At 43.6% G+C, this 60,948-nt stretch overlaps 1 protein-coding gene and 1 pseudogene across 2 annotated transcripts; one reads left to right on the top strand and one right to left on the bottom strand.

Moving 5' to 3' along the window:
• The first annotated feature begins 19,368 nt into the window (after positions 1–19,368).
• LOC139564462 (leukocyte elastase inhibitor pseudogene) lies at positions 19,369–20,697 on the top strand (annotated as a pseudogene).
• A 2,504-nt stretch (positions 20,698–23,201) lies between these two features.
• On the bottom strand, positions 23,202–45,938 carry fbxl4 (F-box and leucine-rich repeat protein 4). 2 transcript variants are annotated; one of them, XM_071383445.1, is made up of 10 exons: positions 45,801–45,938; positions 43,708–44,260; positions 41,097–41,376; positions 40,574–40,916; positions 38,256–38,592; positions 33,737–33,981; positions 33,139–33,352; positions 27,406–27,477; positions 26,914–27,226; positions 23,202–26,701 (listed from the first exon to the last, which is right to left on the bottom strand). In XM_071383445.1, exons 3-10 carry the CDS (start codon positions 41,248–41,250, stop codon positions 26,538–26,540), a joined length of 1,842 nt encoding a protein of 613 aa, XP_071239546.1. In that variant the 5' UTR covers positions 41,251–41,376; positions 43,708–44,260; positions 45,801–45,938; the 3' UTR covers positions 23,202–26,537. The 2 variants fall into 2 exon arrangements, with proteins under 2 accessions (XP_071239546.1, XP_071239545.1); XM_071383444.1 differs by lacking the exon at positions 43,708–44,260.
• Positions 45,939–60,948: the final 15,010 nt, after the last annotated feature.

Genomic DNA, 60,948 nt, shown 5'->3' with positions numbered 1-60,948 from the left:
TCCCCAGTCCGCCTGGCCTTGCTGCTATTCCAGTTTCATCTGTTCTGCCTGCGGTTATGGAACCGCCACCTGTCCCAGACCTGCTATTTTCAACTCTTAATGATCGGCTATGAAAAGCCAACTGAAAATTATTCATGATTATTATTTGACCATGCTTGTCACTTATGAATATTTTGAACATCTTGGCATAGTTCTGTTATAATCTCCACCCGGCACAGCCAGAAGAGGACTGGCCACCCCTCATAGCCTGGTTCCTCTCTAGGTTTCTTCCTAGGTTTTGGCCTTTCTAGGGAGTTTTTCCTAGCCACCGTGCTTCTACACCTGCATTGCTTGCTGTTTGGGGTTTTAGGCTGGGTTTCTGTACAGCACTTCGAGATATTAGCTGATGTACGAAGGGCTATATAAAATAAACCTGATTTGATTTGATTTGATGATTAGGGTTCCGTGAGTGTTTTGTTCCAAATACAATGCTTTTAGTTTTAGAAATATTTAAGGCTAACTTATTCCTTGCACCCACTCTGAAACTAACTGCAACTCTTTGTTGAGTGTTGCAGTCATTTCAGTCGCTGTAGCAGCTGACGTGTAGAGTGTTGAGTCATCCGCATACATAGAAACTCTGGCCTTACTCAGTCAGTGTCATGTCATTAGTAAAATAAAATAAAAGCAGGGGCCTAAACAGCTACCCTGGGGAATTCCTGATTCTGACTGGATTATATTTGATAGGCTTCCATTGAAGAACACCCTCTGTGTTCTGTTAGACAAGTAACTCTTTATCCACAATATAGCAGGCGGTGTAAAGCCATAACACAAGTTTTTCCAGAAGCAGACTATGATCAATAATGTCAAAAGCTGCACTGAAGTCTAACCAGACAGCCCCCACAATCTTTTTATCATCAATTTCTCTCAGCCAATCATCAATAATTTGTGTAAGTGCTGTGCTTGTTGAATGTCCTTCCCTATAAGCATGCTGAAATTCGGTTGTCAATTTGTTTACTGTGAAATAGCATTGTATCTGGTCAAACACAATTTTTTCCAGAAGTTTTCTAAGGGTTGGTAACAGGCTGATTGGTCGGCTATTTGAGCCAGCAAAGGGGACTTTACTATTCTTGGATAGCGGAATGACTTTATCTTCCCTCCAGGCTTGAGGGCACACGCTCTCTAGTAGTCTTAAATTGAAGATGTGTCAAATAGGAGTGGCAATATTGTTTGCTATTATCCTTAAATTGTCAGACCCCGGTGGCTTGTCATTGTTGATAGACAACCGATTTTTCACCTCTCCCACACTGACTTTACGGAATTCAAAAGTACAAATCCTGTCTTTCATAATTTGGTGAGATATACTTGGATGTGTAGTGTTGCTGGCATGTCATTCCTAAGTTTGCTTATCTTGCCAATGAAAAAGTCATTAAAGTAGTTGGCAATATCAGTGGGTTTTGTGATGAATGAGCCATCTGATTCAATAAATGAAGGAGCCGAGTTGGCTTTTTTCCCCAGAGTTTAATTTAAGGTGCCCCAAAGCTTTTCACTATTATTCTTTATATAATGTATCTTTGTTTCATAGTATAGTTTATTTTTATTAAGTTTATTCACATGATTTCTTAATTTGCAGTATGTTTGCCAATCAGACTTAATTGCCATACCTTTTGCCTCATCCCTCTCAACCATACCATTTTTCAATTCCTCATCAATCCAAGGGGATTTAACAGTTTTACAGTCATTTTCTTAATGGGTGCGTGCTTATTAGTAACTGCAATAAGTAGTTTCATAAATGTGTCAAGTGCAGCGTCTGGTTGCTCCTCATCACACACCACAGAGCAGAAAATATTCTTTACATCATCAACATATGAATCACTACACAACTTATTGTATGACCTCTTATACACTATATTAGGCCCAGCCTTTGGAACTTTGGTATTCCTAGATATGGCGATTATATTGTGATCATTACATCCTATGGATTCAGATACTGCTTTCAAGCAATTATCTGCAGCGTTAGTAAAAATGTGATCAATACTTATTGATGATTTAATTCCTGTGCTGTTTGTAACTACCATGGTAGGTTGACTGATAATCTGAACCAGGTTGCAGGCATTGGTTACAGTTTGAAGTTTTTTCCTGAGTGGGCAGCTTGATGATAGCCAGTCAATATTTAAATCACCCAGAAGATATACTTCTCTGTTGATATCACATACATTATCAAGCATTTCACACATATTGGTGAGGCTCCTGTGTTCCATCCTGGTGATCACATCTGGCTCTCCACCCCCGGTTTGTGGGGCCCTTCAAGGTCCTCCAGAAGGTCAATGAGGTGACATATCAACTACCCGATCTCACCCTCTTTTTATGTTTCCCTACTCAGACCGGTGGTTCCTGGTCCCCTGGCTGGTGTCGTCCCCTTCAACACCCCTCCGCTTCCCATGGACATCGATGGGACCCAACAGCGCTCCTCTGGGCCGCACCCCTCCCAGTCGACCAGGTACTGGAGCCGACCCCCACAATGTCGGGAGTCCAGGAGAGACCTGGAGACCTTAATAATCTATGCCGTCAGGTTTCTTCTGGACTCCCGACGTCGGGGGGGGGGGGGTCGGCTCCAGTACCTGGTGGACTGGGAGGGGTACAGCCCAGAGGAGCGCTGTTGGGTCCCGACAGCCGACATCCTGGACCCCAACATCGTCCGAGATTTCCATCTCTGGCATCCAGACCGGCCCGCTCCTTACTCTCGGGCTCTCCCCCTGGCCCACGTCGTCCTGCGGTTGGAGTCACGCGTCAGAGAGCACACCTGCTGGTTGGTGGTCATTTTGGAATCCTGAGTATAATCAAGGGTGTAGTGCTGCTGGAGCGCACCGGAGCAATGAATTACTGTCTCACATCACTTACTGAATGATTAATTAGTATTCTACATAACAGCCTGAATATAATAGCATACTATACCGTTACTGTAGGACCAAAAACACCACGTAATTTAAGGATGATTGTGCTGAATGTTAGCTTCTTTTTTTCTCATGATGCGGACAAAATCAAACAACGCGTGGCATACGATAAATATGCTCTGACAATACAGGGTGGCTAGTCTGTAGCTTGTTCTGAAATTGCATTTTTGTCCCTCCCCAGTTTTATCATTGCATGTGATTCAAAAACGGCGATGGGGTGCTTTAGGACCATGCAGACACCCCTGAGAAGTCAGGTAGGCTGTTTGGAGTGTTCAGCCGGCTAGATTTAGGACCACTTGTGGACACCACAGAGCGGGCTGACAGGCTGTGTGAAGGCAAAGCTTCTGGAAGGCTGGCTGGACCAGCATTGGAGAGTTGAGAATAGTTCCGTGTGTATGTGTTGCGTTCTTTCACCGAGTTGTAAAACAAGCAGAGCAGAAATTGGCTATCCTTTAGTTGACTGATGTAGCTGGCAAGGTCACCAATGTTTAACTTAACAGAACAGTGCTGAGCAAGTATTGTAACCTGACATGTAATGTTAGCTAATGTGTCATCCCCTCTCGACTGAGGTGAATGAATAAGCTACGCTAGCTAGTAGCTACCACAGCCAGGTCAGCTCTAGCCTCTAGTTATCAGTCAGATAGCGATAGCCTGTTGGGACTCTGCTGTTGGGACAGCTTTAGGTAAGCCCTAACAGTTGGTGGGCACCGTTTGAGTGCAATTAATGTATTGTTTAGTGTTGTGGCTTTGCTGGCATCCATCCCCAAAATTTTTTGGGGACCCCACGAAGATTTACATGCTAAAATCGCCACTGAATATGAGTGATCAACATTTAGGCCTATTTCTAGGCAATGTAGTAAACTATGGCCTAGTCATAGGCTTATTTAGGAATAACATTTCCTTGGAAAGATAACTGCTCCGTTATTCCCCGCCCATGAATAGGCTATAGCCTACTATTTAATTGAGAACACCTGATCTTGCAGGTATGGCTACTGAACTGGAGGCAGCAAGGATGATGACAGCAACACTCGCTATGTCCTCTAGGATATAGCCTACCTTTATAGGAGGACGATTTGCAGGCAGAGACAAATGGGTAATCAATATTTGTAGAAAAAGGCTTGCTCACCATTAAGTTGAAGCAGTGAATTCTGAGTGTGTGAATAATGCAACAAAAAAAAGTGCTTTTAATACAATATGTAGGCTAATGCATACAAAGCAGAAAGAGGACCGTTCCAAATAATCTGTGGGACAACAAAATATGTTCATCCCAAAGTCGTCTGTCTGACAGCCCGCTCCCGCCCGCAGCATGAAAAATACAGACCGCGCCACAATGATCTCCGTTGGGTCCCGCAGGCATTCAGTGGGGATGCAGCGCTCCAGTGCAGTCAGTACACAACACTATACTCATCATGTCTTAGCAGGATCAGAGGGCGATAGTGTTCCCAGCAGGGTCAGACAGCAAGGGAAGATCAGTCTACGGAGCTCAGGTGAATTTTGCAGTAAGCCTTTATTAACAATAACAGTGAATGATACAACGTTCCATCTTGAATTGATGGGTAGACCTACAGTAGCTACAGGACAGCAGTTTAAGCTTAAAGCTACGGTCTGGGAACAGGGAATCATGGTCATTTCAATTATTGAACCATTGATTATATTATTGGATGATATTATGTATAAATGTACACCAAGGTAATTGTTTGTCATACCTCATTTTAGGAGGATTAGATGGTGACAGGGGTTTCAGCAGGGTCAGGCAGCCAGGGAAGACCAGTTTGTGACAGAGGTGAGGTGAATTTTTGCAGATGCAAAACGTTATTCTCTCTGTGCAGTAAACACTGGACAAGCCAGATGTTATTTTAAGGCAGTCTGACAAACCTCCAAAGTTGATTTCCAAAATGTATCAAGGGTTGAAAGAGAATGGCTACAGATGTGTTTGAATGCCCAGTCATGTTCATATCATCTCAGACATAAATTACTGCAGTTGAAGACCATCCGTAGAACATTCCATATGCCATTGAAACTGAATTACATGCACTCAGAAATGTAAGTCCTCCGCTGGAGGTGTAAAACACAAAAGGGGACATATTTGCATATATTACGGTCTTATGAAGGCTGGCTGAATTCTGGCAAAGAGTATGGTCTTTTATCTCAGCATGTCTACAGATTCTCCCTTCTCCCGGTTTTTGTTTGCTTGGAAATGTTGATTCTGGAGACGTATCTTAAGAAACTGTGTAACCAAGCATTTATAGCTGCTAAGAAATGCATTGCCATTTATTGGAAGGCTTGTTTATCCTCCCACAATGTCAAGTCATGTATCACTAGATTTGATTTATTACTAGGGGGTATACTGGGAAACTTTCGTTAGGTCTGGGTGCCTTATATGGAATACAGTACGACTAAAGGAGTCTGTATTGAAAAGGGGGAGATACGTATTTAGGCCATCCCTAGCTGCTGGGCTGCTCAGTCCTGGCCCTGGTGGTCTGCCATCCTGTGGGTTATCACTCTGGCTTTTGCCAAACACACCCGAAACCAATATGAATGTTTCACTAAGATCCTAAAGGTGAGTGGGGTGTGTTGGGGCGCTGCAGGGTAGTGGATCCCTAGGGACAGGACGGGGCGACCCAGCTATATTGTGCAGTTTTTTTTTTTAGGTTTCTGTGTGTTCATGTATATTTGAGGTGTATGTAGTTTTTTTTTTGTTTAGTTTGTTTCCCCCAAAAAATTTAAGGTATGAACTGTGAAGGAATTTTTTTGGTGAGAGTTATTGTCTAGACTGGTGGGGGTTGTGCGTGCAGGCAGCTCGGGCTGGCTGGTCGGCCTGGCTGAAATTTGACTTAATAAAGACAATCAAAAGTCTTTGTATTTTTTCAAGAGTTGCTCATTTGTTAGGCTATTCGGTAAAAGGTGCAACACAATATTTATTATTCAATTACCTTTGATCTAGTTCAGTCTTTTGAATCACTTAAACATATTTAATAATGATCTCTTACCTAGCTTGTTGACTGTGGGCGTTTTTGCTTCCTTTTTTTCTAAATGGAGACGGCATATTGGATTGTGTAAAAATACAGGAAATTAGCTTTGGATAACCCCAAACAATCCCGCTAGGTTATGTCCCCCCCCTCTTCTAAAACCAAACCACTGTGGTGGTGTAGGCCAAGTCTACCCTCTCAGCCGAGGCAATTGTACACACATGAACAAACGCAGAGCAGGTAGCCTACATTTAACATAGTACACCAAGTTGAATCAAAATATGTTTACACCCTAGTTCATGAGTTGTCTATAATTTATGAGGTGAATGCTTGGAGTCTTCACAGATCGTGTGACATAAAACACAACCTTTCTTTCCTTACATTAATGGCATTTATGACAGTGTTCTTTGTCATTTGTAAGCATTTAACAATTTAATTAGAACATCGGAAAATGCAAGTGTAACTATGCCTACGTAGCATTTAATTATGTTTCACTGTGAAAACAGTTCTTATGGGCACTCAAATCCAAATGAATGTAGGCCTATGCCATTGCGAAATCGAATGCTTCTAACTGAAAGAGTCAACTATAGGCCTACTGTCATTCGTGTTGGATGGATTGGATGCACATTGGTGTCTAGCTGTAGTCTAGTGATATTGGCAACCATCATCAGCTGATCCAGGAAAGAAAACAAATATTGTGTGATAGAAGATAATGTAGCTAAATAAAATGGTCTACTTCTTCTGGCCACGGATGGCACAGAGAACACCAATACCCCGCGCGCACCTGGAAAACACAGCAGTGAGCGCTCTAAACAGCTGACTGACAAAAGCAAACAATGATAAATCAACGGATAAATCTAACGCATTAAAATAAAGGCTATTTTTATACTGAGTGGACAGGCAGTGGGACCAGGAGACTGTTTGTGGAGCCACCTAGAAATAAATGGTTTAAACCATGACAGAGAGGTAGGGGTGTTAGTTTCATTTGGAAGCATTTATTTTCATATTTACCACAGTAAAACATATTTCCCACTGCATTTTAAACAAATAGGATAATTGTAAAATTAACATTATTTAGAGACCCCCCCCCAACCAAAGTTTGACTTTTGTTGCATTTAGGGGAGCTAATGTTTCATTCAGGGGATCCCCCATAATTCGCACCCTGCTGCCTCCAATCTTTAAAATGTTCTTAAAAGGTATCTAGTATTAGTGTACCAAGTTTGATACCTACAGTTGAAGTCGGAAGTTTACATACACATAGGTTGGAGTCATAAAAACTCGTTTTTCAACCACTCCACAAATTTCTTGTTAACAAACTATAGTTTTGGCAAGTCGGTTAGGACATCTACTTTGTGCATGACACAAGTCATTTTTCCAACAATTGTTTACAGACGGATTATTTCACTTATAAATCACTGTATCACAATTCCAGTGGGTCAAAATTTTACATACACTAAGTTGACTTCGCCTTTAAATAGCTTGGAAAATTACAGAAAATGATGTCGTGGCTTTAGAAGTTTCTGATAGGCTAATTGACATCATTTGAGTCAATTGGAGGTGTATTTCAAGGCCTACCTTCAAAATCAGTGCCTCTCCGCTTGACATCATGGGAAAATTAAAAGAAATCAGCAAAGACCTAATAAAAAAAATTGTAGACCTCCACAAGTCTGGTTCATCCTTGGGAGCAATTTCCAAATGCCTGAAGGTACCACGTTCATCTGTACAAACAATAATATGCAAGTATAAACACCATGGGACCACTCAGCAAAGGACCTTGTGAAGATGCTGGAGGAAACAGGTACAAAAGTATCTATATCCACAGTAAAACGAGTCCTATATCGACATAACCTGAAAGGCCGCTCAACAAAGAAGAAGCCACGGCTCCAAAACCGCTATAAAAAAGCCAGACTACGGTTTGGAACTGCACATGGGGACAAAGATCGCACTTTTTGGAGAAATGACCTCTGGTCTGATGAAACAAAAATAGAACTGTTTGGCCATAATGACCATCGTTATGTTTGGAGGAAAAAGGGAGAGGCTTGCAAGCCGAAGAACACCATCCCAACCATGAAGCACAGGGGTGGCAGCATCATGTTGTGGTGGTGATTTGCTGCAAGAGGGACTGGTGCACCTCACAAAATAGATGGCATCAAGAGGGAGGAAAATTATGTGGATATATTGAAGCAACATCTCAAGACATCCGTCAGGAAGTTAAAGCTTGGTCGCAAATGGGTCTTCCAAATTCAGGAAATCACACACAGAACGAGCAGTATGGCTGGTGGCATTGTCTTGCTGGAGGGTCATGTCAGGATGAGCCTGCAGGAAGGGTACCACATGAGGGAGGAGGATGCCTTCCCTGTAACGCACAGCATTGAGATTGCCTGCAATGACAACAAGCTCAGTCCAATGATGCTGTGACACACCGCCCCAGACCATGACGGACCCTCCACCTTCAAATCGATCCCGCTACACAGTACAGGCCTCGGTGTAACGCTCATTCCTTTGACCATAAACGCGAATTCGACCATCACCCCTGGTGAGACAAAACCGCGACTCGTCAGTTTTTGCCAGTTCTGTCTGGTCCAGCGACGGTGGGTTTGTGCCCATAGGCGACGTTGTTGCCGGTGATGTCTGGTGAGGACCTGCCTTACAACAGGCCTACAAGTCCTCAGTCCAGCCTCTCTCAGCCTATTGCGGAAAGTCTGTGCACTGATGGAGGGATTGTGCGTTCCTGGTGAAACTCGGGCAGTTGTTGTTGCCATCCTGTACCTGTCCCGCAGCTGTGATGTTCAGATGTACCGATCCTGTGCAGGTGTTGTTACACGTGGTCTGCGACTGCGAGGACGATCAGCTGTCCAACCTGTCTCCCTGTAGCGCTGTGTTAGGCGACTCACAGTACGGACATTGCAATTTATTGCCCTGGACACATCTGCAGTCCTCATGCCTCCTTGCAGCATGCCTAAGGCACGTTCACACAGATGAGCAGGGACCCTGGGCATCTTTCTTTCGGTGTTTTTCAGAGTCAGTAGAAAGGTCTCTTTAGTGTCCTAGGTTTTCAAAACTGTGACCGACCTTAATTGCCTACCGTCTGTAGGCTGTTAGTGTCTTAACGACCGTTCCACAGGTGCATGTTCATTAATTGTTTATGGTTCATTGAACAAGCATGGGAAACAGTCTTTAAACCCTTTACAATGAAGATCTGAGAAGTTATTTGGATTTTTACGAATTATCTTTGAAAGACAGGGTCCTGAAAAAGGGACGTTTCTTTTATTGCTGAGTTTATATATGCCGGGTTGGCAGGTAGCCTAGTGGTTAGAGCGTTGGGCCAGTAACCGAAAGGTTGCTAGATCAAATTCCCGTGCTGACAAGGTAAAAATCTGTCGTTCTACCCCTGAACAAGGCAGTTAACCCACTGTTCCTAGGCCGTCATTGTAAATAAGAATTTGTTCTTAACTGACTTGCCTAGTTAAATAAAGGTTAAACTAAAAATATACACACACACACACAGACATACATACATATATACACACACACACACACATATACAGTGGGGAGAACAAGTATTTGATACACTGATGATTTTGCAGGTTTTCCTACTTACAAAGCATGTAGAGGTCTGTAATTTTTATCATAGGTACACTTCAACTGTGAGAGACGGAATCTAAAACAAAAATCCAGAAAATCACATTGTATGATTTTTAAGTAATTAATTTGCATTTTATTGCATGACATAAGTATTTGATACATCAGAAAAGCAGAACTTAATATTTGGTACAGAAACCTTAGTTTGCAATTACAGAGATCATACGTTTCCTGTAGTTCTTGACCAGGTTTGCACACACTGCAGCAGGGATTTTGGCCCACTCCTCCATACTGACCTTCTCCAGGTCCTTCAGGTTTCGGGGCTGTCGCTGGGCAATACGGACTTTCGGCTCCCTCCAAAGATTTTCTATTGGGTTCAGGTCTGGAGACTGGCTAGGCCACTCCAGGACCTTGAGATGCTTCTTACGGAGCCACTCCTTAGTTGCCCTGGCTGTGTGTTTCGGGTCGTTGTCATGCTGGAAGACCCAGCCACGACCCATCTTCAACGCTCTTACTGAGGGAAGGAGGTTGTTGGTGTAGATCTCGCGATACATGGCCCCATCCATCCTCCCCTCAATACGGTGCAGTCGTCCTGTCCCCTTTGCAGAAAAGCATCCCCAAAGAATGATGTTTCCACCTCCATGCTTCACGGTTGGGATGGTGTTCTTGGGGTTGTACTCATCCTTCTATTCCTCCAAACACGGCGAGTGGAGTTTAGAGCAAAAAGCTCTATTTTTGTCTCATCAGACCACATGACCTTCTCCCATTCCTCCTCTGGATCATCCAGATGGTCATTGGCAAACTTCAGACGGGCCTGGACATGCGCTGGCTTGAGCAGGGGGACCTTGCGTGCGCTGCAGGATTTTAATCCATGACGGCGTAGTGTGTTACTAATGGTTTTCTTTGAGACTGTGGTCCCAGCTCTCTTCAGGTCATTGACCAGGTCCTGCCGTGTAGTTCTGGGCTGATCCCTCACATTCCTCATGATCATTGATGCCCCACGAGGTGAGATCTTGCATGGAGCCCCAGACCGAGGGTGATTGACCGTCATCTTGAACTTCTTCCATTTTCTAATAATTGTGCCAACAGTTGTTGCCTTCTCACCAAGCTGCTTGCCTATTGTCCTGTAGCCCATCCCAGCCTTGTACAGGTCTACAATTTATCCCTGATGTCCTTACACAGCTCTCTGGTCTTGGCCATTGTGGAGAGGTTGGAGTCTGTTTGATTGAGTGTGTGGACAGGTGTCTTTTATACAGGTAACGAGTTCAAACAGGTGCAGTTAATACAGGTAATGAGTGGAGAACAGGAGGGCTTCTTAAAGAAAAACTAACAGGTCTGTGAGAGCCGGAATTCTTACTGGTTGGTAGGTGATCAAATACTTATGTCATGCAATAAAATGCAAATTAATTACTTAAAAATCATACAATGTGATTTTCTGGATTTTTGTTTTAGATTCCGTCTCTCACAGATGAAGTGTACCTATGATAAAAATGACAGACCTCTACATGCTTTGTAAGTAGGAAAACCTGCAAAATCGGCAGTGTATCAAATACTTGTTCTCCCCACTGTATATATATATACACACACACACACACTTATATAATTTAAAAGTGTATAATAGAATAATGTGGCAAAAACAAATGTAGTCATTAATAAATGCATATCTATATCATCCTAAATATTTTCTACAATGATGGGGGAGTGCCAAGATGGACGCACGGTGGCTTCAACCCACACCCTCTATTAGTCAGTTAGTGTATACAGGGCCTTTTGAAAGTATTTAGACCCCTTGACTTTTTATAAAATTGATTCAATTGTTTTCCTATCATCAATCAACACACAATACGCCATTAATGACAAAGCAAAAACAGGTTTTTAGACATTTTGCTAATTTTATATTTTTTATAATAATATCACATTTACATAAGTATTCAGACCCTTTACTCAGTACTTTTTGAAGCACCTTTGGCAGCAATTACAGCATTGAGTCTTCTTGGGTATGATGCCACAAGCTTGGCACACCTGTGTTTGGGGACTTTCTCCCATTCTTCTCTGCAGATCCTCTCAAGCCCTGTCAGGTTGGATGGGAAGTGTCGCTGCACAGCTATCTTCAGGTCTCTCCAGAGATGTTCGATCGGGTTCTAGTCCGTGCTCTGACTGGGCCACTCAAGGACATTCACGACCTGTCCCAAGTCTTCATGCATTGTCTTGGCTGTGTGCTTTGGGTAGTTGTCCTGTTGTAAGGTGAACCGTGGTCCCAGTCTGAGGTCCTGAGCAGGTTTTCATCAAGGATCTCTCTGTACATTGCTCCGTTAATCTTTTTCTCGATTAGTCTCCCAGTCCCTGCCGCTGAAAAACATCCCCACAGCATGATGCTGCCACTAACATGCTTCACCTTAGGGATGGTGCCAGGTTTCATCCAGACATGATGCTTGGCATTCAGGCCAAAGATTTAAATCTTGGTTTCATTAGACCAGAGAATCTTGTTTCTCATTGTCTGAGAGTCTTTAGGTGCCTTTTGGCAAACTCCAAGAGGGCTGTCATGTGCCTTTTACTCAGGAGTGGCTTCCATCTGGCCACTCTACCATAAAGGCCTGATTGGTGGAGTGCTGCAGAGATGGTTGTCCTTCTGGAAAGTTCTCCCATCGCCACAGAGGAACTCTGGAGTTCTGTCAGAGTGACCATTGGCTTCTTGGTCACCTCCCTGACCAAGGCCCTCCGATTGCTCAGTTTGGCCAGGCAGCCAGCTCTAGGAAGAGTATTTGTGGTTCCAAACTTTTTCCATTGAAGAATGAGGCCACTGTGTTCTTGGGGACCTACAATGCTGCAGAAATGTTTTGGTACCCTTCGCCAGATCTGTGCCTTGACACAGTCCTGTCTCTGAGCTCTACGGACAATTCCTTCGACCCCATGGCTTGGTTTTTGTTCTGATATGCACTGTCAACTGTGGGACCATATATAGACAGATGTGTGCCTTTCTAAATCATGTCAAATCAATTGAATAGACCACATGTGGACTCCAATCAAGTTGTAGAATCATCTCAAGGATGATCAATGGAAACAGGATGCAACTGAGCTCAATTTGTAATCTCATAGCAAAGGGTCTGAATTTCTGTTTTACATTTTTTAAACATTTGCAAAAATTTCTAAAAACCTATTTTTGCTTTGTCATTATGGGGTATTGTATTGCTGAGGATTTAATTTATTTAATCAATTTTAGAGTAAGGCTGTAACAAAATGTGGAAAAAGTCAAGGGAAAAAGTACTTTCCCTGCTGCAGGCTATGTACCTTGGGCATATACACAATAGATCATTGTGTATATGCCCAAGGTACATAGCCTACAGCAGTGTTCCCCAATTGACATTTTACAGAATTTTCACTGTTGGTCATAAAAGACTAAAAACACCAGGAAATCAGATCCAAGTTATTTTCATTTTGGATATCTGTTCATAATAGAGAGACATGATCGTATACAAATGTAAGCAAAGGTTTCAAATGATGACATTTTAGTCAAATACTGGGCAAAAACGGGTTGAATCAACGTCGTTTCCACACCATTGTGATGACGTGGGAATCAACGTGGAAAACTGATTGGATTTGAAAAAAAGTCATAAATATAAGGGAATTTAGTATTTTTTTCACCCAACTTTTAACCTAAATCCAATGACATGGTGAACTGTTTTGTTGATGTCACGTTGAAGTCACCTTAGTTGACAACTCAACCAAATGTAAATCAAAACTAGATGTCCGTGCCCAGTGGGATGATTCTCTCGCTCCCTCTATCCCTCTCCCTTAGACAGATAACTGGGACAAAGGCTCACCAGCGCCCATAATTCCACCATTTGACATTGTTGTTTTTCAACCTCACTCAGATGCATCTGCGCTAACTATACTGTGCGCCCTTAAGTACACAAATGTTTGTGTGCGTTCATTTGTAAACAAGTTATTGTTAATTATAACTTTGCGTGAACTTTGCTGATCAGTGGAGCGAAGCATGTCTCCCCTTCAGCGAGTAATTATTCAGGCTAATTGCTTGTCCTGCTCACGGAGTATAAAGCACTGCTCATCCCTCAGCATGGCCATCTCACATGCCTTCATTTCACTGGCTGTGTTCCAAATAGCACCTTATCCCCTACATAGTGCACCAGTTTTGATCAGAGCCCTGATCAAAAGTAGTGCACTATATAGCGAATAGGGTGCAATTTAGGAAGCGCCCACTGGCTGTCTCAACAGAAACATTAGCAGCCTTTTAAATGGTTCAATGTCTCTTATGATCCTAGTTGTCAAGATAAAAGCATATGGTGCTGAAAAGAAGGAGGGGGTGGTTATACATGTTATTTTTTTATTCTCACGCCTTAAAATGGAAATGGATATAATAATAATGAAGACATGATGTTAGCAATTTGTCTGTCTTTACACCGTAAACATGCATTGTTGTTCCACCCAGTCTGCCCTCCTTCCAAATCAAAGCCGGGTAATCAGAGGACACAAAGCCACATAATGACGACTGTCGTGGTGAGGCCTCCCTCAGGCGGGTTAGGTTGAATCTCTCTCGCTCTTGCTAGCTAAAGATGAGCAAAAAAGACGACATAAAATAAATAATACAAATACTGAGCTATATTGTATGCTACATTTTTTTTTAAACAATGATATTATTTTATCCCCTTGATAGAATAACGACACTTAGCCTTTTTCTAAAATGCTTTATGAGATTGGAGAACACATTAAGAGGGATCTTAGACCATTTCTCCATACAGAATCTTTCCAGATTCTTGATATCCTTCCTCTGTGCTTCTGGACTGCCCTCTTCAATTCAAACCACAGGTTTTCAACAGGGTTCCAGTCCGGAGACTGAGATGCCCATTGCAACATCTTGTGGTCAATTAACAATTTCTTTGTGGATTTTGATGTGTGCTTGGGGCTATGGTCTTGCTGGAAGATCCACTTGAGGCCAACATTCAACCTCCTGGCAGAGGCAACCAGGTTTTTGGTTCAAATGTTCCGGTACTGGGTAAAGTTCTTGATGCCGTTGACCTTAACAAGGGCCCCAGGACCAGGGGAACCAAAATGGACCCATAACATCAAAGATCCACCAGCATTTTTTACAGTAGGTATGGGTTTTCTTTTCATGTTACTGTATGCTTCCTTATTTCAACGCTAAACCCACAGAGGTCTATTTTCATGTCACCTGACCATAACACTGGTTCCAATCCAAGTGCCAATGCCGTTAAGCAAACTCCAGACATTTACATTTGTTCAATGTCATGAAAATAGAGCTCTTTGGCCACGCACACCAGTGGTGAGCTTTACTTCGGGGGGAAAAAAAGATTGGTATACTTGAACTTTTGACCTTAATGCATTTCCTCCTCACCTTTGAGACCACATCCCGCTCTATAAAATCTCACAGCAGTTCAATTTTCAGTTCTTCCCCGTCGCTCACAACACTTACGACGGCATCTCTGTCTGTGTCAAACGACAACTTCTCCCTGATTCTCTTCAAGAAGACCAGCGAGAGGAACAGCGAAGGAAACCATCTTCTCTCCTCTGTTTATATTCAGAACCACATTCCTGTAAAGATTAAAGAGGATCTCATGTTAAATACTGTTGAAGTAATATGGCTGGTTCATCTGCCTCACCTGAAGCCCATTCTGGTGGGAAGCTGCTATAGACCACCAAGTGCTAACTGTCAGTGTCTGGATAACATGTGTGAAATGCTTGATAACGTATGTGATATCAACAGAGAAGTATATTTTCTGGGTGATTTAAATATTAACTGTCTTTCATCAAGCTGCCCACTCAAGAAAAAACTTCAAACTGTAACCAGTGCCTGCAACCAACCTACCATGGTAGTTACAAACAGCACAGGAATGAAATCATCATCATGTATTGATCACATCTTTACTAATGCTGCAGATATTTGCTTGAAAGCAGTATCCAAATCCATAGGATGTAATAATCACAATATAGTAGCCATATCTAGGAAAACCAAAATTCCAAAGGCTGGGCCTAATATAGTGTATCAGAGGTATTACAATAAGTTTTGTAGTGATTCCTATGTTATTGATGTAAAGAATATATGTTGGTCCGTGGTGTGTAATGAGGAGCAAACAGACACTGCACTTGACACATTTATGAAATTGCTTATTTCAGTTGCTAATAAGCACGCGCCCATTAAGAAAATGACTGTAAAAACTTAAATCCCCGAGGCTTGATGAGGAATTGAAAAATTGTATGGTTGCGAGGGATGAGGCAAAAGGAATGGCAAATAAGTCTGGCTGCACAACCGATTGGCAAACGTACTGCAAATTAAGAAATCATCTGAATAAAAAGAAGAAGAAACTACACTATAAAACAAAGATACATGAAATAAAGAATGATAGTAAAAAGCTTTGGTGCACCTTAAATGAAATTCTGGGGAAAAAGGCAAGCTCAGCTCCATCATTCATTGAATCAGATCGCTCATTCATCACAAAACCAACGGATATTGCCAACTACTTAAATTATTTTTTTCATTGGCAAGATTAGCTAACTTAGGCATGACATGCCAGCAACAAATGCTGACACTACACATCCAAGTATATCTGACCAAATTATGAAAGCCAAGCATTGTAATTTTGAATTTTGTAAAGTAAGTGTGGAAGAGATGAAAAAATGGTCTATCAACAATGACAAGCCACCGCCGTCTGACAACTTGGATGGAAAATTATTGAGGTTAATAGCGTCCTATTTGCCACATTTTCATATTTAAGTCCACTAGAATGTGTGTGCCCCCAGGCTTGGACGGAAGCAAAAGTCATTCCGCTACCTAAGAATAGTAAAGCCCCCTTTGCTGGCCCAAATATCCAACCAATCAGCCTGTTACCAACCCTTAGTAAACTTTGAGGGAAAATTGTGTTTGACCAGATACAATGCTATTTCACAGTAAACAAACTGGCTCTAACCAGACTTTCATCACACTTATAGGGAAGGACAATCAACAAGCACAGCACTGATGACTGATGATTGGCTGAGAGAAATTGATGACAAAAGATTGTGGGGGCTGTTTTGTTAGACTTCAGTGCGTCTTTTCACATTATCGATCATAGTCTGCTGTTGGCAAAACTTGTGTTATGGCTTTACACCCCCTGCTATATTGTGGTTAAAGAGTTAGTTATCTGTCTAACAGAACACAGAGGGTGTTCTTTAACGGAAGCCTCTCCAACATAATCCAGGTAGAATCAGGAATTCCCCAAGGCAGCTGTCTAGGCCCACTACTTTTTTCAATCTTTACTAATGAATTGCCACTGGCTTTGAGGAAAGCCAGAGTGTCTATGTATGCGGATGACTCAACACTATACATGTCAGCTACTACAGCGACTGAAATGACTGCAACCCTTAACAAAGAGTTGCAGTTAGTTTCAGAATGGGTGGCAAGGAATAAATTTGTCCTAAATATTTCTAAAACTAAAAGCATTGTATTTGGGATCACTAAACCCTAAACCTCAACTAAATCTTGTAATAAATAAATGTGTAAATTGAGCAAGTTGAGGTGACTAAACTGCTTGGAGTTACCCTGGATTGTAAACTGGCATGGTCAAAACATATTGTCACAACAGTAGCTAAGATGGGGAGAAGTATGTCCATGATAAGGCGCTGCTCTACCTTCTTGACAGCACTGTCAACAAGGCAGCTGGCCCTTGGATGTACACAGAGAGCTAATATTAATAATATACATGTCAATCTCTCCTGGCTCAAAGTGGAGGAGAGATTGACTTCATCACTGCTTGTTTTTATGAGAGGTATTGACAAGTTGAATGCACCGAGCTGTCTGTTTGAACTACTGGCGCACAGCTCAGACACCGATGCATACCCCACAAGACAAGCCACAAGAGGTCTCTTCACAGTCCCCAAGTCCAGAACAGACTATGGAAGGCGCACAGTACTACATAGAGCCATGACTACATGGAACTCTATTCCACATCAAGTAACTCATGCAAGCAGTAAAATTTGATCTAAAAAAACAGATTAAAAAAACGCTTTATGGAACAGCGGGGACTGTAAAGCAACACAAACATAGGCACAGACACATGCATACACACGATAACATACGCATTATACACACACGTACACATGGATTTTGTACTGTATATACAGTGGGGAGAACAAGTATTTGATACACTGATGATTTTGCAGGTTTTCCTACTTACAAAGCATGTAGAGGTCTGTAATTTTTATCATAGGTACACTTCAACTGTGAGAGACGGAATCTAAAACAAAAATCCAGAAAATCACATTGTATGATTTTTAAGTAATTAATTTGCATTTTATTGCATGACATAAGTATTTGATACATCAGAAAAGCAGAACTTAATATTTGGTACAGAAACCTTAGTTTGCAATTACAGAGATCATACGTTTCCTGTAGTTCTTGACCAGGTTTGCACACACTGCAGCAGGGATTTTGGCCCACTCCTCCATACTGACCTTCTCCAGGTCCTTCAGGTTTCGGGGCTGTCGCTGGGCAATACGGACTTTCGGCTCCCTCCAAAGATTTTCTATTGGGTTCAGGTCTGGAGACTGGCTAGGCCACTCCAGGACCTTGAGATGCTTCTTACGGAGCCACTCCTTAGTTGCCCTGGCTGTGTGTTTCGGGTCGTTGTCATGCTGGAAGACCCAGCCACGACCCATCTTCAACGCTCTTACTGAGGGAAGGAGGTTGTTGGTCAAGATCTCGCGATACATGGCCCCATCCATCCTCCCCTCAATACGGTGCAGTCGTCCTGTCCCCTTTGCAGAAAAGCATCCCCAAAGAATGATGTTTCCACCTCCATGCTTCACGGTTGGGATGGTGTTCTTGGGGTTGTACTCATCCTTCTATTCCTCCAAACACGGCGAGTGGAGTTTAGAGCAAAAAGCTCTATTTTTGTCTCATCAGACCACATGACCTTCTCCCATTCCTCCTCTGGATCATCCAGATGGTCATTGGCAAACTTCAGACGGGCCTGGACATGCGCTGGCTTGAGCAGGGGGACCTTGCGTGCGCTGCAGGATTTTAATCCATGACGGCGTAGTGTGTTACTAATGGTTTTCTTTGAGACTGTGGTCCCAGCTCTCTTCAGGTCATTGACCAGGTCCTGCCGTGTAGTTCTGGGCTGATCCCTCACATTCCTCATGATCATTGATGCCCCACGAGGTGAGATCTTGCATGGAGCCCCAGACCGAGGGTGATTGACCGTCATCTTGAACTTCTTCCATTTTCTAATAATTGTGCCAACAGTTGTTGCCTTCTCATCAAGCTGCTTGCCTATTGTCCTGTAGCCCATCCCAGCCTTGTACAGGTCTACAATTTATCCCTGATGTCCTTACACAGCTCTCTGGTCTTGGCCATTGTGGAGAGGTTGGAGTCTGTTTGATTGAGTGTGTGGACAGGTGTCTTTTATACAGGTAACGAGTTCAAACAGGTGCAGTTAATACAGGTAATGAGTGGAGAACAGGAGGGCTTCTTAAAGAAAAACTAACAGGTCTGTGAGAGCCGGAATTCTTACTGGTTGGTAGGTGATCAAATACTTATGTCATGCAATAAAATGCAAATTAATTACTTAAAAATCATACAATGTGATTTTCTGGACTTTTGTTTTAGATTCCGTCTCTCACAGTTGAAGTGTACCTATGATAAAAATGACAGACCTCTACATGCTTTGTAAGTAGGAAAACCTGCAAAATCGGCAGTGTATCAAATACTTGTTCTCCCCACTGTATGTGGTAGTGGTGGAGTAGGGTCCTGAGGTCACACAGTCTGAATGTATTGTAATGTTTAAACTGTATAAACAGCCTTAATTTTGTTGGACCCCTGGAAGAGTAGCTGCAATGGGGATCCAAAATAAATACAAATCTCCTCTGCTTTGGCTATGGTATTCCTTGATGCCAAGGACAATACTGCTACACAGATGTCAGAGGCGCTGCACCTCCACAAAGCTGAGGGTGACATCCATGATGAGTTAAAAAAAACTCCTGTCTGAGCTGAACAAAGACAAACCCCATATACACTGAGCCTGGCCAACCGTCTGTTTGGAGGGGTCAGGGGCCAATAGTGGGGCCAGGAGCAATACTGCCACACGGATGTTAGAGGCCCTGCCCCTCCACAAAGCTGAGGTGTTCAGAAAACTCCTGTCTGGGCCCCGTACGCACTACCCCCATGCACTGAACCTGGCAAAACCTTTTCAAAAGCTTTCCTCTGTGAAACTAGGAAGTACTACGGTGCCAGGTTAGAGTCTGTCGACTTCGAGTCCAATGTGGAGGCGGCTAGGGTTAACATAAACAACTGGGTGGATAAAAAGACAAAGGGAAAACTCCAGGACCGGTTGCAAAAGGGAGCTGTCAACAACCAAAACTTGTTGGTGAATGTCATTTATTTCGAGGGCAAGTGAGGAAAGCAGTTCAAGAAGAGATCCACTAGAGAAGCTCAGTTCAAGGTGAGAGAAAATTTGAGTAAGTCAGTGAAAATTGTGTATCAGGAGAGCATGTTCTGCTTGACCTTAATCCCTGAGGTCAACTGCCAGATTCTGGAGCAATCTGAGCATGCTCCCGGAAGAGATAGAGGACAAACTGGGCTGGAGAAGCTGGTGAGGGAGTTCACGTATGATAACTTTGTTGCATGGACCTGGCCCACGTGGGACATATGCACTTGTCCAGACAGAAGATGGAGAAGACCTGCAACCTGAAAGCCGTTCTGGTCAGCATGGGCATGATGGACTCCTTTGAATAGCTCAGGAGCAATTTCTCAACCTGGAGTTGTCTGAGGTGGTGCACAAGGACTTTGTAGAGGTGAATGAGAAAAGCGCAGAGGCTGCGACTGCCACAAGGCTGTGTCCCCGAACAGTAATGTTAAGAAAGCATAATATACGTACCTTCAAAGCCGACCACACTTTCTGTTCTTCATCCGCCACAACAGTAGTCAGAACATCCTCTTCTGTTGCAGGTACTACAGAGGTTTTGTATAAACGGACCCCAAAGATTTGCCCAATTGTGTGCAACGTCATCCAATTCGTATGATGTTACGTCCTGGAAAAAAAATATGTTACGAATTCCAACTCGTACCCTTGGACTTTGAAATGCTTGTCAACAATGTTGTAATTTGTAATAATTATGTTAATGTATGTAATCTCGGTTAACCCAGAAGTAAAATCTTGTGTAATTTTGTCAGCTGGATGATTAACTTCTGGAACTATACGTGTTAGAAGTTGAGAGTTCCGGCAAAGATGAAGGCCTAGATTCAATCAGATCAAGCACTAACCGGCGATAGCCAAAACCCGCATCGCTGATGTTTTGGCGGTGTAAGGGGTGGAACTGTGTTGGAGCTGTCAAATCGGTGAGGAGCTGCTCTTGTGATCATTGTCTCGAAGCCACACCCGTCCCATAGAAATAATGACGCTCAAATTGAAAAATCATTAAATGTGATCATGAGGATTTCTATCAGTTTAAATCGAGGTGTATACACAATTTCACATTCTAGTGTTAGAACTTGTAAGCTCAGCTGTATGGGATTTCTCTTAAAGCGACTCGGTGCAACCAATGGCAATGTCTGCTTTAGGTATAATGCTGGGAGCCGCTTGTGGATTTGACAGCTCTAAAACAGTCCCACCTCTTACACCGCCAAAACATCAGCTATGAGGATTTCGGCTAAAGATGATTTGATTGAATCGGGACCAAAGTCTCCACCCTCACATAGCCAAAGCCCCCCCATGGGCAAAGCACTTGAATCGAAGCAGTTTAAGCACGGCCTTCGCCCAATCCTAAAACATCCAAAATGACAGAACTACTGCTGCTTGTTATCTCACGCAATCCCATTCAGTTCCAACTGATTCTTTGGTCTACACACAGAATCTCCCTACAAGAGATTATACTGTTCTTTTATGTTTGCGGAATTATGTTTAATAATGTAATTATGTAATCGTTTTAAAATTGCATAATAATGTTTGCGTAATCTTGAGTGGAATATTTTTTTGTTTGTAATTTGTGTCTGAAAAAAAATACAAAAAGGTTTGGCAACCTACAGAAACATGCATTATAAATCAGAAATCATCCATAAAATCAGATAAAGCCCATTTTGACTTTGTGGCTGTGGTAACTAGTGGAAACCATAAAATTAACAAAGGAACACCACCATTCTGAAAAACTACAGCTTGGACAGAGGGAAATTTCCAACAGTGACATCACTGATCCAAGCACTGCTTTTTCACGCAAGTGTGCCAACATGATCCGACCTGTGATGGCTCAGATATTTTATTTTCACATGATCCTTTCCCGCCTAGTTCCAGCAACTATGATGGATCCATAACCAGGCCAAGCTTGGTTTGGTTCGGCTCAGTAGTGTGGAAGCTCTCATTATGCCATGCTTAGATATTTGCTTGTTAGACCAGCAGTAACCACAATAGTTCAACATCATCTGTTGGGACAGTTAACAACTTGCTCCTCACTTGTTTAGGGTTCAAACATTTGACTTCAGAACTTTTCATTTAAGGAGGCAATAATTTCATCCAGACTTTTTTCTTCTAGATTCATCTGGCCTGGCTCTTGCAAAACAAATACAAGCTAAACTAATTGCGGAGGATCCCCTACGGATGCATCAGGATTATAGTAGAGCAAGACAGTGAAAAATCAAGCCGCTGCATCGAGCGGAAAGTCTCCATGAATCACGTTTTGTGGGGGGGGCGGGGGGGGGCAGCGGCGTTGGTGCAGTAATCATCGGGGAGGCAGTCCAAATTAATACTTCATCGACGGTCGCCTCGTTCTCCATCATTAGGGCACATTACAGGGCCACAATATACATCATTAAACCCGGGCATAAACAATTCATTAAAAGGCCATTAAGGAGACAAGCGAATGTCACTTCTCCCTGTCGTATTAATAGGCAGTAAAACGGCAGAGGGTTAAGGCTAATGCTGAACTCCCAGTCAACCTGACTAATGGCCTCTAGTTGTTCCAGAAACACAAGATGGCCCTTTGCCTGGCTACCCAAACTCCTGGCTCCGGCCAAATGCTACGCCACGCCCACGGATGTCTCTTCTCTGCAATGAGTCTGGATCGGAGTACCTACATGACAATTTCTAGAATGGAAAAAAACATGAACCGTTCTGATTGGTCCCAGAAACCGATGGGCTGGGCAAGAGCCTAAACACACCTATGTGTAAAGCCTATGTGTAAAGCGGAGGTTTGAAAATGTGTCATTGGCATTGTTACTCCGATTGGTTAGAGATGATCCAATCGCTGATTACATTGTTTGGTACAACACCCGTCATTTTGGCGTCACCACAAACGACTTCAACGATGGCAATCTCAGACTGAAGTTTGTAGCAAACGGTAGAGCAGCGGGAAAAAATTCAGTTTGAGTCGTCAGACAAGATGACCTTACCCCTACACTTCCATATAGTCAATACTGTTGAGTCACCGCTCATGATAAGGCACCTCAGAAAAAAGGGTTCTACATTGAACTTTTTTTAAATTTTTTATCTAAAGACACTTGTCATTTTAGGGTTCTTTGTTGGCTGAAAAGGTTCTACCTGGATCCAAAAATAATTATCCTACAGGGAGAAGCCAGAGAACACTAATGGCACCTTTCTAATTAAAGAGTGATCAAAACAAGGTGGTGAAATGTCAACACAACGTACACTATGAGCCATAAATACAAGGCAGTCGAACCTGGCATTTCAACGGGCATACAGTTGGGGATAAATACGCAGTCTCAGTCGTCAACCTTAATTTTATTTAAAATTAAAGCACCCCGTTTCGTCATAGTACAGGTGCAACCTTTTCAATAGTTTAGAGTGGTTATCTGCCAGCGGGTCTTGAGGACACCACACCTGACATTCACACTTAGTTAAGGGTACATGACTAAAGGTTCTACAAATGGCACAACGTTTGACCACACACACACACACACATCCAAAACTGACTGGGAAATGTGTAGCAATGCAAAAATAGCAGGTCCACGTAAATAAATGCCTCTAAATAAAAGTAGCATTACAACGTGGTGAAAATTGTGGCGACTTTGGTCAGCTAGTGACCGGACAAAGGAGAGAAACTAGATTTGTGTAGCAGCATGACAGATTGTGTGTGTGTTAACATTAATATGTGTTTCTCAATAGTATAATTTCAAAAACTAGTGTTGAGGACAAACGTAGACAAAGTCCACTAAATTAGGTATGGAATGTGGTAGTTGTAGTGGCCAGAATTTGTTCTATACTTCCATTTCTTTTACAGGTTACTTTAGTGATTGGAGTGTGACCAGACCACTTTCCCACAGATAAAAAAAATCTAATGTAATCCAAAAAGCAGACATTCATATAACTGCCACTTAATAAAAAAGGGAATTTAAAGATGGAGATAAGATTCCGCTTAAAATAAATATGGCTTTGCATGTGTCAATCAATATGACTGATCTGCACGGGTTTCTTCACTGGTCAAATAAACCTGGGACCTGGGATTTGATGGTAACTTTGGTAGAGGGCAGGAAGCAAAGCATTACAACCACTGACACATAGACACCACATTCAGTCATGAATATAAGGCACAAAAATACCTCACATACTAGCTAGCTACTGCTCAAACCTTCAAGTTTTTGCTTAAAGGTAGATTCAGCTGAACAAATCTCAGTAGCTGCGGATCAGGCCGATATTCCCAAACAACAAAGAGAGTGAAGCGAGAGGCTAATCTACTCCCCATTAGTTGTCCCTCAGCTATCACATTTGCAGGAGAGTGAAGCGGCATCCCATGCACATGCGAAGATGCTCTGTATGGGACTGTGGGTGCTCACAAGTACAGCCTATTGTATAGCATTTATTCCTAAATATCTTTGTTTCACACTGCTGCTCGTATCGCTGAGTCTCAGTTTGAAGGAAATGCTAACGTAGCATTGGAGATGTGCAATAATATATTACAAGATCAATAAATAATTAAGGATAGTGATATCATTGTACAATATTCAACATCAAATACACCCCAAAAACATTTGTCTCAGTATTAGTGCCAAATGTACATTTTTCCCAGAATTTTCGTTGTCTCAGAACAAATCAAATCAAACAGGACTCAAATGTTTCTCTCAGAATAAAGGAGGCTCTTCAGCTGGTTTCTGAAAAAATATATATAATAACTTAACAATATGAACAAGATAAAACCCCTGAGATTTCAGATTCAGATGCAACACTGAGGTCAGACATTTTACAAATGCGTCACAGGAGGGGTGGACAGATGACAAGCAGCCACCACCAGATGTGTCAGTTACTAGGCTGACCAACAATGAAATCTAGTGGCTTTGGCACCCGTGACCCTGATTTCAACCAGTTTTTCCTCTCAAGACTCTCTCTTGCATTCAGCTGCTTAACTTCTTATGGCTGCAGGGGCAGTATTGAGTAGCTTGGATGAAATGTGCACAGAGGTGCCCAGAGTAAACGGCCTGCTCCTCAGTTATAGTTGCTATTATATGCATATTATTAGTGGTATTGGATAGAAAACACTGAAGTTTCTAAAACTGTTTGAATTATGTCTGTGAGTATAACAGAACTCATATGGCAGGCAAAAACCTGAGAAAAAATCCACACAGGAAGTGGAAATTCTAAGGCTTGTCGATTTTCAACCAAGATCCTATTGAAATCACAGCGATATATGGATGAGTTTGCACTTCCTACGGCTTCCACTAGATGTCAACAGTCTGTAGAACCTTGTCTGATGCCTCTACTGTGAAGGGGGGCCGAATGAGAGGGGAATTAGTCAGGTCTGCCATGACCTGACCATTCTTTGACCATGCGCATTGACATGAGAGGGAGCTCTGTTCCATCACTCATCTGAAGTCAATGTAATTCTCCGGTTGGAACGTTATTCAAGATTTATGTTAAAAACATTCTAAAGATTGATTCAATACATCGTTTGACATGTTTCTACTGACTGTTACGGAACTTTTGGACATTTCGTCAGCTTTTATTGAACGCGCTTCCTGACTTTGGATTTGTTTACCAAACACGCTACAAAAATAGCTATTTGGACATAAATGATGGACATTACCGAACAAAACAAACATTTCTTGTGGAAGTGGGAGTCCTGGGAGTGCATTCCGACGAAGATCAGCAAAGGTAAGTGAAGATTTATAATACTTTTTATGAGTTTTGTTGACTGCACAATTTGGCGGGTAACTGCATGGCTTGCTTTTGTGGCTGAACGCTGTTTTCAGATTATTGAATATTGTGTTTTGCCGTAAAGCTTTTTAAAATCTGACACAGCGGTTGCATTAAGAACAAGTGTATCTTTAATTCTATGTAAAACATGTATCTTTCATCAAAGTTTATGATGAGTATTTCTGTTATTTGACGTGGCTCTCTGTAATTTCTCCGGATATTTTGGAGGCATTTCTGAACATGGCGCCAATGTAAACTGAGGTTTCTGGATATAAATATGAACTTAATCGAACAAGACATATATGTATTGTGTAACATGAAGTCATATGAGTGTCATCTGATGAAGATCATCAAAGGTTAGTGGTTAATTTTATCTCTATTTCTGCTTTTTGTGACTCCTCTCTTTGGCTGGAAAAATGGCTGAATTTTTCTGTGAGTTGGTGGTGACCTAACATAATCGTTTATGGTGCTTTCGCTGAAAAGCCTATTTGAAATCGGACACTTTGGTGGGATTAACAAGAAGATTACCTTTAAAATGGTATAAGATACATGTATGTTTGAGGAATTTTAATGATGAGATTTCTGTTGTTTGAATTTGGCGCCCTGCACTTTCACTGGCTGTTGTCATATCATCCCGTCATCCCGTTAACGGGATTGCAGCCATAAGAAGTTAACATGAGGAGACTGTGTTGAGATGTAGGTGAGGTGTTCAGCTGATGCTCATGTCACCATAAAACAACACTCCTAACCATTCAGTCCATATTATAATAGGCCTCAGTGCTCTCAGCCATCAGACCAATTCATTCTAGCCACTGGGTATCCAGTAATACTCCACCCCACTAGTCAAAAGTAGTGCCTCCCCCTGGTGTCCCTGTGTCACTGCCCCTGTGTGAGGGTGTGGCTGGGTGAGGTCACTGGGTAAAGCTCTTCTTGATGGCCACGTTGGGGAAGAGTCCGCAGAGCTCTTGGACAATGCGGGCGTCCACCTGCGCGCAGAAGGACACGTCCAGGAGGAGGAGCTTCGGACACGCCTGCAGCAGCTTCCTCAGGGAGGAGGAGCTTACCATCCGGGTGCCTGTCAATCAACAACACAAACATACCACATAAGTGAGCAACATGTGACCACTCGGTGAATACTGTGTTCTAAATGCGCCAAGTAAAATACTATATTCAAATATCGGGTGTGAACATATGTGGTTGTACCTAAAAATGACTGCGTATAAACTTGTGTGATAGAACGAGAGAAAGAGAGACAGATTACGAAAGGAAGAGGGAGGTAGTACCCACCCAGTATGTCGAGGTGCTGCAGTGCGGGGCAGTTGGCAGCCAGCTCCTCAATGTCCGAGTCGCACACGGTGCGGTTGGCGGTGAGGAAGAGCTTCCTCATGCACTGCAGGTTGCGGGCCAGGTGCTGGAAGCAGCCCGAGCTGCTCTGCAGTGTGGAGCACCAGCCCAGGTCCAGCTCCTCTAGTAATCTGCATCCTGCAGCCAGCTCGGCTAGGCCACGCTCCGTCAGGTTTCTGCAGCGCCACAGGTCCAGGGAGCGCAGTGAGCGGCAGCGGACAGCCAGCATGCTGGCCACCACGTCATAGTCCTCTATCTGCAGGGAGAACATAGGGGTGGTGACCTTGGGGCTGTTAGCTAACACAGAATGACTGAATCAATTGTCATGATTCTTGGTTGTGGTTCAGAGTTAAGGGGTTAGGCTGATCCTAGAATGTCTATCTGGAGCAAGAGCAGGGTATGATAGTGAGTGCATTTGTGGGGGGGGAATCTTACCATCACACAGCTCCCCAGGTTGAGGTGTCTCAGCTCAATACAGAAGGTTAGGATGCTCAACATGGCTGTTTGCTGCAGCAACATAAACAAAGCAAGCGAGAGAGAGAAAATGTCAAAAGTTGAGTTAAGTGTCTATCAACTGACCCAAAATATGATGATTGCACCCCTTTTTTTTGTACACACACAGTAAAATGAGACTTAGGAATGTGTATCAAAGGTGTCACGTCAAAAATTACAATAAACAGGTCTACCCATGTTATTCAATATCTCTCCAAGACGACTTGGTCTGGCAAACACATAATTCAACAGTATTAGGGTAGTATAACATTTCAAAACGTAAAAAAAACAACATTTGCTTATTACCTATCCACCATCGCTAGACAGGGATAGAGGTGAGGTTTCAATGTGGAACTGTCAACATGCCACCCAATGGCAATTGAGTGTTCGTGACGTGTACTTTAGCAGGCATCTCTAATGTGTACGCTGTGGTTTTTCGAGTGTGTGTGTTTGGTGGTCTCTTTTTATGCCTTTTGGCAGTCAGAGAACTATTTAATTATACCAGTGACAGCTTTAATGACAGACTAATGACAGACAACAGGGCTGGATGACACATAGGACTGCAGACACACACACAGCCTGCTCAGTCTGCCTGCAGTAAACAACCTGAAAGCTTAGACCTTAACCTCACTGCACTGGAAAGACTACGGTATGGTGTCTGCCTTAGGAAAAGGCTGAAACATGAGAACAACACTCAGAAATGCCCTGTAAGGTTTTGTAGCAGGCCTGGGCGAGAACAGTGACCCGAGCTCTGAGTTCATTACAAATGATGACAGCAGAGAATTAGTCCTACGTAAACCACAAAGGTGCCATGCACAGGCCATGTATCTAATAGGAAACTCAACTACCTCTTAACCCATACACCACCAATATACCCATGTGCATTAGCCTAAAAATATGGCATAATTTGTGTTACAACATCGTCTCAATATATGCTACTTAGCAAACACTTTTAACAAACTATAGTTTTGGCAAGTCGGTTAAGACATCTACTTTGTGCATGACAAGTCATTTTTCCAACAATTGTTTACAGACAGATTATTTCACTTAATCACAATTCCAGTGGGTCAGAAGTTAACATACACGAAGTTGACTGTGCCTTTAAAGAGCTCGGGAATATTCCAGAAAATTGTGTCATGGCTTTAGATGCTTCTGATAGGCTAATTGACATAATTGACATAATTTGAGTGGAGGTGTACCTGTGGATGTATTTCAAGGCCTACCTTCAAACTCAGTGCCTCTCTGCTTGACATCAGGGGAAAATCAAAAGAAATCAGCCAAGACCTCAGAAAAAAAAATGTAGACCTCCACAAGTCTGGTTCATCCTTGGGAGCAATTTGCAAACGCCTGAAGGTACCACGTTCATCTGAACAAACAATAGTACGCAAGTGTAAACACCATGGGACCACGCAGCCGTCATAACGCTCAGGAAGGAGACGCGTTCTATCTACTTGAGATGAACGTACTTTGGTGCGAAAAGTGCAAATTAATCCTAGAACAACAGCAAAGGACCTTGTGAAGATGCTGGAGGAAACAGGTAAAGGTAAAACGAGTCCTATATCGACATGAAAGGCCGCTCAGCAAGGAAGAAGCCACGGCTCCAAAACCGCCATAAAAAGGCCAGACTATGGTTTGCAACTGCACATGGGGACAAATATCGTACTTTTGGAGAAATGTCTTCTGGTCTGATGATTCAAAAATATAACTGTTTGGCCTAATGACCATCGTTATGTTTGGAGGAAAAGGGGGAGGCTTGCAAGCCGAAGAACACCATCCCAACCGTGAAGCACGGGGGTGGCAGCATCATGTTGTGGGGGTGCTTTGCTGCAGGAGGGACTGGTGCACTTCACAAAATAGATGGCTTCATGAGGGAGGAAAATTAGGTGGATATATTGAAGCAACATCTCAAGACATCAGTCAGGAAGTTAAAGCTTGGTTGCAAATGGGTCTTCCAAATGGACAACGAGCCCAAGCATACTTCCAAAGTTGTGGCAAAATGGCTTAAGGACAAAAAAGTCAAGGTATTGGAGTGCCCTTCACAAAGCCCTGACCTCAATCCCATAGAAAATTTGTGGCCAGAACTGAAAAAGCGTGTGCGAGCAAGGAGGCCTACAAACCTGACTCAGTTACACCAGCTCTGTCAGGAGGAATGGACCAAAATTCACCCAACTTATTGTGGGAAGCTTGTGGAAGGCTACCCGAAACGTTTGACCAAAGTTAAACAATTTAAAGGCAATGCTACCAAATACTAATTGAGTGAATGTAAACTTCTGACCCACTGGGAATGTGATGAAAGAAATAAAAGCTGAAATTAATCATTCTCTCTACTATTATTCTGACATTTCACATTCTTAAAATAAAGTCGTGATCCTAACTGACCAAAGAAAGGGAATTTTTACTAGGATTAAACGTCAGGAATTGTGAAAAACTGAGTTGAAATATATTTGGCTAAGGTGAATGTAAACTTCCTACTTCAACTGTACGTTATATAGGTATGCAAGGTAGCTTTGATATCGTTTGCAATACCGATGTTGTCATTTTTTTGTTAATATCGGACGATTCCGACACGTTCACTGATATATTGTGCATCCCTAGTTGAAGAGATTGCAGAGCACTGCAAAATAAATGTACAAACAGTGTGTAAAAGACCCAAAACAAGCTTAAGATTTTACGACTCATTGATAATGAGCACTGTAGGACAGACAAATAGAGACCAAAGTGATGGTGAGAGCTTCCAAAGAGCTATCTTTTATCAGGTGCTTGGCAGTCTTCACAGCTGAGCTGCAGAGGTGTTTTTCAAAGAATTTGCGAGAGAATGCAAGGGGTCCAGTCTCTCCACCCAAAGAGTACAACATTCTTGAACGAGGAGCCTCTGTTTGCCTTTGCTCAGAACTTTGAGTCAGATTTAGAAGGACCTCAAACATGAGGTCCATGCAACCAAGCGGCTTCTTGATAGGAGAGAGAAAAGTGGAAGGGACAGATCGTCTACTTTCCTTGACGTTGTTGTGTTTCTAGAACCTTATAAAAGAGGTCTTCCATGAGCTATTTCCACTTTGTAAGATTTCTGTTGTTACACCAGTCAGCAGTGCGTCTTGCGAGAGAAGCTTCTCAGCTTTAAACCCACCTTAGGACAACAATGGTTGACGACAGGTTAAGTCACCTGGGAATTCTCAGTGTTGAGTCAAGGAGGACACGCTCCTCAACATGGATGAGTTTGTGAAACATTTTGCCAGTTCTCACCAGGAACGCAGAATTATGCTGTTTTAAATCTACCTAGGATAATTTGACACTTAGGCGGTCCCTCTGGTCATGATTAAAACCTGCACTGTGTACTAGCTAGTACACTGACATTCTAAAATGATAAATCCAAAGGGTATCATGTCACACAGATGTAATTTGGTCTTGATTAGGCCAATTCTAAAACCTTTCTTTGCTATTAGTTAACATAATATATATCGGCATAAATATGATAGTGTAAGTTTGTAATATTGATGGGCATCAAAATAATTTTTATTTTTCAAGTCAATTTCTGCTTGATACCAGGTATGTCAAATTGCAGGTTTTTCTTGTCAATTATTTTTTTTGTAAATAAACGATGTAAGTTATGTAACACACAAATGCCATCTTATCTCCTTAGTGCTTGAGCTTAATTTTCTGAAAATATTTTGGATGTTCAACACTTATCGACACAGATTAAATATTCATGAAAACAGAGTGACCCAAGTCTCTCCAGTTTGTGAGTACAGTACAGTACAGTGTGTGTGTGAGAAAGAAATTGAGCTGCAGTTCCGAGGAAGAGACACTGACTATTCACGTTAAAGAATTCTAGCGAAGTAACCCTTTTGGACCACACTATTTGCCACATTGAAGAACTCTGGGTTAAGTGAATTATCACTTCTACCTCTAATCAGCAATCATAGGATTCATTCATGCTCCTTAGATGCCACGTTAGGGTTATACACTACATTTTCCGTCATGATCTATGGCCCCCCTGAAGTAGCCTTGGCCACCCCTTGTATAAAACTGTAGTTCTGCCACTGGTGATACAGTCAGTTACACGCCTCCCATTCCATGGTCAGCTTCCACGCCTCCATTCTCTCGACAGACTAACTAGAGTTCCGAAGCTGGGACAGTTTGCAGTGCTAGTTAGCAGGTTGTCTGTAGTTGTGATAGTGACAGCTGAGGTTGACGCTTCGTGAGCGCTGTCCAAATTTACCGTTACGCACAACCTTTCTTGCCTGACAGACTAACTAATTAGCTAGCTAGCTATAGCAAGCAGTTTCCATATAATTACATTGGTAGAAACAAGACAAAACAACGAACTAGTTAGTTGACTATATACAGCTAAACACTGCAAATATTTCCATGAGACAGAGAGCAATCATTCGATCTTGACCGCTGGCACGGATGTGCTGGCCTGTACCAACCAAATGATGATTTGCTAATCTGTGAGCTATTCCCCAAGTTTCACAGCGTCAAACGTTGACAACACCAAACCGCTGTTTACTTATTTCACTCACCTCGACATCGTCGCTTTTCAAAGTGCAAGGACGTGTGTGAACCGTATCACCAAGCAACATAGATAAAGCCTCTTTCACAGTGAAAAGTCATGTCTGCTTCGGCGATGTCATTTTCAATCATGAAGTTTTTAAAAAGTCAAAACAAGAGCATACCCTGTTTCCGGTTGACGACAACAGCCACGCCAATACGACAAAAGATTGTTAGAAAGTTCACTTTGCAATATTGACACAGATATTATTGTTAGAAAAACAAGGCCGTTCGTGATCGGTATAGTAATTTAAAGAAAGGCCGTTCTAAAGTTAATATGTTTTTTGAATGACTACCTCATCTCTGTACCCCAAACATACAATTATCTGTAAGGTCCCTCAGTCGAGCAGTGAATTTCAAACACAGATTCAACCACAAAGACCAGGGAGGTTTTCCAATACCTCAAAAAGAAGGGTACTTATTGGTAGATCAATACAATACACCCAGTCACTACAAACATACAGGCTTCCTTCCTAACACAGTTGCTGGAAAGGAAGGAAACCACGAGGCCAATGGGGACTTTTAAACAGTTACAGAGTTGAAAGGCTGTGAAAGGAGAAAACTACAATGTTGTTGATCCATCCTCACTTATGTCACAATACTAACCCAATTGACAGAGTGAAAAGAAGGAAGCCTGTACAGAATAAATATATTCCAAAACATGCATCCTGTTTGCAACAAGGCACTAATATTTGTAAGTCGCTCTGGATAAGAGCGTCTGCTAAATGACTTAAATGTAAATATAATACTGCAAAAAATGTTTGTTCTGAACACAAAGTGTTGTATTGGATTTGCCCCAAACACAACACATTACTAAGTACCACTCTCCATATGTTCAAGCATAGTAGTGGTATGCTTGTAATCAATCATTAAGGACTGAGGAGTTTTTCAGGATAAAAAAAATCAAACAGAATGGAGCCAAGCACAGGGAAAATCAGTGAAGACAGTGAATGTTCCCGAGTGGCCGAGTTACAGATTTTTGCAAAATATCTAAAAACACTGTCATTATGGGGTATTGTGTGTAGATAGGTGCATTTTTTATTTATTTTTTTAAACCATTTTGAAAATTCAGACTGTAACACAACAGAATGCAGAATAAGTCAAGGGGTACTTCTGAAGGCACTGTACCTCTATCTTTGTGCGGTAGAGCACTAGCCTGCGCAGGCGGGTGAGCTTGGAGATGTGTGTGAAGGCCTGCGGGTGGAGGCGGTCGCACGAGGACAGGTTGAGCTCCTGCAGCCCGGGACACGTCTGCGAGATGACCTCCAGACACGGTTCACTCAGGAAGTGACAACACGACAGCTCCAGACACACCAGGCTCCCACCACACGCCTTCATGAAGCTGAGAGGGAGGGAGGGAGGGGGGGGGGTCAGACCTGTGTTGTGGCAACAACATTAATACGGAAGTTCAGGATTTGACAACTTTATGTTAGTTTATACGCTGTCCAACTAAAAAAATGCTTACTTGCAGGTTCCTTCTCAACAATGCAACAATAAGAAATAATAAAAGATAAGAATACGAACATAAAGTAAATGGCTCAGTAGAATAGAATAAACATTTTAGCACGAGTAAAATACAGAAAATGTATAGTCCAATATTTACACAGATGGTTCCTCACCCTGAAATCAACCGAAGTGATTGGGCACACACATGCTACTCTAAAGACAGAGACCGATGAACCACACATGTCCAGATTCTCTAGTACCCCCCAGCCCCATCCCTCACCTGCTGAAGCCAGTGAGGGTGAGGGCTCCACGGTTGCCGGTCCAGGAGAGGTTGAGCCTCTGGAGCAGGGTGCAGCGGCCCTGCAGGTGGCCCAGGGAGGTGTCACTGAGGCGAGCCCAGTATGGCTGCAGGCTCAGCTGGATGTACTGGAGGGGGTCACAGCAGTGCTGGTGGAGTAGCTTACAGGTCTGGGTCAGGCGACACAGGTCGGGCAGGGTCAAGTGGCTAACTATCAGCTGGATCAACTGCAGGGGGAGAGGAGGGAGAGAATTACAGAGAGATAATAAGAAAGAAGGGAGGATGATGGGAGAGGGGGTAGAGGGAGAAAGATAAATAATGATGGAGGAAGAGAGAGAAAAGGAACGCAAGAAAGAGACAGCGGGGATGATGTCAGGCAGAGCAGAATAATATAAAAAAAGTCTGTGGAACACACACACAAAGCAATATTCTTGTGGCAGTGAGTTTCAGTGTGGCAGTGAATCTGCCCGTTCCTGCAATATGGAGGTGTGCTTCTCAGTAAGACAGAGGTAGAGAGAGAATAGGCGTGTATGTGTGCATTGAATACACAATACGCTGTGTGTTCCAACAGGGTATCAGCTAGCAGATAATAGCTCTATTGTATTTCAGACACACACACGCACATCGGTTGTGAGGAGCGGGGTGAATGGCAGCGGTTTGGAGAGTAGTACATAAAACCAAGAGAACAGCTTGTCTTAGAAAATATGACATGTCTTTATAACATGAAAATTACTATTTTGTAAGCTTAATACCAAATATCTCCACGGGTCCAAGACAGTACGTGTAGGTCTATGGGAGACATCTTTTGTCAAATTAAGTCCTGGCAATGTACAAAAACTGCCCAAGATACCATAAGCATAAACATTTTCAGTAGATGGGACTACACTTAAAGCTGCAATATGTCACTTTTTGGGCGACCCAACAGAATTCACATAGAAATTATATATCATATGTATATATCTCTCCTCTCTGCACAGACCATACAAACGCTTCACACCGCGTGGCCGCTGCTACTCTAACCTGGTGGTCCCAGCGCGCACGACCCACGTGGAGTTCCAGGTCTCAGGCAGCCTCTGGAACTGCCGATCTGCGGCCAACAAGGCAGAGTTCATCTCAGCCTATGCTTCCCTCCAGTCCCTCGACTTCTTGGCACTGACGGAAACATGGATTACCACTGATAACACTGCTACTCCTACTGCTCTCTCCTCGTCTGCCCACGTGTTCTCGCACACATCGAGAGCTTCTGGTCAGCGGGGTGGTGGCACTGGGATCCTCATCTCTCCCAAGTGGACATTCTCTCTTTCTCCCCTGACCCATCTGTCTATCGCCTCCTTTGAATTCCATGCTGTCACAGTTACCAGCCCTTTCAAGCTTAACATCCTTATCATTTATCGCCCTCCAGGTTCCCTTGGAGAGTTCATCAATGAGCTTGACGCCCTGATAAGTTCCTTTCCTGAGGATGGCTCACCTCTCACAGTTCTGGGTGACTTTAACCTCCCCACGTCTACCTTTGACTCATTCCTCTCTGCCTCCTTCTTTCCACTCCTCTCCTCTTTTGACCTCACCCTCTCACCTTCCCCCCCTACTCACAAGGCAGGCAATACGCTTGACCTCATCTTTACTAGATGCTGTTCTTCCACTAATCTCATTGCAACTCCCCTCCAAGTCTCCGACCACTACCTTGTATCCTTTTCCCTCTCGCTCTCATCCAACACTTCCCACACTGCCCCTACTCGGATGGTATCGCGCCGTCCCAACCTTCGCTCTCTCTCCCCCGCTACTCTCTCCTCTTCCATCCTATCATCTCTTCCCTCTGCTCAAACCTTCTCCAACCTATCTCCTGATTCTGCCTCCTCAACCCTCCTCTCCTCCCTTTCTGCATCCTTTGACTCTCTATGTCCCCTATCCTCCAGGCCGGCTCGGTCCTCCCCTCCTGCTCCGTGGCTCGACGACTCATTGCGAGCTCACAGAACAGGGCTCCGGGCAGCCGAGCGGAAATGGAGGAAAACTCGCCTCCCTGCGGACCTGGCATCCTTTCACTCCCTGCTCTCTACATTCTCCTCTTCTGTCTCTGCTGCTAAAGCCAATTTCTACCACTCTAAATTCCAAGCATCTGCCTCTAACCCTAGGAAGCTCTTTGCCACCTTCTCCTCCCTCCTGAATCCTCCTCCCCCTCCTCCCCCCTCCTCCCTCTCTGCTGATGACTTCGTCAACCATTTTGAAAAGAAGGTCGACGACATCCGATCCTCGTTTGCTAAGTCAAACGACACCGCTGGTTCTGCTCACACTGCCCTACCCTGTGCTTTGACCTCTTTCTCCCCTCTCTCTCCAGATGAAATCTCGCGTCTTGTGACGGCCGGCCGCCCAACAACCTGCCCGCTTGACCATATCTCCTCCTCTCTTCTCCAGACCATTTCCGGAGACCTTCTCCCTTACCTCACCTCGCTCATCAACTCATCCTTGACCGCTGGCTACGTCCCTTCCGTCTTCAAGAGAGCGAGAGTTGCACCCCTTCTGAAAAAACCTACACTCGATCCCTCCGATGTCAACAACTACAGACCAGTATCCCTTCTTTCTTTTCTCTCCAAAACTCTTGAACGTGCCGTCCTTGGCCAGCTCTCCTGCTATCTCTCTCAGAATGACCTTCTTGATCCAAATCAGTCAGGTTTCAAGACTAGTCATTCAACTGAGACTGCTCTTCTCTGTGTCACGGAGGCGCTCCGCACTGCTAAAGCTAACTCTCTCTCCTCTGCTCTCATCCTTCTAGACCTATCGGCTGCCTTTGATACTGTGAACCATCAGATCCTCCTCTCCACCCTCTCCGAGCTGGGCATCTCCGGCGCGGCCCACGCTTGGATTGCGTCCTACCTGACAGGTCGCTCCTACCAGGTGGCGTGGCGAGAATCTGTCTCCGCACCACGTGCTCTCACCACTGGTGTCCCCCAGGGCTCTGTTCTAGGCCCTCTCCTATTCTCGCTATACACCAAGTCACTTGGCTCTGTCATATCCTCACATGGTCTCTCCTATCATTGCTATGCAGACGACACACAATTAATCTTCTCCTTTCCCCCCTCTGATAACCAGGTGGTGAATCGCATCTCTGCATGTCTGGCAGACATATCAGTGTGGATGACGGATCACCACCTCAAGCTGAACCTCGGCAAGACGGAGCTGCTCTTCCTCCCGGGGAAGGACTGCCCGTTCCATGATCTCGCCATCACGGTTGACAACTCCATTGTGTCCTCCTCCCAGAGTGCTAAGAACCTTGGCGTGATCCTGGACAACACCCTGTCGTTCTCAACTAACATCAAGGCGGTGACCCGTTCCTGTAGGTTCATGCTCTACAACATTCGCAGAGTACGACCCTGCCTCACGCAGGAAGCGGCGCAGGTCCTAATCCAGGCACTTGTCATCTCCCGTCTGGATTACTGCAACTCGCTGTTGGCTGGGCTCCCTGCCTGTGCCATTAAACCCCTACAACTCATCCAGAACGCCGCAGCCCGTCTGGTGTTCAACTTTCCCAAGTTCTCTCACGTCACCCCGCTCCTCCGCTCTCTCCACTGGCTTCCAGTTGAAGCTCGCATCCGCTACAAGACCATGGTGCTTGCCTACGGAGCTGTGAGGGGAACGGCACCTCCGTACCTTCAGGCTCTGATCAGGCCCTACACCCAAACAAGGGCACTGCGTTCATCCACCTCTGGCCTGCTCGCCTCCCTACCTCTGAGGAAGTACAGTTCCCGCTCAGCCCAGTCAAAACTGTTCGCTGCTCTGGCACCCCAATGGTGGAACAAACTCCCTCACGACGCCAGGTCAGCGGAGTCAATCACCACCTTCCGGAGACACCTGAAACCCCACCTCTTTAAGGAATACCTAGGATAGGATAAAGTAATCCTTCTAACCCCCCCCCCCTTAAAAGAGTTAGATGCACTATTGTAAAGTGGTTGTTCCACTGGATATCATAAGGTGAATGCACCAATTTGTAAGTCGCTCTGGATAAGAGCGTCTGCTAAATGACTTAAATGTAAATGTAAATATGTTATAGATCTGTCATTCTCATTAAAACCACATCTAAGAAGCATGATATCTGTTCTGTGTGTGCTATTTCTATGCTTCCATTGTTAAGTTTCATTTCTGCGTCTTTTACTTTCAGTTTTGTACACCAGCTTCAAACAACTGAAAATGGTTCTGAAAAATATATTTCATAGCAGTTGAGATGGCACAATGATTCTCTACACTATACTTGCTTGTTTTAGTCACATAAACTGAAAATCAGGCGAACTAGTCACGTTTGCAAACAGGAAATGGCGGAGCGATTTCTGCATAGTCCGTCATTAAAACCAAAGTGAGAATTGTTTGGAAAACCTCAACTTGTAATTGTCCTGCAAGTATTGCCAACCTTTTTTTCCAAATTTCAGTGCTGTTTCGTGGACAGAAAATGCAGCCAGCAGCCATATACGAGTGTTGTAGTATATGTGAGTGTCTAATAGCGTATTCTCCCCACCTCGTAGGGCAGTTTATCAAAGTATCCATTCCCCAGGTTCACGTGCTTGCCATCCCCGGCCTGTCTGATCGAGGCTCCCGGGTCAGACAGCTCCTCATCGCTGTCACTCAGGTCACAGATGTCGATCCTGGGCATCTTATAAAGGGAGAGGATGGGCCTCTCTTTCTGGCCGCGCAGGACGACGGCGTCCAGCTCCGTGTAGTACTTTAGCAGGGAGCTGTTGACCTCCACGCGGATCAAGTTGGTGGGGAAGCTCAGCTGCTTGATGCTGGGGGAGAACTGCCTGGCCTGGGGGGTCAGCACCTTGGTGGGCTCCTCGGCCCACAACACCTCCCACCTGGGGACAGACAGAGGTACACCTGTCAGAGGTACACACCCCTCTTTAAATCTGAGACGTTCACTTAGGGCAGTTTGCCCATGCTAAGCCCAGTCCTGAACGAATAAAAACATGCTCAATGGAGAATCTAAGTGAAAGTGCTTCTTATTCTGAGACTAGGCTTAATCTGTGTCCGAGAAACCAGCCAATAGAGTACAAACACGAATTCCGTTGTGGTCCTCTGTAGCTCGGTTGTTAGAGCATGGCGGTTGCAACGACAGGACAGTGGGTTAGATTCCCAGAACTACCCATATGTTAAAAGAAATACAAATAAAAGTGCAAGCATGACTTTAAAAAGGTCCAATACAGCCGTTTAATTGAAAACAAACAAAATGGCTTCTTAGCAAAGAGCAGTTTCTCAAGCAGGAATTTTGCTAGGACTGTCAAAGTGGTCTGAGTGGAGAGGGGAAAACTGAAAATTAGCTGTTATTGGCAGAGAGGTTTGGAACTCGCTTTCTTATTGGTCTATTAACTAATTAATAGAAAAACTACATTCCACAATTGAGAGCATCTTCACTGACATTGCTTGGTATGACAACTGCACCGCCCTCGATCGCATGGCACTACAGAGGGTGGTGTGGACAGCCCAGTACATCACTGGGACCGAACTCCCTGCCATCCAGGACCTCTAGATCAGACGGTGTGAAAGGAAGGCCAGGATAATTGTTAAAAAATCCAGCCACCCAAGCCATAGACTGTTCTCTCTGCTTCCGCACAGCAACTGGTACCGGAGCAACAAGTATGACAACAGCAGGCTCCTGAACAGCTTCTATCTCCAAGCCATAAGACTGCTAAACAGATAACAAAATGGCTACATGGACTATATGCATTGAACCTTGTATTACAGTTTTATTATTGCACCGACTATGCACACACTCACTCAGTACTTAATTTGCTCACACACACACATACTGGCTCTACACACACACACACCCACCCACCTGTCCATTTTAATAGTCGGGCATCTGCACACATTTCAGCACATAAAAGCCTGTTTCAAATAAGCGCTGTGTCTAAATGAATGGTTTGAGGTTACCATGGACACAGCTTTGATATTCCTACGGTCATGTGCATTGAAAACATTCTTTCAAAATGCTGTCATCGTTGCTAGCCACGACGCCACCAAAAAGATAAGGTGACTTCAGTGATTACCGGTACCGCTCTCCATGGTGCTGAAGGGCGAAATTGGGGTGTATGATAGGCAGCCTAGTCTTTGCAAGTCTGACCTTCGATAGATGTGTTATTATAATGGTTACAATAAACAATGTGGTAGTCTTTTCAAAAATGTATTGAGCAACAGCTGTGTGCATTAAGGAACTAGACGACTGACTCAAATAGAAGCACCGGTTGTGTTGAGAGATTGAAGCAAATATATATAAATGTACCCTTATTTTACCAGGTAAGTTGACTGAGAACACATTCTCATTTACAACAACGACCTGGGGAATAGTTACAGGGGAGAGGAGGGGGGATGAATGAGCCAATTGTAAACTGAGGATGATTAGGTGACCGTGATGGTACGAGGGCCAGATTGGGAATTTAGCCAGGACACCGGGGTTAACACCCTTACTCACGATAAGTGTCATGGGATCTTTAGTGACCACAGAGAGTCAGGACACCCGTTTAATGTCCCATCCAAAAGACAGCACCCTACACGGGGCAATGTCCCCAATCACTGCCCTGGGGTCTTTTTTTTTCTTTCTTTTTTTAGACCAGTGGAAAGGGTGCCTCCTACTGGCCCTCCAACACCACTTCCAGCAGCATCTGGTCTCCAATCCAGGGACTGACCAGGACCAACCCTGCTTAGCTTCAGAAGCAAGCCAGCAGTGGGATGCAGGGTGATATACAGGGAAGGTGTGAAAGTGGCTATGGACGAAAAACAAAAATGTCATAATAGAATACATGTCTACAACCCGAGTCCCACACCACCACTGGTTCTTACCGGACGTCGGTGGGAGGGTTCTGGGAGAAGGGGTTGAGGGAGCAGGCCATGATCTGGACGATAGCCCCCGGGTGGTAAGTCTCCAGCACCTCCACAGCTGTGGGGTAGACGGGTTCCTCGAAGGCCAGCTCGATGTAGTCCTGGCTGTGGAAGGCCTTGGGCGTGCGGCGGAAGGGCAGCGGCGCGCTGGCACACTGCTCCCACCATGTCCCGTAGGCCCTGAACACGGCCGTCTGGGTGAAGTCCCCAGAGCTGGGGTAGACGTTGGGCATGCCGGCCAGGTTCCACATGGTGTACGACATGCTGTTCTCACTGCCGTAGTGGGAGCTGAAGTCCAGCACCTCTATAGGATAGGATAAGGTTAGTCCATCTGCTCCCAATCCACCAGACAATAGCACACAAACACACAGCACACATTATGGGACACACAAGAGCCGGCTCCAGTGCAGCACACCTGGAGCTATTTTAAGGGGTTGGACTAAGTGCCTTGCTCAAGGGCACAATAGCAGGTGAATGATCATACCTTTGGCATACTGGTCCACCTCCACACTGATGGGCAGGGTAGCCCGCTGGCCTGACTCCACGGCGCGCCTGCTGGTCAGCGCCTCACCCCGGGTTCCGCTCCTGGACCGGCGCCGCAGACAGATATAGTAAAACATGCTCAGAAGGGTTAGCATAAGGAACAGTGGGTCAGGGGAGCAGTGGGCTGGGTGTGGCTTTTGGGAAGCGGCCCCAGAAGCCCGCCTGGCTCTGGTGATCGTGCCCAACACAGGGCAGGCTACAGGCCCAGCCACATACAGGACCTGTGGGTTAGGGGGAGACAAGAAGACACACAAGGCAAGAGTTAGAAAAGCAAGACAGAAAAATATTCCCTGTTGATCTTCAAGAGTGCTAGTAGTAAAACTTTGGGCCAATCCTTTTTTTCCACAAATTGCTAAGAAATAAGCAAATGTATCCGTCTTAGGGATGGATTGAAAAAGAAATAGTATTTATTTTATATTTAGTCCAGTGGCGGGTCATGTCATTTGTAATTTATGAAATGTATTTCTCTGTGTTATAGAATGAATTGCTTATTAGGCTGTATAAACTCAGCAAAAAATGAAATGTCCACTGTTTCCCATGCTTGTTCAATGAACCACAAACAATTAATGAACATGCACCTGTGGAACGGTCGTTAAGACACTTACAGCTTACAGACAGTAGGCAATTAAGGTCACAGTTATGAAAACTTAGGACACTAAAGAGGCCTTTCTACTGACTCTGAAAAACACCAAAAGAAAGATGCCCAGGGCCCCTGCTCATCTGCGTGAAAGTGCCTTAGGTATGCTGCAAGGAGGCATGAGGACTGCAGATGTGGCCAGGGCAATAAATTGCAATGTCCGTACTGTGAGACGTCTAAGACAGCGCTACAGGGAGCTGATCATCCTCGCAGTCGCAGACCACGTGTAATAACAGCTGCACAGGATCGGTACATCCGAACATCACACCTGCGGGACAGGAAGAGGATGGCAACAACAACTGCCCGAGTTACACCAGGAACGCACAATCCCTCCATCAGTGCTCAGACTGTCCACAATAGGCTGAGAGAGGCTGGACTGAGGCTTGTAGGCCTGTTGTAAGGCAGGTCCTCACCAGACATCACCGGCAACAACATCGCCTATGGGCGTCACTAGACCAGACAGGACTGGCAAAAGTGCTCTTCTCTTTTTTTCTCACCAGGGGTGATGGTCGGATTCGCGTTTATCGTCGAAGGAATGAGCGTTACACCGAGCCTTATACTCTGGAGCGGGATCGATTTGGAGGTGGAGGGTCCGTCATGGTCTGGGGCGGTGTGTCACAACATCATCGGACTGAGCTTGTTGTCATTGCAGGCAATCTCAACGCTGTGCGTTACAGGGAAGACATCCTCCTCCCTCATGTGGTACACTTCCTGCAGGCTCATCCTGACATGACCCTCCCGCATGACAATGCCACCAGCCATGCTGCTCGTTCTGTGCGTGATTTCCTGAAAGACAGGAATGTTAATGTTCTGCCATGGCCAGCGAAGAGCCCGGATTGCAATCCCATTGAGCACGTCTGGGACCTGTTGGATCGGAGGGTGAGGGCTAGGGCCATTCCCCCCAGAAATGTTCGGGAACTTACAGGTGCCTTGGTGGAAGGGTGGGGTAACATCTCACAGCAAGAACTGGCAAATTTGGTGCAGTCCATGAGGAGGAGATGCACTGCAGTATTTAATGCAGCTGGTGGCCACACCAGATACTGACTGTTACTTTTGATTTTGGCCCCCCGTTTGTTCAGGGACACATTATTCCATTTCTGTTAGTCACATGTCTGTGGAACTTGTTCAGTTTATGTCTCAGTTGTTGAATCTTGTTATGTTCATACAAATATTTACAAATGTTAAGTTTGCTGAAAATAAACGCAGTTGACAGTGAGAGGACGGTTCTTTTTTTGTTGAGTTATATATATATATATAACTAAAAAAACTTTTAAAATGATATATATATATCGATGCCACCCCTCATCTCTGATTCTCCGCTGGGCGCGCAATATCAAGTGCGCCTATAGGCTATTTAGTGTGGTCTCAATCAAATGACCCATAGCATATAGGCTATAGCATTTGGATGCATTTTAATAATGTAGACAATGTTAGAGCACAGTGTAGAATTTGCCAAAACAAAATCTCATATAAAGCCGGTTCTACGCACAACCTACACCGGCATATGCGAACTGTGCACCCAACTGTAAAGCTAGCTGTAGAGGAGCTTCGAGAAACTAGCGGGCCTGCTAGTGATAGTGGTGGAGCCAGCACCTCCACACGTGGAGATGTATCCACTCAGTCAAGTAGGCCTACTCCGCGACCCACAGCAACGCAGTCTTCTATGGACCAGTTTATGCCAAAGTCTATGTCTGTAGCAAAACAAGGACAAATTGATATTGCATTGGCTAAAAGGATTGCCACCGATTTCCAGCCATTTTCGATCGTGGAGTACAGAGGTTTTAGAAATTATAGCAATTGTCAAAATCCAATGTACAAAATTCCAAGCAGGAAAACCCTGTATTCCGCAACTGTACGAGAGCACACAGGCTTCGGTGCGGGAAAGAGTCCAAAAAGCTACTGCAGTTTGCCTTACCACTGAATGCTGACCACTGAATGCTGTACATCAAGGGTGACCGCTTCTTACATGTCGGTTACATGTCACTTCATTGAAGATTTTCCGATGTCTAGCTCTCTTCTAGACTGCTTTGACTTCAGCGACAGACACACCTCAGAGAACTTGGCAGAGGAACTGTTGAGAATGGCAAGTAGATGGAAAAGTGGTCTGTTGTGTTAGCGACATTGCAGCTAACATAACCAAAGCCATGAAAATGTTAAAATGGACACATCAATCCATGTCTTGCCCACACAATCAACCTGATTGTAAGAGATGCTGTGACGGTGATGAAGTGGACAAAGTGAAAGCAGCTGTGGATTACTTCCAGATGGGGATGCCTGAGCTGAGGCCTAAACAAGACTGCACTACAAGGTGGAATTCAACATTTTATATGTTGAAGTGGTTTCTTGAGTCAAAGGATGCCATCATTTCTACCCTGGCCATTGTCAATGATGCTCTGATGCTCTGACCCAAGAGGAATGGGAGGTGGTGGGGGAGGTGTGCAGAGTCCTGGAATCCTTTGAGCAGGTCACTGTGGAGATCAGTGGAGAGAGACACAGTAAGCAGTTATTACTACATCATTATTTAATCCAGTATTATATATGTATATGAGCAGTAGATGAGAATGTAGTATCAGTAGACAAAACATGAACCTGAACTAGTAAGTTACTGTTCTCTCTTTTCAGTTATGTGACAGCCTCAAAAATGACACTCCTGTGTAAGGGTCTGCAGCGAATCACAGCCAGCCGCTAGAGAGAAGCAAATGTAACCACAGGACATCTGACAGAGTTGATGGACACCCTATGTTCATCAATGGACAGAAAGTTCCACAGAATGGAATATAATCACATGCTATCAGAAACCGCTGCACTTGACCCCAGATTTAAGAAGTTAGCCTTCAGTGATGCCAGAGCGATTGAGGAGGCTCTTCAAAGAATAACCTCAGCAGCAGGGAGGGACAGCCCCAGCAGTCAGCTGGCTCAGGCACCAGGGCAACAGGAAGAAGATGGATCAGATGGCGCAGAAGCACCAGCAGTAGTGCCACAAACGTCTGCTGTTTGGATGCTGTTTGACGAGAGAGCAACTGGAGATGCAGCACGAAGGAATCCCTCAGCAGATGCTATAATGGAGGACCGATCCTATTTGGAGGAGCCCCTCCTCCAAATAGATCTGCAGATCCTCTGAGCTGGTGGAAGAACAAGACCTCTGTCTACCCACGGCTTACTAAAGTCATGACAGGGAGACTCTGCATAGTGGCCACATCCGTTCCCTCTGAGAGGCTCTTCTCGAAAACGGGACAAATAATTACTGAGAGAAGAAACCGCATCAGCCCCTCGAAAGTGAAACAGCTTGCATTTCTGAATGCAAATCTCTCATCAAAGCAAAATATGGTCAGCATTGCTGTGTGCTGCTGGTTATATGGCAATAAAGATGAGAGAGAAAAGAGGGACCAGTTTAATGTTTTAAGTGGGATGCTGCAGTGTGTCAAGTTACCTTTCCTCTACTTCCCTCTCCGTGGGTCTACCCCCATCCTAGCCAATTTATGTAGCTAGAATCCCTTCACAGTTTACACACGTTCTTGACATAGCTAGCTAAGCTAACCCTACCCCCAAACACCTGTCAACTAGCGACAGAACATGCCATTGCAGAAATGCCAGATATAGCTTGTTACGTCGATGTTGTTGTGACGTTAGTTGTTCTCGTGATGTACTCTAGCTAGCTAATGATTAACCAACTTGTCGCGTTGACGGAACCAACAAAACATTAACGTTAATCACCCAGGAATGTGGCTAGCTCAACTGTGATTATCTTGACATATGGTGGACCAAAGTTAACCCAGTAGAAATAAATACATCAGTTCAGCTAAAGTTGATGCAAATGCTCACTTAATCTATTAAGAAAACATGACATGATAATATGACGTTTGTCACTAAAGAACATTCAAGTAGATATTGTAGCCAGATAGCTACTATAACGTTAGCGATAGCTACTATAACGCTAGCAAACGACCAAACTACTGTGGCAGACTCAATAATAAGAACAAATATAACAAGGATTACATATGTACTTACGTTAACAGTCGATCAAATTAAGCATTCATATAGCAAGACTGTCTTTGTTCCATATCTGAGATTATTTTAGCAGAAATCCTCAAACCACAGACTTTTGTTCTCACTTCTGTTTACATCGAGAATTAACGCCTATGAAGCGGAGCATTGTGGGAATTATAGTATTTTGTACTGGAAACAGATTTATTCTTGTTACAACTGTGTGTGTGTGTGTGTGTGTGTGTGTGTGTGTGTGTGTGTGTGTGTGTGTGTGTGTGTGTGTGTGTGTGTGTGTGTGTGTGATTATAATCAGGGCTGATAAAAAAAAGTGTGAATAAAACATTTGTCCGTCAGAATTGACTGAGAATGTAGTGGTGTGACATTTATCCTCTCCTAACAGAGCACTCTCCTGCCACAACCTGCCAATGACCTCTCAAGGCAGAGGCAGAGGGACTGCATTGTTGGCTGTCCATCACACACAAACACACACAAAATCAGAGAAAGAGAGAGAGAGAGAGGCAGAGATTAATGGATACTTATGGTCATGTCTTGGCTGGCATTTGCATAGATGAATGACTTGTCCAGTCACTTTGTCTCTCTGGTGCGTTGAGGCCCTATTGTCACCACAAAAGAGCAATGGGTCCCTACGGAACCCTCAGCAGTCAATCACAAGTCAAGCTCTCATTAGCAGGCATCCTTTGTGGGTGACTAGAGCAGATTAATTACCTTTGACTAACAGAGCTCCATTTCTCTTTTCTTTCAATTTTAACAATAAATAACCCTTTGGGTTATTTAGTAATAAACACATAATTTAATAATCACAAATCCCTTTTACATTTTTTTTTTAAAGCTTTGATTTCAATTCAATGACCAAATAGCCAAAAATATTTGTCATCATAACTTAATTGACACGATTAGCATATTTTTCTTGTCAGACAAAAATGATAAAGGAGAACAATTCAATGCGTTCAATTGTATTATATGTAATATAATAAAAAATCTAATAATTTCCTTATATTTCCTTTGATTATTTCTTATCCCTAGAATTGTCTTTGAGGCTGCTGCGGTCACTGGCCACTGGCTAAGATACATTACCAAGACACTGGAACAGAAGAGAGTATTAGAGGAGAAGCTGGTGTCCATCCAGCTAGAGAGTTAACGAGAGAGAAGGGGGGTGATTTGGAGCCAGCGGGCACCGGGGCTGCCAGTTCTGTGATTGACAGTCCAGGCGGCTGTCAGCTCCCCTATCCATCACCGCCGTCTAGCCTGTCTACTGTCAGGCCTTTGTTCCGGCCCACTGTGCCACACATGCATATACACTTGGGTGAGCACACACAAATGCAAATGACCACACACACATAGACACACTCACACACACACAAAAAAAAGTTAATTTCTGTCCCTGTGCTTTGCCCCAGCTGTCAGAAACTTAGTTAAATAACGAATCTGCCCCTCTCTTGTCTCTGTGGAGAGGCTAAAGAGGAGGTCAGACTAACCTAATGTAAAATGCGTAATGCTGCTTGTTTAGCAAGTACCACTTCCTCCCAATTCGGCCCATACCTGGGGCAAACTCAGGACCTCTGCCTTACTAGCACACGTGATCACCCTCCTGAAGCGTCTTACCGGTCGGCGCCACACGAAAAGCTGGCTATTCGCTGGCACAAGTGGGGACACTTCAAGCTGAGGAGTAAGTTTCACACATCCACATGTGCTACATTCACCCCTCAAACTTACTCAACAGCGACCCCGGCACAACTGTAGATCTGGGTCACGGCACCACTGTAAAGGACGTCACACCGCTTGCTTAGTGAGTACCGCTTCCTCCCTATTCGGCCCATAATGGCACGAACTCGAGACCTCTGCCTTGCTAGCACGCGTGACCGCCCTCCTCAAGCATCTTAGCCAATCGTGCCACCTCAAAAGCCAGCTAATGAGGTGACGCAAGCGGGACACTTAAGGCCGAGGAGTAAGTTTCACCCGTCCATATGTGCTACACTAACATAGCAGGCGTAAAATAAATGCCTGAACGGGATGCCTCACATTCTGGTCCTAAAGGGGGGGGGGGGGGGGGGGTTCTCTTCTGTACTGTTCAACCAAACCAATAAATGTGGAGGAGGAGTTCAGATGGAGTGTCGCCTTGTTAACGTCCAAAAGCGGAAGTTGCGCCCCGGGCTTTCTTCCATTTCCCCTGGAAACCGACAGACAGTAGAGAGAGAGAAGCCGCTCTGCATCGCCAAAGCCATGCTCACCTTCCCAGGCAGCCTTAGTCAAGCCACATGGGGTAACATCTCATGGGGTGCATAGAACATCCAGCCATGCCTGGTGCCCATCCCCCTCGACATTAGCATAGAATCTGGCCAATGCCATGCCTTAACATAGAAATAGATAGGGTGCACTCAATATGGCCACCGGTCCACCCATCATAAAACATTGATTTGATTTGAATGGGAATGTCCAATCTAATAATTATATTTCTATGTTCGCCAACCCTCTATCGAAGTTGAATACAGAAAACAGACAATAGTAGACAATGTTACAATAGCTCTGATTAATTATTTCCATGTGCATCATTTTTTCTCTCACGTCAAATAAGTCAGCGATCAAATGTCCCAGCTATTAAAACATGACTTCCAGGTGCCAGTATGTTTATTATTCACATACATTTAAATGCATTTGATATCCCAACAGGTGTTAACAAATGTATGCCGCCCATCACCCCAGCATGATGCTCGACTGAAGTCACATCACAGGCTGCTACACAAGGTCTCCTCTACAAACACAGAGGGTAAAGAAAGGTGAAGATAGACTGAGGTTGAAAAAAAGAGGAGGTGATGTGTAAGTGGGGGGGGGGGAAGCAGTGAATGCAGTAAATAATAGAGGAAGGTAGATGTATACTGTATCAATATGAAGAATATAATAGAAGATGTAGGAAATGACAAGAAAGTGAGTAGAATGGCACAGAAACACAGCAAAAGACACACACACACACACTCACTTGAAATCATACACCTTTTGCATTACAACCAAGGTTTTTAGTGAGGTTATAGGAGGCAATGCTAGGAGAAAACAAAAAAAGACTGAAGAAGACGAAGGGCATTCTTTGCACTTCTGAATCTGATATACTTCAATGTGTATTGAGAATGCTTAGCAGAAGAAGTTACACTTCTTTTGTTAATAATGGTTTGTCCAAATCCAAGAACAAAACAAATATTGACTTGAGGGCGGCAATATCCTTTGCATAAAACAATCATTAGCATTAGGCGGTACCTTTCACCATGCATCAGGGCCAACCTTCATTTGTAATCATTTATAAGATAACATTCCATGAATTAAGTCTTAAATTCCAACCTCCCAATCAAAATGATCCCATATCTAGCATTTGACTCCAGTTTTAAAGGTTGGCAATACTATCTAAAGAGCATTTGAAATGTTTCACCCTGATTACAAAAGCTATCTGGCTTTTGTCTAAATGACAGAATCTGCAAATATAATTAGCACAGGAAGAAATACAGCAAGATAGCGGAAGAGCTGTCATCTCCTTCTGCTATTGTTTCCCAGTGCGCGTCCTCCAACTGAACTTCACCGCTAACTCTTTAATTGGTTTCAGGAAATAGGTTGCGATGAAAAGTCATGACCTTGATTTTTCCTTTCGATAAATGTTTTTTTTTTGTTGCCTGCTACATGCAAATAGGAGGTTGGTTGGGGTGGAAAGTAAACAGACACAGATTGTTTCATTTTATTTTGTGTTCAGTGGCTGATTAGAAGCCTAATTAAATACACTGTTAAAGAGTTCCCAGGCACACAGAGGAGACTCTGACCCTGCAACTTCTAATAGACCCCAGAGATCCACTAAACAAAGAGATTATTAAATGCACCCCGGAATAAAGAGCATGTACTCAGAGTCTTTAACAAACAACCATCATTAGACCTTTGTTATTATCAGATCCTGTTCTTCATTTACTTTTCACCAAACAGCTGAACATTAATGGGGGTATAAAGGAAAAGGAAGCCGACCAAACATTAGCTCATTAGGTTGGTGATATACTGTATATCAACTTGGCACTGTTCCAGCTGACGGCAGGGTCAACACACGCACAGTCAAATATCATGCCTAGAACAGGAAGGGGAGTCAAATGTGCTTGTAATGTAAATCCAATAGAATTCATTAGATTCATTTTATGACCCAATGGTGAAAACAAAAGAGATTTGACAAATAGCCCACATCATCGCTGATTTGGTCAGCGATGATGAACTCCCCACATCGTCTCACCACCCCTCCCACTTTCCTTTCAGTTCAGAAATTCAGTGTACCAGGGCATCTCCCATCCTCCCAATTCATCTATGGAGTAGACAGAATGGCATTCTTGTCTAGTCATTCTATTTCTATGAGCCAGGACTACAGTGAACACCAGTCCTGGTGCAGGAGAACTCTCTCACCTCTCAAGGTCTCAGGGATGCTCTTATACTGTAAAGCAGAGCTGCCTTGACGCAGTGCGTCATCGACTCGTCGCTATGACAGCCTCAGACACAGAGGGCACACGTTACACCACAAAACTCACAGCAGGCGCTTAGCTACTCACAGTGAACTAACACACCACACACTCCTGGAGGTTCTCTCATCCAAAAGGTTAACATGGCTGCGCAGAGGGGATTATGTTTGTCATCCTATCTATCTCTCTGGACTCACTCTAGCTGGTGGTGGAGGGCAGTGGTCAGATGAAGGGTATTAGTCAGGTAAATTAGTCATGTAAAGCCAAAACATTGTCGCTATGTAACGGTACACTGGTGAAAGGTAATACTGAAGATTCACAGTCATATCGAAATATGCTAGGGATTATCTAAAGGAAGATACATGTTCATCAAAACAGGCCATAATACAGCTACGGTGGCCAGTTCCTATTTAGTCCATATTCCTCCTCCTCCAGCTGTGAGGGCTATTTCAGAAGCCACCCGTCCTCTCCTCACCACCTCTATCCACCCCACCGCTGACAACAATACACCTCTCTTCCCTCCTTTGCCCTCCTCCTCCCTCTCAACAGGCGGAATTTATTCAAATATTTTGACATTTCGCCTCCTCACTTCCCGAGCAGAAATGATTTGTGACAGACGGAGATGGGGCTCTGTCTGAAGAGCTTCCTCTAACACCCACCCAAGGGCTCTTTTCCCCCTCTTTTCAAAGGCCAGTTCTCTCCTCCTTTCTTCTCCACTGCTCCTCCTGTCAGCTGTTGCAGCCAATGAAAGCAAAGCTCTACTCCTGGTTTTCTCCATGTGCCGCTCCACTGCCGTCAACAAACTGTGTGAAATTGCAGTTGCTGACATAGTTTTATGTGCTTTTAGCTCAGTGGCCACCTGTGATCCTGACACTATGTATAACAACACAGTAAGGGTGTAAAAGTACTGTAACCTGGCAGGCCAAATACTTTAGCACACCCCCTTAAGGTGTCACGCCTTCACTACACAGAAAATTCTCCTGTGTTAAATCAACACTGAGAGTGTTAAATTTAACACTGAAAGTGTAGACCCGCATAAGTAATGGAAGAGTACTAAATTAACACACTGCTTAGTGTAAAGCCTTATTTGCATATATCCCAGTGTTTTGCCTTTCGAGGGAATTGTAGAGTTACCACCACAGTATTTATTAGTGACGGAGTCATGGTTGTTGTGTTCCTCCATTTTCAGTCCTGTGGACTTCACCAGGTGAGATCCTTTAGCGAATATGTTAACATTAAAATGCAATTCTTTAACACAATACATATTGGTTTAGTTTAGAAAATGTATGTCACTTATATTTGAGTAGCATAACATTAATTCATCAATCAATGTACAAGCAAAAAAACATAGATATTGAAACAAACAATTCTAAAAATCAACCTGCAATAGAGCATGCTGGGAATTATGATAATGATGGGTGTGGCTTTGGTTCAACTCTGGTATAAACACCAACACTGGGCTTCTTTTAGTTATCCATCCCTGTGTAGTTATCCATTATACTCCATTTCATTAAAAGCAGTTTATTCTACAAGCAAAATCTAAATGCTGAACCGGTCAGAGTAGTCTCCAGTGGAATAAGTTGCTATTGTACTTTTCTAGAAGTCGCGGTAGATGGAGTAAATTTCTGGAGTACAAAAGGAGGATGTTGTGTCCACTGAAGGAAGCAGCTCAGATAACAAGCGATGTAGAGTACACTGCTGTAGACTGTTCTGCTCTGACAACACAGCCTTTATTTGAATAATGCTGCTTATTAGCTTATGGAGAGGATTTTTTTTTCTGCTCCTGTCTGTTCCTGGTCACTTTGCTCCGCCACAATAGACAAACAAGGCAACTGAGCAGGAAGATAGTCATCCATCCATCCATCCATCGAGAGAGAGAGAGAGAGAGAGAGAGAGAGAGAGAGAGAGAGAGAGAGAGAGAGAGAGAGAGAGAGAGAGAGAGAGAGAGAGAGAGAGAGAGAGAGAGAGAGAGAGAGAGAGAGAGAGAGAGAGAGAGAGAGAGAGAGAGAGACAGAGAGAGAGACAGAGAGAGAGACAGAGAGAGAGGCATGAAGCAGTGCAAGACAAATGCATTTCTGTCTTGTTATTTCTTCACCAATAATACGACTTCTCTACCTTTCACATTTGTTCTCCCCTATCTGAAACCCTGGTCTCCACACAGCTTGAGACAAACTCCAGTACATTTTAAACCAGGCATATTACCAAACTGCACAGCTAGCAAGTGAGTTGACAAGTCAACCAAATGCAAAGCAAAATTAGACGTTGAACTGACATCTTACACACACATACACACACATTCACACACGTAAACACACACATTCACATACACACATTACAGTTTTGTGGTGAATTTTCAAATCTCTTTGTACAAAACTATAAACTGGTAACTATTATAACTCAGAAAGTCTTATATTCAAAACCTTTTATTTTGTTTGGAGACATCTTTCACCACACAACCACTGATCCAGTTTACTGTGAAATAACATGAGAACACTGATTTAATCATCAAAACCATTGATCCAGTTCATTGTGAAATACCATGAGAACATTGATTTAATCACCAAAACCATTGATCCAGTTTACTGTGAAATACCATGAGAACATTGATTTAATCACCAAAACCATTGATCCAGTTTACTGTGAAATACCATGAGAACACTGATTTAATCACCAAAACCATTGATCCAGTTTAGTGTGAAATACCATGAGAACACTGATTTAATCACCAAAACCATTGATCCAGTTTAGTGTGAAATACCATGAGAACACTGATTTAAATCACCAAAACACAACATAGTTGTTCTAACAACCAGTTAATCCAATAGCAAAAAATGCAAGATACATGTTTCAAAATCGGCCGTCGAATATTATATGTACATTACACTGCTTTTACATTAGGCAATAAACTTGCACTACCCATCAAATTGACCTATCAGAAATGTAAAATCACATTTCCATCATTCTATCCCATGTGTGATCAAAGGTGTGATCATTGAAGACATATTTTACAATTGTTGGTGCAAAAAATAAATGCATTGTTCAGATCTAAGTACTGTAATTAAATGAAACAAATGAAATTAATTAAAGAAACATAACATTTCATTTGCATCAAGCCTGGCCATTCTCGTCGACGTCACATTGTTCATGCACCTGGCATGGTAAATCTACACGGTCCCGTGTGGCTCAGTTGGTAGAGCATGGCGCTTGCAACGCCAGGGTTGTGGGTTCATTCCCCACGGGGGGACCAGGATGAATATGTATGAACTTTCCAATTTGTAAGTCGCTCTGGATAAGAGCGTCTGCTAAATGACTTAAATGTAAATGTAAGTCTGACATAGGTCTGGATTGGTGTCATTGCATGCCTCACCCTTGGCCTGGAGGGGGGTGGCACGCTCATGGGGATGGCGATCATACCTTCCACCTGTATTGAAATCATGCATTGTATTTTACAATATTGTATTGTACTTATGTATTGTAGTGGTCCTGTGTGGCTCAGTTAGTAAGAGCATGGCACTAGCAAAACACAAGAGTGGTGGGTTATATTCCCACTGGGGTCACATACAGAAATGTGTGGACTCACTGTCACTGTGGATAAAAACAGCTACTACGTAAATGGCATATACTACGGTTTTACAGTACTGTATCGGCCAATGTAATTTTAGTAAAGCAGTGTGGAAAGCCCCCATCAAAAAGACCCCAGCAACTTTAGATACATGTACTGTACAACATGCTGACCAGACTGCTCGGGCAAGTGCATCACGCGCATGTTGATTTTGCCCACCGACACCTGTCACGTGTGCGCCCTCTCCGGCCTCTAGGTCACCAGGCTGCTCATTATGGCGCACACCTGTCACCATCATTACGCACACCTACGCGTCATCAGACTCACCTGGACTCAATCACTTCCCTGATTACCTTCCCTATATATGTCACTTCCTTTGGTTCTTTCCCCAGGCGTTGTTGTTTCTGTTCCAGTGTCATGTCTGTGTGTTGTTTGTGTTTCTTGTTTTGTATTTAGTTGTAGTTTATTTAATAAAACACTCACTCCCGGAACTTGCTTCCCAACTCTCAGCGCACTCGTTATGACACCAGACATGATTAGGACAAGCAGGATGAAATATGAAAACTAACTCTGAACCAACTATATTGGGGACAGGTCGAAAAGCATTAAAGATTTATGGCAATTTAGCTAGCTAGCTTGCTGTTGCTAGCTAATTTGTCCTGGGATATAAACATTGGGTTGTTATTTTACCTGAAATGCACAAGGTCCTCTACTCCAAAAACAAATCCACAGATAAAAGGGTAAACCGAGTTAACTAGAAACTATCTCTCCTCCTTCAAGCTTCTTCTTCTTCTTTGGACATTATATAGTGGTTGGCAACCAGGTGCATTAAGGTGCATTCCAACGGGACTGAAGTGTGGACCTCAGTTCATCTCTCAATCACCCACGTGGGTATATGATCCTAAAAACCAATGAGGAGATGAGAGAGGCGGGACTTGCAGCCCATCAAGCGTCACAAATAGAACCAAGTTCTACTTTAGCACCAGGCTACACAGACGTTCGTTGACCCGCGCAAGCAGTGTGGGTGCAATGAGGTGTAAATGTATTTTGCAATGCTCGCACACCCGACGCAAGCGGCGTGGTCAGCATTTAAGGGATGCATTAAATACAGTACATATCTGATCTTGTCAAGATCAGATTTTTTTGAATATTTTCTAATGGTACATTACAATATATAATACTTTATATGTTATGTAAAACATACATTTTCATTATGTAGTCCTCAAAATCTGTTGTCGACAATCCAGTTTAAAATCTATAGGTTTACAAAGTAGTTAAGTTATTATCAATTGAGAACAGTCAGATTAAGTCAAATGTATTTTAACAAATCATATCAAAAGTAATGTGAGCATTGATTTGTGAAAAGCAATGACTTTATATGAGCATGTATTGCAATGTGAAACAGGTATTTCTAGATGAAACCCTGATTTCGTTTGGCAAAAAAGTAAGTGCATGATTTTGTGTGTTGTACTTAGTCAATTGAAAATGTGCTTAGCGTTTTGAAAGAACTGCCTTTTTGATGATCTGTTTTGAGTTTTGTACTAAGCGTTGTGAATACCACATACTTGTGAATAATGCACCAACGCGATTGGCAAAAATGTAATCAACTTTCCAAACCACACATCCCAGAGAGGACCAGCCTGAGCTAATACGAAAACAGGCTATTTCTAGTGATCCAGGGCCTGCTCCTGGACACTTCATCATCATCACTCAATTTCAGTGATTCTTCTACTAACTCCTATTTCTCCCCCTCTACCTCCTCCTCGTCCTTTGCTACCTAGAACGAACTGTGGCAAGCAACCCCTCCACTCACAGTGCCTCACAAGTTATGTCAAATCAGATCAATTTAAAACAATAGAGAGAACTGATCTTCCAAACAGAATGTGGATGTGACGGGTGTAACATTTGGAAAACAGGTGCAAGTCAGTTGTTGATGAGACTAAAACTAAGCAATAGGCCAATACCCCACTGTAGGTGATGTGAAATGACCCCAGCTAGAAGAGTAATCAGCTATTATGACAGGCCTGAAAAACAGACTCCGGCTTCGTAACAGAGAGAGAAACAGCAGTCAACTGCTACAGACAGCCCGTGCTAATAAATGTGTAACATGATAGAATTAGTTCAATTCCTTCCATCTCATTGATGAAGAGCCAATCAAAATCAAAGCGAAACAATCCATGCAGATTGTGTTTTGGAATTCAAATAGGCAATGCTTCAAAATGACAAATCAGTGCATCAGTGACGCCTGTTGATTGATTCCATCCATGAAACTCCTAATAGATTTAGTCCTTTGTGAATTTGGCACTCGTTAACCTCGCAGCGTTTTCATATGAGAATGTATTGGAGCCATTTTATCCACCACTCAAAGGCAATTCACTGGGTGATAAATCCTTTGGCTTATCTGGATCCAGGTGACAGCACATGGAAGTGCATAGGACAAAAACACACACACACACACACGCACATGTACTGTAAGTGTGTGCATATACACACAAGTGTATATGCGCACACACAGACACAAACACACCACACCCAAACATGCATGCACATACATACACATGGAGGTGTGCACACACACACAGACACACCACACCCAAACATGCATGCACATACATACACATGGAGGTGTGCACACACAGACACACCACACCCAAACATGCATGCACATACATACACATGGAGGTGTGCACACACACACACACTGGTTGCCTTCATCTGTAGGCTCCTATGGCATCTTCAGATAACGTTCTTCTGAATAGGTTGTCATGGTGACCCGGGCGTATGAAGAGGATGCTGAGCACGGAGAGTGTGATCCAACCGGAAACGAAGAGAGACACTCCATGACCTGAGTGACTGAGCGCAACAGAAAATGCTTCCCCTTCCCCCCCCAAAAAAAATGGAGAAAAAAAAGCTGAATTCAATTACACAGCTGAAACCCCCCTACTACCCCTCGGGAGTGTTACCAGTGCCATTTAAAAGTCTTATTACTCACAAAACCAATAACATTTTGACTCCTTGGTAATGGACCAGTAGATTAGAAAATTTAGATTACATTTAACCTCCTGTAGACTCTCATTAAAACACCACAAACTAGTTAGAAACAATAGGTAATTAAGAGTTTAATGAAGCATGTTAGCGTTAGTGCTAGTCGGCTGTATGCTTCTCTTGTGGGACCAAGCCTTACTTTGCACTTCCTGTATCCTGCAGCGAAGCCAGTGCAGCGTCTCATTTGGGCAATACGACATATTTAATTAGATTAATGAATTTCTGTGGCGTCTCCCAAGGGGCTCGACGAGCTCCTCGCGGTGACAGAGTAACAACAGATTATATATTAGGGGAGGCCCGCCACGCTCCAGGCAGACTGGTATGGGCCGGTCCCTCGTGACGGAACTGCGATATGTGACAGGCACGATGGCTGTGTAACCTGTAGCCCGTTTCACCTCCTACGAAATTGCGGAATGCAAATAACTTTCCCCACAAATTTGTTTATGTGAGTAAACAAGAACTTGATTGTTAAGCCATTTAAGATGTCATTCGGAAGGTGGTGTTAACGATACGTAAATCAACATGTGTGAGGTGACAACAGAACGGTAAACTCAGTCCTGACAGTTCCTTTTTTCAGACGATTGTGTCGAACTGGACTGTACTCTCACAGTACGGTTCAGGACGATATGATAGTGTGAATAGGGTACTGTAAAGCCTCTTTGGCTCTGACCTGAACCAAAGGTCCATAGATAACTGCTGGAGTTACCACCCATTGAAAAGCTAATAACATGTTGGATAATAAAGGGTCTCTATGATCTGAGAGGACTTGCAGCAGATTGAATCATTTTTCTTGCCATTCTTTTTTATCACTCTATCCAGACAGATAAGATCAGAGTTCAAGAAGGACAGGAGACAAGGAGAGAAACCTGAGTCGTATTCATTAGTGCACACTGTAGCAAAACTTAGAAAAACATTTGCAACGGAAAATGGAAACAAACGTTTTTTTTTTATGGACATATCCAGGTTGTCCCTTCCTGTTTTAGTCTGTTGTGCCTCGTGAATACAACCCAGGTGGGTGAGGCACGTAGGTATAAATGCACTGTGCTTCACCCATAGATGGGAAATTAAAATGTATTTTGGTATTTAAATGTGAGTGCAGTACAGTCCTCTATACATGTCTTCTCTGACATTAGTGTGGGCAGCGGGGTTCTGCTAATAGCAACAGGTCACTGTTCTGTAGTAAAACAATGCCCTCTATAGGTCGTCATACCAACCTGTACTATATATATTAATTTTATTTAACCTTTATTTAACTAGGCAAGTGTGTTAAGAACAAATTCTTATTTACAATGATGGCCTAGAAACAGGGGGCAGAACGACAGATGTTTACCTTGTCAGCTCAGGGACCAAGGCTCTCAACCCTGTTCCTGTGGAGAGCCACCGTCCTGTAGGTTTACACTCCAACCCTAATCTATCACGCCTGATTCTAATAATTAGCTGGTTGATAAGCTGAACCAGGTTACTTACAACTGGGCTTGGAGCGAAAACCTACAGGAGGGTAGCTCTCCAGGAACAGGGTTGGAGAGCCCTGTCATACACAGACACCGTTACCCCTCTGTGGAGTTTCAATACCATTTAAACTGCTGTGGGTCTGACTACTGAACCATCTTGACGATAGAAGCAAACTGTACACTGTCATCCAATCATCTGGGGCTACTATAAACCAACACAACTGTGAAACATCTCTGTATAAACCATGGAGACTGAAATACACTATTATGCATTTAAACCCTTAGACACCTCCAAAGTCTAAACTGCACAGCAGACAAGTATTAGGAGAATGTGTTTTCTCTAGACCTGAGCTCTGAATGACAGACACAGCCCTGCACCACCAGGGGAATTCCGCAATATCAGCAGAGCACACACACTCACACACACACCTCCAGCCTAACTGTGTTTGTAAACAGCTGAATAATTGAGCCACATTCGACGCATTCAAATCCACTGCCATTCCAGACCGAGAAAAGAGGAGGAGAGGAGGAGGAGAGAAAGAGAGAGCGAGACAGATGGCCTAGCGTAGATAGTGCGAGAGACTGGGAACTGGGAGCGTACTCTGAAGGACGGGACCCGGCATTGTTCTGGCTGTGAGGGCCACTCTGTCAGGACACGTACCATTGGTCCCCAAAGAGCCCAGGTCTTATGGTGTCAGTGTCCCCATCCCCGACCCATTGTCATTCCCTCATTTTTTAATTTCTAAAACGCAATCGAGTGTGACACAAACTGTTTACCTAGCGCGTCTGCCACCACAGACAGGAAGGAAAAAAACAAAAACACCCGCCAGGATCTCGGCACAAAAATAATCCCCCACAAAGCCAGAGAGTTTAAAGAGGCTTTGCCAATATCCCTCTGCTCTTCAGGAAAAAAAAGAGAGAAAAAACATGAGAAAAAAGCTGTTAAATTTGCCCCTCAGTCTCGTTTGGGATTGCTAATTATTGTTGTTAGAGCCCAACAATTGGGGTATTAGGGCATAAGCAGCAGAAGATAACATCATGGGGAGGGAAGGATGGCTGGAGGGAAGAAGAGAAGGGGAGTGCAGCGTGGGGAGAGAGATAATGGGCCAACAGAAGGGAAGCCATGATAGGGCCTGGTCCATAGTGGTGTCTCTGTCTGTGCTCTGCGCTGGGGTATAAAGGCCTGAACACTTAGTCTCTCGCTTTCTTTCTTTCTTTCTCTCTCTCTCTCTCTGCCCTCTTTTTTCTTTCTCCCAGAGGAGAAGTTAACATTAGAGTCACTAACCTCAAAGTATATTAGTGGTTGAATCATCCCCACAGACCAAGTGACATAGAGAAACAACTAGATCTGCTGATAGAAAGAGCCACGTATGAAAGGCTCATAGAGTGGCAAAATACTCTTAAGGTTTACCATGACAGTCTGTAAATAAAAACCTACGAGCTCACTCAATACATTACATACACTATGTTGTATGAAGACCCTCTATGGTACCCCATATAACTCATAAAATATGTACAAATGCCACATTTAATCATGAGCACAAATGGCTAAAGCGAAACCAGACACATAGTAATCTGAAATAGAACCAAAACAAACAGCAAATATGCATCCAACACATTTGTGTAGTCATTGCGTGCTATGATTATGGGACCAAATACTTTAATACACATACGTGAATTTGTCCCAATACTTTTGGTCCCCTAAAAGTGGGGGACTATGTACAAAAGGTTCTGTAATTTCTAAACGGTTCACCTAATATGGATGAAAATACCCTCAGAATAAAGCTGACTGTCGGAACTTTAAGTTCATAGTCATGGTTTGATTTCAAATCCAAACTTTTGGAGTATAGAAACAAAAGAAGAAAACATTTGTCACTGTCCCAATAATCACAGAGGGCACTGTTTATAAACACACACCATACAGTACCGGTCAGAAGTTTGGACACACCTACTCATTGAAGGGTTTTTATTTTTGACTGTTTTCTACATTGTAGAATAATAGTGAAGACATCAAAACTTCGAAATAACACACATATGGAATCATGTAGTAACCAAAAAAGTGTTAAACAAATCAAAATGTATTTTATATTTAAGATTCTTCAAAATAGCCACCCTTTGCCTTGATGACAACTTTTGTGTTTGAGCCGATCAGTTGTGTTGTGACAAGGTAGGGTTGGTATACAGAAGATAGCCCTATTTGGTAAAAGACTAAGTCCATATTATGTAACGAATAGCTCAAATAAGCAAAGATGAACGACAGTCCATTCTTACTTTAAGACATGAAGGTCAGTCAATGGGGAAAATTTCAAGAACTTTTAAAGTTTCTTCAAATGCAGTCGCAAAATCCATCAAGCGTTATGATAAAACTGGCTCTCATGAGGACCGCCACAGGAAAGGAAGACCCAAAGTTACCTCTGCTGCAGAGGATAAGTGCATTAGAGTTACCAGCCTCAGAAATTGCAGCCCAAATACATGCTTCACAGAGTTCAATTAACAGACACATCAACTGTTCAGAGGAAACTGCGTGAATCAGGCCTTCATAGTTGAATTGCTGCAAAGAAACCATTACTAAAGGACACCAATAACAAGAACTTGCTTGGGCCGAGAAACATGAGCAATGGACA

Source organism: Salvelinus alpinus, chromosome 35 (genome assembly GCF_045679555.1).
Source record: "Salvelinus alpinus chromosome 35, SLU_Salpinus.1, whole genome shotgun sequence".
Lineage (NCBI taxonomy): Eukaryota > Metazoa > Chordata > Actinopteri > Salmoniformes > Salmonidae > Salvelinus > Salvelinus alpinus.
Note: the sequence above shows the minus strand (reverse complement) of the source record. Positions and strands in the feature narration are given on the sequence as shown.

Coding starts and splice junctions, on each gene's coding strand:
- fbxl4 (XM_071383445.1), bottom strand. CDS start 41,250: ATGCTAACCCTTCTGAGCATGTTTTACTATATCTGTCTGCGGCGCCGG. Junction 40,917..41,096: donor GGTGGACCAGTATGCCAAAG/GTATGATCATTC, acceptor CCTATCCTATAG/AGGTGCTGGACTTCAGCTCC. Junction 26,702..26,913: donor GCAGCACCTCGACATACTGG/GTGGGTACTACC, acceptor GTTGATTGACAG/GCACCCGGATGGTAAGCTCC.